The sequence below is a fragment of the Leucopleurus acutus genome (genome assembly GCF_964270905.1).
Source record: "Leucopleurus acutus genome assembly, chromosome: 11".
Lineage (NCBI taxonomy): Eukaryota > Metazoa > Chordata > Mammalia > Artiodactyla > Delphinidae > Leucopleurus > Leucopleurus acutus.
In genome coordinates, this window is record NC_139152.1 from 34,088,544 (window position 1) to 34,150,369 (window position 61,826).

A 61,826-nucleotide genomic window follows, 5' to 3' on the forward strand; every position below is an offset into this window, starting at 1 on the left:
TGCACCTTAAATGACAACTAGAAAAATGGTTAAAAGTAGTTAACAACTATTTCCCCTAACAAGTTAAAACTCATTACTTACACTTTCATACTTCAGAAGTCCATACGCTAATCTCTACTCAAGTACACTACTGTGACATAATATGCAGCTGAAGAACGAGGTAGATCTAATGTATCAACAAGGTAAGATATCATAATATACTGTGTGAAATAAGGCAAGTTGTAGAAGCCCTTGTAGAACCAAGCCCGTGTGTGGGTACACTGTGTGTACATGTGCACAGCAAGACAGGGAGGATACACACCAGATGCTCTTAGGGGTGGATTGTTAGGAGTCTTACTTTTTACTTCATATACTTTTAATTCTTCAGTATTGTTTGAATGGTTTTCAATGAGGGCATTTTGTAACTTATAAATGATTAAAAATATGATAAAGGTTGCTAATAACTATTAATACATTTCTCAACATAAATTTAGAACTTTTAAACTCTCTTGGAAGTAGTCATCACCTCAATAATCTTCTAAAACCCTTCAAGCTATCACTGTAACCAGAAAACCATTGTATAAATAATAAAATATGTAAAACTGAGAACTGTTGGATCATAATATTACCGAGACCCATTAAAGCACAATTACACCCTGGCACAGAAAAGGTACTCTTCTCTAGATGTGAAATTTGATCCTCTGGGTAGTTTTAAGAAATACTTGGGGACTTCTTTGGTGGCGCAGTGGATAAGAATCCGCCTGCCAATGCAGGGGACACGGGTTCGATCCCTGGTCCAGGAAGATCCCACATGCTGCGGAGCAACTAAGCCCGTGCACCACAACTACTGAGCCTGTGCTCTAGAGCCTGCGAGCCGCAACTACTGGGCCTGCATGCCACGACTACTGAAGCCCGTGCGCCCTAGAGCCCGTGCTCCGCAACAAGAGAAGCCACTGCAATGAGAAGGCTGCACACCGCAACGAAGAGTAGCCCCTGCTCGCCACAACTAGAGAAAGCCCGTGTGCAGCAGTGAAGACCTAGCGCAGCCAAAACAAATAATAATAAAAAGAAATACTTGGGCCAGTAAAATCATCTAGGTCTGTTGCCTACCCAATAGCTATCTTCTAAGCCCCTACCCTTCTACCCCACAGACTTCTAAAAGAACCCTGATGTTATTTCCTTTCCTGTGAGTATACATTCTTCAAGGGAGGCTATATTTAAGTTTGGGGCAAATCATGGTCTGAGCCAACCACTGAAGTTTTATTCTCTTTGCAAAGTAATTGTTTTGGACACAGATATTGCTATGGCTATGAGAGCAAGTGAATGGAGACAGGTGGCACCTTCCTCTTATAAAAAGATATATTTTTGCATCTGGTTGTCACCTGAGACGCAGAATGTTGGCTGTCACTTGGGGGCCATGGGGGGAGACACAGCTCACATGGTGAGAACAGTACTGTAAAGACAAAAGGTACCTAGGTTTCTGATGACGTTGTCCAGTTGCCGAATTAGTCAGTCCAGGAACTGCCCTGACTTTTAGTTATCAAGCTTCCCAAGCCTAAAGATTCCAAAATTGCTTCTGACTGCTAGAATAATTCAGACACATCACTTGAAGAAATTAGGTATTTATTGAGTAGATGTTTATTTAGTAAGAACAACACAAAGTTTCTCAAGAAAAAGATGATTTGAATCCCCCCAAAACAGAACAGAGCAACTTTCCATTATTCTCAGGTTACATCCCAATCTATAATCTTATACTGACCCTCCCTTTAATAAATGTCAAGATACACAAAATACTTGGAGGAAGATATCCAAATTATCCTAAAACCGTCATATTTTCAGGTAAAGATCAATTTAAGAGTAGTAATCTCTGTGTAACACAGTACACCACAGCTGCCTTCCTGCAGCTTTAGAATCATTACTACTCAAAATATTAACATATTTATGCAAAATGCTTGTGAAAAATGGAAGCACCTTCCAGTTTCTGACTTCAGGAACAAGTACAAACCACCATCTCCTTCATAAATCTTCTGTTACAACATCCATCAAAGGCCACTGGCCCAGCTCTCAGATACTGACAACAATGGATGTGATGCAATGGATGACACAGTTTACAGCTACGCTACAAGCCCTGAATTATTTTTGCATAACATTCCAATATTCCCTGAAGAGATTTTATACACAGGTTGAAAACAGCTATTTTCCATCATAGTCAAAGTCAACTGACATTTTAAATGAAAGGTACACTTGCTTTTCTTCAGTTTTTACAAGGAGTTGCTATGATGATGTGTGTTTGAATATGCTCACAAATTCAGACTGTATATGCAAACTACACATCATCAGAGGCTCCACATCAGGTCTTAAGTTTGGCATTAAAATGTCTGACCACAGACCCTCCAAATAACATTCACAGCATTAGAAGTGACAGAAATTTTCCTTTCTTTTTCTCTCCGTATCTTTTCAAAGGTTCTCTTTTGTTTGAAAACTGGGTTCATAGAAAATTCTTAAGAAACAATCCCATCAGACATTTGGAATTAATTGGTACAGATGAGGTGACAATAGATATTTTCCATTTAGAAGTTTGACATCGACTTGCAATCAGTTTTAAATTGCCTAGTCCAATATGCTATTCCATGTTCTCGTAATTCTGTAATTGCTAGATATTTGGATTAACATCATATTCATTTTTAGTTAAAAAAATTCTTGTATCACCTTTCACACCTGCCTTAAGTTTATATAATTTAGTTTTAAAAATCTAGTTTCATGTTCAATGAATTAAGAAACGACGAACACCAGGACAGTTTAGCCAGACTTTTACAGGCAAAAAAGGGTTGCTTTGGCAATGTATAAAAGGATAACTGTTGCAGTACTAATCATTATTTAATCTACTTTTATTAAATATTAAAATTCAATAAGGCAATTGTTTAAGATGCTTGAAATTACATTTAATAAAATGATAACTGGCCCCACACCTGACATACTGCTTCCCTAATTCTTCTCTATTTTACTCTAAGGAATGAAAAGTTATTTAAAAAAAAAAAAAAATCAGTGGTCTCCCTAAATCACTCCTGATTAACACTAAGGTGTTTATTACTTACAATATAAACTTCTGAAAAAGAAGACACTGAATACTTTCTTTTTAGGTTTTTCCATTTAATGTACTCCTGCTGCCTCCTGTTCTCTTTAATCTATTCCTAACACTTCAACTGGAAGTATGCCTATTGAGGAATCAGGAGATGTGATGTAGTTTAAGCTGCCATTCATTCAAGGCAAGGCAGTGGTTCCCAAATCTAGCTTCTTATCAGTATCATCTGGGAAAACCACTGTGATAGATTCCTGGGACCCCTTCAGATCTGATATGGCCATCCCCTCCTCCTGTGTTATCTATGTGGTCAGTCCTGCATAATCCAGCATCTGGGAAGACTAAAAGAATGTTAAAAAGGAAGATATTTGTCATCGTGTTTCGACAGGTCTTAGCTCACAAACTTGAATCCAATTAACAAAAAAATACAATGTTGAATCACAGCACTAAATGATCAGTGAGTAGAGTGACTGGGAAAAGACTTTAGGATCAACAAATCAAACCAAGGTATCCTGGCTGCCCCTTCCACGAAAGCCAGCACAATTCCTGAGCCCAGAGGGCCTCATGAACTGAAACAGAGGAAGGCAAGCAGACAGTGGTACAGGCTGGGGTGCTGCAACTCAAAAAGTGACTGTTCCCACACCTCCGCTCTCTACCTCTACTTCTCGATTTCCCCACTCTCATCCCCTCTCTTCTTGCACTCTGCCTTTGGCCATTCTCACTCTTATTCCCTTCTCTTTCCTCACTTTTCTCACTTCCTCTCTTTTCCTTCTTCCTTTGATCATTCCTTTACATCATTCTTTCCTTTGCTTTCTCTTCCTTAAAAATTCTTCCTTACATAATCGAAGCAAATTCATACCAGAGATAAAAAACATTCAGCCTAAAACAGAATGATCTGTTCAGGAGACAACAGAGCAACACAGAACTTCAACGGTAATGCTGGTGTGGCATGATACAAGCCATGCAGCAAATCCATTCTTTCTTCTGGGTCTCAACTTCATGACTTCTGAGTCTTATGAGGTGGGAAGGGCATATTGATTGTTCACAAACTTACGGCACAGAGAAGGTTAAATGATATGCCTCGGGTCCCTAACCAAGAAGAGAATCCAGATCTAGTTCACAGTCTGGTTTTCCTTCCACTACACCAATAACATCTGACTGAAGGCAAGATGAGAGAGCAGTGAGTAAGCAGTAGTATTGTTTCAGGCTCTGAAGTGTCCAAAGGTAAGTGGGTTACCGTATACATTATGAACTACTCTTCATAGGGAAAAAAAAAGTATGTATTTTCTTAAAATGTAAATCACAATATATATTTTCTAAACGTTTTCCAAGTTCCTCTAAGGTGGCTACTTCATATAAACGAGGGCTGGCTACATTATAAAGTCATTCCGCTTTGGTAATACTGCAGCCCAGAGATAGTTCTGAGGTCAGAATTGTTCTAACACATAGACTCAAAGGATATAGAATGTAATTCGTATAAACTGCATAGATACACCATCTTATAGAAAGAAATATAAAACGTTCTCTAAGCTGTTCTAGAATTTAACCTCATTAATGCTGAGAACTGCACTTCTTGAGACTTCTCAAGGAAAAAGTTACCTTATCTAAAGATAAACTCAGAAAACTCATTTTAATACTGTTAAGGACTTTTTGTGATACCCTAACTTTCAGGTAAACACAGTCCCTAAGTAGAGAGTTTTCGCCATAAACCAATTTATGGTAAAACGCTCAATTAGGTCAGGTCTGAATAAACCACATGAAGAACCTTCCAACTGATCCACAATGTAGAGTGTGTAACCGTGTAAATAGGTACAACAGGCGTGAGACCACAGCACACAGTCCAGTTAAACTATGACCACACTCTACCCAGTCCCAATCATACTAGAGCCTATGGGGCTAAGAGTCTCTGTTCACTAAGGAAATTAAATCTAAGCAACTTCCTAATATAAATTTGTATCGTGTCAATAACCCCAAGTACTTCCGCTAATGTTTCAGAATCACATTTATAATCCACCAACTGTGCCGAGAATTGTGGTCCTAACTTCAACCTTCAAGTTGGCAAAATGATTTCCAGGGGTTCCCAGACTGACACCAAAATCATCTGAGGTGCTTATTAAAAATAGAATCATAATGTGACTTATTTTTGCACTCTGATTCTAACATTGTAGTCAGTAAGGGAAATCTGCCTAAGAACTGGATATTAACCGAAGCCAAAGGAGATATGATGTCACTGTAGTTACCGAAGTGTTCACAGAGGTGAAATAACATGATGCCTGGCATTTTCTTTAAGATACTTCAGCAAAGGAAAAAGGGACAGATGACACAAATGTGGTAAGACACTGACGTGTCTGATCTGGACGAGGAGTCCCACTGTACTATTCTCTCTACTTCTGTGTCATGTGCAGACCCATCTAGACATGGGGTACCAGAGTCACCAAAGGTGAGGCCCAGGAATCCATTCTCAGCAAGGTCCCCACAAGAGTCTAATGTAGCCAGGCGGCCAATGGTCTCACCTGGGGACCATTAAAAATGATCCTATACCCTCCAAACTTCAAAATTCTAGGGACCTCATTTTTTATTTAGCAAATCAACTTCAACAAGTTCACAAGTTCTCACAGTCACCACGGTGCTCTGCCAGGGACGCACAGACTGTGCTCTCTGAACGCTTCTGTCCAAGAGTGCTGGGCTGGCCATCAGCTTCTAATCTGCCTTTCTTAACACCTTCCTCTCCCAATCTGTCCCTGACTGAACTGCAAAGACCGAGGACCATCTTCCACGTCTCCACAGAGGGCACTGTGTCTTCATAAACCCAATCACCACTATTTTCACAAAGGTGATAGTCTTCCTTCATGATTTTCTCTTCTCTATTTAAGCGTTAAAATGTCAAAAGGAGAAAAAGAAGTTAACCATACAGTACTTAGTAAAATGAGACGTGTGCCCCAGCACAGTACATGCTAAGTACTCAGAATCTACAGCTATAGAAGACAGGTCAAAAACACTAAGAGAAGTAATATTTTCTTATTGCCAAGATAAAAAAAAAAAAACAACTGTCTTAAGTGATATTCAAAGAAGGAGGACATGCACATCAAACCAAATCAAAACTAGTTTTTCTATAATCAGATGTGACAATCTTCTGAAGCCAATCATCCATGAAAGTTGTCTAACTTAAAGTCAGGCTCTATACGTATATTTGCTTCTTCAAAAATATCTTGCAAAGCCATTTTGAGGTAGAAGGAAAAAGGTTTAAGTGGACCACTTTTTTTCTGCTCCACTGTAACTATAATGACTGCTCACAGGAAGTACATAGCTTATGCATTTTGGTCCATCACATTTTCCACCATCATATAAGTACACTCGTTAGGTTCTCATTTTATTATCAGTATATTTATTGTGTCCAGAATGCCCAGTAAAGCTGAAAATTTTCATTTAAAGTGATAAAAAATTTTCTAAAATACCTAATAATCTTAGATATGACTTTTGGCAAGACAGTTAAGCACATACAAATGAAAATTCTACGTTTCACAAATACACACAGAGACTAATAATCAAAACTTTCAGTTTTCCCTCTCAATTTTAAATGTGCAGCTTACTTATAAACTAAAAATAATTTTAAGCATGATTGTCACAAAAATATTTTAAAACAGAGATGAAATGTATAAAGGCACACACAGATTGTCGATAGTGACATCAGTTACATCCCATTTCTTTAGAAACAGAACATTTTCTGCTCCTGTAAACAACTTTCTTTTCTCACACATTTAAAGTGAGGTTAGTGCCGACATAAAATTATTGCTATACTCACAGTTTGAGTGTTTCCACTGTGTATGAGGTACATTTTTCTCCAACCATACATCCCTACTGCTCTTACCCACTTGAGAGTAAGAGCCAAACAAAGTCTGTAGGCTATAACCATTCAATAATATCTTCATCAATACTAGAATGATAGCAAATAGCATTACAAAACATCAGAAATCAAAAATATCTTCTTGTTGGGGTCCAAGACTTCAACTTATTCTTCATTACATGAAAATACTGCTCATTAAACTTCTTCGGGAAAAAAATTATTCTGAAGATGAATAATTCTTTCCTGAACACTTCATCTAAGACTATTCCTTCACACACATCCTCTGATATTTTGTTGTTTTAATTCATTTGATTTAGCGGTCACCAAGAATCACCTTTCCTTTGGTGGTCTATCATAACGATCTTGTACGCTTTTCGTCAGCTGTTTGATAAATATTTTGTAAATTTTTCCACAGTATGTATGCACTGTCTTTTGTAGTTCCAGTTCTAAAGGCTTTAATAAAGAATGGATGTTGTCATCTTCAAAAGAACACTAGAGAAAGAAAATAAGACAAAGATATATATAAAAATTTCACTCTATTCCCAACAACTTCTTCTTCAATCAACTTTACATTGACAACCTCCATTTAAAGTCTCACAGAAAGTATGTGCCCAACAAATAATTTCAATGAGTTTAACAGACTACGATCTCACAGGAGGAGGGAGAGAGTACGGGTAACTCACTGGGGGTACTGGGGAGAGCCCTTCAGAGAGGAGCGTGGAGGCAGGGCACTCCAGGCCAAGGCAAGAACATGGTCAAGGGCAGAGAAGACCAGAGATACTGACAGGTGTGAGGTGACAACCAAAAGCTCGAGGTGTCTGAGAGAGACTAATAAGAGCCAAGAATCACTCTGATAACACTGGTGAAGGCTGGACTGGGAAGGAGTGAGACGGAGGCACACAGCGGGAGGAATGCAAATGACAGCACAGGTCAGTGCTTCCCACAGAACTCTAACTGCACAAAGGGATCCCAAGGATAAAGATGTTTGAGAACTGCTAAATACCAAGCACTCTTGGGGGGATTCGCAGTGGCACATGAAAAACTATAAAAACAGAAAATATATCTGTTGGGTATTGTTTGGCCCATTAATTCCAAAATATACTTTTTACCCTTTTCACCATAAAATATATTAATAGCCCGAGGAATATATTTTGGAAAACACTGTTGTAATAGTTAAGTGCAAATAACCTGTGAGCTTAGTATTTTCAACCAGGTACATTTTTTCATTTAGTATTTGCAACTACAGTCAGAAAGACTGATGGGGCTTAAAAACAGAACATTTTACGGGAAAAGTTTGAAGTCAGTGAAAAATGCAAAATCCTGAAGGAAATTCAGAACCTGAAATCTAGGAGGGCTGCATATGACCTGAGGTTCACTACGCTGCCACTGAGGAAGAGGAAATAAAAGCACCATTTGAATCACAATCAGTGAGTCTGTAGGAAGCCACAGCCCATCTAGGGAGAACAGGCTGAACGTAGATGCTAATTTAGAACATGGACGTGTAGAGCTGCAAAGAGATCCTAAACCTGGGTGCCTCTAGTGCAAGAAAACTATGAGCATTAACTGCATGAAACCTTCACTCTTGGGGTGGTTTTTCAAACCTAATCCCATGTACTGAAGATAAATATCTTGAAGTATTTTTGAAAACCAAAAAAAACCCAAAAAAACAAAAAGAGGAGAGGCTTAACTGGGAAGAACGTGACGAAAATAACAACAGCTAGCACACAGGGATCTAGGAGAGACTGCTGAAAGCTGGACTGGTTAAAAGAGGGCCCTTCCTACATGCCAGGCATTGTTCTAAGAGCTTTATACGTATTAATGCACTTAAGCCTCATACCAACTTCATGTAACAGGACATCACTATTTACAAAGCAACTTAAGGCAGGGGGAGAATCCTCCCAGTTACAATGCTAGTTAGGTGGCTAAGCCAGGAGTCCACCTCAGCTGCGAAAAGAAATCGATAGCTAGTGGGAAGCAGCCGCATAGCACAGGGAGATCAGCTCCATGCTTTGTGACCACCTAAAGGGGTGGGATAGGGAGGGTGGGAGGGAGGGAGATGCAAGAGGGAAGAGATATGGGGAAATATGCATATGTATAGCTGATTCACTTTGTTATAAAGCAGAAAGTAACACACGACTGTAAAGCAGTTATACTCCAATAAAGATGTTAAAAAAAAAAGTCAACAGCTTTACAACCACACAGCACTGCTTATCCAAAACAGCAAACGCAACTGTGCCAAGTCAGTTTCAAAAACTCTGTTAAAAGATGCAGCTCTGTTAACAGTGGTAAACTGTGCTGTGCTGTATACAGACACGGCTACATTTGTCTGGGGTTATGCTGAAGAAGGTCAGGTTTACCTTACCTTCTTCAAGGTTTAACACCTGTATTAAGTGATACTGTCAAGTAACATTTCACTGTGTATAAACAACATACTTGGACAACTGCGGCTGAGAGGCGAGTAATAATGGGAAGAGCAAACAGTGGTCTTTTTCTTACTCTACAATGACAAAAAATGAAAACATAACAAAGGTGTTTAAAAGTAAACTCCCAGGAATACCAGAGATTCAGTTCATCCATTTTCATGTGATTTAAATCCCAGTTTGTGGTTAAATTTCTTTTTTCTTCACTGGGAAAGTCTTTTGATGAGTATTTTCCCAAAATAAAAATAATGCCTCATGAATTAGAGCTCTTTTAGTCCAACATATAACACAAGTAATTTGCCCCTTACGGGAGAAGGTGATAAATCACCCAGATGTCTACCTGTAGTACACAGCCGGAAGTCACGCCCTCCACCAGCCACAGACTCTGCAGTGTCCAGGAGTTGCGCAGCATGGAACGCACACCCAGACATTCCCTTTCCCAGAGGCCACATGTGCCCTTACCTGACTGTGCGCCTCTTCCCATACTGAGTGCTACGTTTGACTGGTCTGCACCATTCCTGCCTGCCTGGTACTCAGCCTTCCAGCTCAGTCCAAAGTCAGCTCCTCTGAGAAGCTCTCCTGACACAGTTAATCACTCCCTCCCTCTTCACTGGCACCGCACCCAGTACACAAACTTTTAGGAAGGTCATGTTTTATATCTAAGACTGTCAGTTGAAGGCAGTAAATAAATAGTGAGGCTATGATGACCACAAGTAGATAATTAAAGGCATTTTCAAAAAACAGAACATGTTTTAAAAGTATGGCAGAATGGCAGGCAGTTCAATCTGACAAATGCTGAGTGCCAACTACGTACAAGAAGGTCGTGCAGGAGGGAAATGGTCGAGAATCCCTTGCATCTCTGTAAATCTACTGCATCTTATGCAAATAGAAGAAGGGTGTGAAGTAAATCATAGGTAACACAGAAACACCAAGAAATCTAATAATTCAAATGAAATACAAGAAGCAGAAAATATTTTACAGAGCAATAAAATATTTTGTTCCCATTGCAAATCTGCAATTTTTAATCTTAGTATTTTTATTCACTCAGCAACTAATATTTAACAACTATGTGTGGGCTGTAAAAACTGATTTGCTGGCAGACAGAGCCATGCATTTACATTTTAAAAATGGTTCACGTCCTTATTGTTCACAGCATTCGATGGCTATGACTAAGCTTCTGTCTGACACTTGCATAAATGCCCTTGTCTAAACTGCAATTCTTTTAAATTACACTTCTCACTGAATTATAGATAAGGCAAGATAAAAACACTAACCAAGAGCACCAAAAAAGACTGATTAACTTCATTAAGTTGAAAAATGGGTAATATGGCTATTAATATGGACCCAAAACAAACATTAATCTTTAATTACTTCAGTATTTGAAATAGTTTTTAAAATAAGATTTATTTTTTAAAAACCAAGTGTAATTCATCAGCTTAAAACTAATACTCAATTTTTTTAAAGTATACATTTATAGAAGATCAGAAAAGATCAAATAAAACTAGTAAGATTTAATTCCTTAATAATTTTTTTTAAATGATCAAAGGCAACAAAGAAATCACATTTTTATAGGAGTGCATTTCTTTTCTATCCTGCAAAGTCTCAGAACCCCAAATGTACCTTTTGTCATTTTTATCATCTCTTGACAACCCATGATAAAGCATTATTAAAATACAATATTGATTTCTGAAGGCATACAAGGTCGGCTACATGAAAATGAACATCACTAAATTTTATAATTCTTCAGTGAGTGTAGCTGTATCGTGATAAACTGATTATTCAGAAACCTTCTCTCTCAGGTTTATAGGACAAGAAACTTAGCAAAAACACTAAAACTGTAGCCTACAATGCTGTCAGCACTTTGCCTACCACCAGGTTTGAGAAACTCAGATTTCCAGGAGAAACCTTCAGCTCCTTGTCACTGCAGACCGTCACCTTACACAGCAAGTCATCACCGCATCTAGCCCAGCCCTGCTGCTGCCTCCCTTCACCCATCACCCCAAACAGCTCAACGCCTGACCTCCCGGACCTTCCACAACCCCTGAGGCTTTTTCTCAGGCAATTTTGGCCCAGCCTGCTTACCTGGCAAACTCTTACTCATTCTTCAGGGCTCACTTCAAATGCCTCATCAACAAAGCCTTCCCTGGCTCTTCTGGGCAAAACTTGCACTCTTTCACAGTCCTAGTACAATCTGTGTCTCAGTAGATTACATACAGTTCAGTATCTTTATCCCCATTCCTAGTACTGAGGCTGTACTAGCAAACAATGAGAGCAGTCACGAGCAGATACTGAGCATCTAGCAAACAGGGGCATCAGCTCTTCTCCTGACCCCCACGCTTACACCAAACCACTCCTGTTATTTTACTTATGTTTTTGTCTTCACGTCCACGTAAGATTAGACACAGTCTAGCAGAGCAGTGAACACACCCACGTGAGAGATGAGTGCTCACATACACTTCTCCCCAGGTATCAATGAACTAGCTGCATGGATAGCACTTGATATAATGCTCCTTAAGCAAAATCATAAATCCAGTCCTTATTTGGATTTGCCCCAAGTCTTGGTCCCCAACATATCCAGAGACCTGGTTCATGCATCATCTCCCCCTGTCAATCCACCTTAATTAAACAAGAGCACCGTAAGAACAAGGAAAAAAAAAGAGAGAAAAACAGATATCTGGGGTGGTGGGGCCAGTATAATTTTTTCCCAAAATCAATATAAAGTAAACGCTTAAAAGAGAAAACCCCATTTACAAAGGCAACAAAGAAGATAAAATACTTAAGGATAAACTTAAGATATGTTCAAAATCCACAGTATGAAGAAAACTATTAAACATTCCTGAAAGACACAAATGAAAGACAGACCTTGTTCTTAAGATGTCTCAACACCATTAAAATGTCAGCAGTCACTAAGTTAATATGTGAAGATGATACACGCCCAACAAAAAAACAAGTTTTTTATGTAATTAAATGAGTTGATATTTGTGGAAAAATAAAAATACAGTAGGTAGGAAAACACTGAAAGGACAGGCTACGAAGAGGAAGTAACCCTATCAGATGTTAAAATACAGCACAAAGGCTTTATAATTAAAATAGTGTGCAAGAGTACACAAATGGACAGACCAATGGAGCAAAACAGAAAATCCAGAAATTACAAATGGAACTTTAGTATATAATGAAGTCAGTATCTCAAATCTTTGGGTTACAGATAGACTTTTAAATAAATGGTGTTGGGACAAGACAGCTATTTGGAAAAAGATCAAATTAGATCTATTCCTCTCTCAAAAGAGTAAATTCCAAATTGAGCAGAAGGCTAAATGTAATAAATGAAAAAGTATATAGGTGAATTTTTCTATAAGCTGAGTATAGGTAAGGAAAGACTTTCTAATTACTACTTTTTTAAAAAAAGGTTTTAAATTTGATTACATAAAATTTTTAAAAAACAACTTTGAATGGTAAAAAATTCCATAAACAGTCAAATTGGGAAAAAAATTTACATGAGATGTCACAGAAAAAGAACTAACATCTTTAATACACAAAGAACTTGCAACAAATGGTGGGGAGGTGGGGAGTAGAGACCGAAACTCCCTCATGGTGATGACTGAACAACTCTGTAAACATGCTAAAAACCACTGAATTATTTATACTATGGGTGAACTGTGTGGTATATAAAATATGTTATCAATAAAAAAGATGTAAAAACAGCTGTTAAATATATAGAAAGATGTTCATCTCAATCATAAGAGAAAGGCAAATTAAAATTAAACTAAGATTCCATTTCTCACTCGTTAGAATGGCAAAAATTTTTCAAGCTTGATAATACACTCTGTTAGGGAGGCTGTGAGTAACAGGCCTCGTCAAGAACTGTTGGCGGGAATGCAAATAATCCCCATGTAGGGAAAACAGGCAGTATCTTCAATTAAAATTATCCATGTCCAGGAATTTACCCTGAAGAAACATCTCCCAACAATACATATATATGTATGGCAAAGTTATGCACTGCTGCGTTACTTATTATTCAAAACGCTGGAAAAGACCAAAATGTTCAAACATAAGAGATTAATTGAATAAACTCTGGTACATGCACAAAATGGAATATCATACAGCTGTTTAAAGAAAAGAAGCATGAGGAAAATATTTATAAATGCCCAAATTTCCAGAATACTGTAAAAAAGGCAAAGCGCAAATAAAGATGAACAGTATGCTACTTCTCATGTAAGAAAAGGGGAATTACAAAACATACACGTATCTACTTACCAGTACAGGAAGGACAAACCGGAAAATGAAATTGGTGATGGGGTGGGGGGCCTGGGGTGGAAGGATGGGGAAGGAGTGCTACTTCTGAGTAAACCGTTATATAGTTTCGACTTTTTGAAGTATATTAATATTCCTCATATCAAACTAAAGTTAAATCAACAAAGATGAGGGGAAAAAACTTAAAACTGAAAGCATACAGAAACACATGAACCTAACTGTATTTCCAATGAATGAATAACCATGCTGAAAGAAAGAGAAAAGAACTGACGCAAGTAACTTCTGTACATAGTACTGAGTACACACCCTCGTCTGGGGCAGGGGAGGGGCGGGGGGGGGACTAGAAACAAATCCTTTATAGTAGGCTGGTTTTTCAAGAACAGAGGAGCAGAGATAGCAGTATGAATGGAGCATTTTTGAAATTAGTTTAAGTGTACTGTAGAACTAAGCAAAAGAGGAAATATTTTATGCTCGGAGCCAGGATTCTAATTGTGGAAGAAATGAGATAAAACAGAAACAAAGTAGGAGAAGGCAAGGAAGGGGCCTAAGGGAATGGAACTGGAGGCACTTGTGTGAGCACATGACTGTGTGTGTTTGTATATTTGTATTTCCCAGCTCTGCTGCTGGAAGGGCTTAGAAGGGAAGACACCCTTGTAGCAATAAGTATCAGAGTTCCTCTGACAGCTGATTTCAGGGTGAGGGCAGGGAATGTATAATAAGATGAGCCTGGGATATTTTGTCTGGACAGAGAATGTGGAGGTACTCAAAATAATGATGGGAATATGTCAAATGAGCACAAGAGGTAGCCAAAAGGGCTCCCAATCGCCAAATCTGGCACAACTTCAGCATCAATATAAATAAAATTGAATACTGCACTATAAATCATGGAAAAAAATACATATCAATGAGTTCACACTGATAATGTATAGATCAGTAAGTGGGAAAAGGGGAGTGCTCTTCCTTACAGCAGAACGCCAAGTGCCAGAGCTAGATGTGGAAGGAGTGCTGGGTTTATAACTCTTGAACTAGGGTAAAGGATATGCAAATTCTCTGTAAGCTTGCGAGTATGTCCACAAAAACATTTTTTTTAAAAAAGCTTACATTTCTCAGTGCTTCATAAATAGCTCTAAACGCTGGTTGCTTATCATCATGGTAAACACCTCTGTTCCCATGAAGAATAAAGATTCCTTCTTCTTCGGCTTCTTGGCAATTGCTTCCATATATGCAATGATCTGGTCGATAATTCCATTGACACGGAAAAACAAAAAGGCTTTCTAGGCAGAGACAAAACAAAAAAGCAAACATACCCTAATTCCACAGAATTAATACTTTGCAAAATTTTAGTTTAAATTTAGTTTACTCTGTCTTAAAAAAAAAGAGTGATAGCCATTAGTATAAGCCAAAATCAAATAAATGCATTTCTCCAGTTCTGACTAAATATTAACTATGATTTTTTTTACAAATGCAAAGAATAAATTTAAATGATTACCTGGATTATGAAAAAATATGATATTCAACAGATCTTGATCACCCCATGTGATGTTCAGTTTGTATTTTTTAAGCAAGGGCATAAGTATATCTCCCCATCGTAGTCGCACAGAGGTCATATCATTCTGTTGGTAAATACATTAATGAGATTCTCAGGCTTCCAGGTGTAAAACGGCAGCATAATGACAGTTCCCCATTCTTCCCTTAGCAATTGTTACAGATCAAGGGCAGAAGTGTAAACTTTCTTTCTTTTTTTTTTTTTTTTGTGGTATGCGGGCCTCTCACTGCCGTGTCCTCTCCCGCCGCGCCGCGGAGCACAGGCTCCGGACGCGCAGGCCCAACGGCCATGACTCACGGGCCCAGCCGCTCCGCGGCATGCGGGATCCCCCCGGAACCGGGGCACGAACCCGCGCCCCCTGCATCGGCAGGCAGACTCCCAACCACTGCGCCACCAGGGAAGCCCAGAAGTGTAAACTTTTGTTTCAAAACCAAGTGACCCTAATGTAAACATAAATGTCAGTAAAACTGTCCAGCTGGAGTGCAGAAGATAACAAAAGAAGGTATCTGAAGCTGCACAAAGAAGTGATAAACCTAACAGACGTCGGGGAGGAAAGGGAAAGAGAAAGTAGGTGGTAGTTTAAGTACTATGACTGTGACCTCATCTTAAAAAGCAGATAGCTTTAGTACCTATGTCATATGTCTAGACACAGTACCTACGTCTCTATCATACAGCTGCTGAGGATCAAACCTGTTAATATATAAATAAAGAGTACTAGGAAAAGTACCTGGCACAGTGTTAGCTATTATTATCACCATGATCATTATTATTCTTAGTCTGATTTGCCAACCCTTTATAACTGGCATTTCAAAGAGGGCATTTGAAATTGATAAATCAAAAATAGATACTGAATTTCGTCAGATGCCTTTTCAGCCTCTACGGAACTACTCATAGCTCATACCTAAGGAAACAACAGAGTTGAAAGAGGGCTGGGGATCATGTGAACCTGGGGTGAGGTTGAATACTAAGTCTTTTATACCAATTTGACTCTCTGAAACTCTCCAGACTTAAACCAGTACTCCTCAAAGTACAGTTTGCAGTGTGCTGATCAGTGAATTTTTCATGTCCTGTACAAGATTTAAGTACACAAATTAAGAGTAAGATTTAGAAACTTTTATAGCAACTTTATGTCTATTTTGTCTAATATTTTCCTAGTAATTTATTTACATTATTTTTAGAAAAGCATTGCCTCATGACAGATTGTAAATAATGTTTAAAAAAACACGGATTCTTCTCCACAGATAGCTTAAAAAACATTATTACAATTCTAGGATATATTCTAGGATATATAACAAACACAATGGAGGTATAAACAATCTATCCTTCGAGAAAGAAAAGTCAGAATTCCTGCGGAAAAAACTACGTATTTAAACTAAATATAATCTGCTATAATTGTATTACCTTTGTGTGAAATTTCTCAGAATGCAGTAAATACAGTAAACTATACACAATCAGAAATAAATCTGGAAAATGACTGAAACAAGTTTTACTTAAGGAAATATTAAGAAAATACTTTATTGAAAGGATGACTCTGAAATAAGTCACAGATCATGTTCACTAAATGTTCTTAGGATCTGAAAAGGAAACTTCTGAATTGCTCAAAAGGACCAAGACCAGAAACAGATTAAATAGACAGGACTGGTGGACCCCTTGTACCATGTCAATGTTCAAGTCTTCACTTGATTCAACTTATGAAAAAAAAATGTATAGAGAGACAGAAATACACCTATTCAAAGAAATACATCTATTCAAAGAAAAGAAAGATAAAATTACAAGATCCAGGGCAGTTTTAGGGAAAAAAGAAAAAAATCAAGGGGTGGGAGGTGGGGGGACCTTTATAATACACGTAAAGGAAAAGTCCTACTAGAAAAATACTGGACAAGCAGCAATAACACTAGTATTATTTGCTGAGGATACAACCTAGAATATCCAAGACAACCAATGAAAACTATGAGAAATGAGTTTAATAAAGAGGCATCATATATAAAAAGAGCTCAAGTCAACAGAAATGGAAAAACGGCAAAGTACAGAAATAGTCAAAGGATATGGCCATACAGCCATTCACAAAGGAGGAAACAAAAATGGCTAAAATTTGTATGAAAAGATTTTCATCCCACATTGGTGGTACAGTCAGGAAAGTAAAAATTAAAATACATGAGATATTTTTCAGCCATGTAACTACATATTCATACTAGTACACACAAACAATAAAATCAAAACATTCTTTCTCCACAATATCACACATATTAAATGTGACAGACTATATGTACTGACATAAAAATCATTTATATATTTACTAAGTGAAAAAAGCAAACTGAAGATATATAAAAGAATTCTACATATAAATGCTAATGTACATGTATATCTGTTTCAAAATACTTTTTTAAAGGGTCTGAAGAATACACAGCAAAGTTTATAATGCCATTTGGGCAAAGGAATGAAACTGAGGAGAGTGGTGTAAAGGGGGAACTTGTCTTTTTACTCTATATGCAATGAATTGCCTGAATTTTTATAAGCATGATTTAGTTTTGTAAAATTTTTTTTAAAGAAAACATTTTTAATCTTACAGTACAATACCTTGAAAAGTACAGTAGTACAGTACAACAGCTGGCATACAGGAACTGGCATCAAGTGAACAGGCAAGAAGAGTTACTGACTGGAGGAGGGAGAGGAGGTGGGAGATGATAGAGCTGAAGTAGTTTTGTAATTTTTTAAAAAGATGTAGTTCTAATTTACTAATTTCAGCAAACCTACCAAAATGCACATGCCTTATATTAAGATAAATTAGTTTCATTTCTAGAACTATGTATGCTTTTGAAAGTAGACAGACTCATTAGTATCATCAGTTTAGGTTACAAACAAATATAAAACTGACAGGTGGCTATTCCTATTATGTTCCAACAATGCTAGAAACTGAGAATTCATCAATTCCCAAAGATTAGTTACTCTCCTAATCTCTGAAAAGTTCCATCCCTTTTGGTAAGATGTTCATTGATATTGTTTTAAGCTCTACATGTAACACAATAAAAGCCCTCCATCACATACATCTTTCAAATATGTAAAAATGACCCTCACAGCCACCTCACAATAAGTATTGTCTTTTTTTAAATTTTTCAATAATTCATTAATGGCCTAGTTTCTAAAACTTCTGTCTGTCCTCTGCCAGTAATTATCTACTGAGTTGCTACTTTACGCCAGACTCCATGCTAAATATTCTGAATACAAAGCTGCATAAAAGACACACCCTGCCCTCAGTAGATAGAGAAAACAGGCAAAAATTACTTTACAAAGTAATATATGGCACGACATGAACAGGGTACAGTAAATATACAAGAAAAAAATTCTCAAGATGCCTTATTTATATTCTCTGGTTTTTAGCTAATAAATAGAAAAAGGTTAAGAAATATCTTAATAGAGATTCAACACTGCAAATACAATCATAATACAAAGCAGTATCTTAGCCAGTGTTATATCAATGTCTATCAAGCATTATGAGAACAAAAAAGTTAAAATTTTACTATTTTAATTTTTAAAATATATAATTATAATACATCAGGTTGGAACTGAATAATCATGAATGGTAGGGCTGGGTGACAGCAAAGCAAAGACTTTAAAACATGGCCATAGCCACTGTCCTAAGTGGGTAATCTTACAGCTTTTCATGTGATAGGCACTATGGGGTAACATTCATGGATCTGCGTGAAACAGTTTGAAAAGTTATTACAAGTAATTCAGTTACATCACTAGAGCTCTAAAATTTAAGATCTGTGCCAGAAATTATAGAGTTAGTAGGAAAAAACAAGGCAATGTTTGCTAAAGGTATGTTTGGAAATCAGGAAAAATAAAGATATATGAAAAACAGAACTAAAAATCAATAAATTTTGTAGAAACATATCAGCAATCATAAATACAATATTTAGAAACAGAGTAAATCTGTGTTGTTCCCACTGGGCAAGAATAGAGTTGTCTGAAACAGAGGGATAGTAGGTATGAAGTAAATTGTGCCTACTAAATTAATGTACTATCACACTCCTCATATTTTTCTTCATTAAGTCATTAATACATAGGAAAAAACAAAAGCTTGAAAGTTTAGAAATTATTTCAACTCTTATATCTACATCTCTAGCTGGTTTAGAACATGCCACAGACAAAAAGAAAAGGGAAAGGGGAGAAACTGTTAAACATATTTAAGAATGATATTTAAGTAAGTAAAAGGTAAATAAAAAATAATCAGAGATTTGAACTATATAGCTGCAATCTGAAATTTTCTTAAAAATCAAGTAATGGTGTTACACTAAATTATCTCTAAGGTTATTGCAACACTACACTTCTCATAATTCTAAGAATTTCAAATGAAGAGCTCCTGAGCAGTCACAGTATTCCTTAGCACATAATCTTACAGCACCATCTTCTGGTATAATATTACTGTGCATAGTCTAACCATCAGAAAAGTAAGAAAACTCATGGTATGACACCTGTTTTATTTAGTAAAACTTTATGGTACATGAAATTTTAAAACTCAAAATATATCAAAAAATTGGGTAATTGAAGAAAGATGTTCACTTGTAAGCAAAAGCAAAGGTTACACTGGCCTCATTAATGCATTCATTTGTGGAAGACAAAAGTGAAATGAAATCAAGATTTCAGAAAGGTACAGAAAATGGGAAAGCTAAAAAAACCCTAGGTTTACTAGATCTTTACAGAAGACAAGAGTGATGGGTATTAACTGTCTTAAGAATGAAATGGCGAGATGTGAGTGGTGAAGGCTACAAGCAGTACTGCTGCCTAGAGCAAGGATAAGAAGGGACAAGAGATTTAAATCAGACATGCAGAAAGGAGTAATAAGTAATGGTGTAAATTCTGGTCCACCAGAAGCCATAAGAAAAATACCAGACAAATATATATACACATACAAATATACATATATATTACATATATATTGATACCATAAAAGACATAATATCCCTTGATATTTGATTTAGTACTAACTAGATGTAAAAGGATAAACAGTGAATCTCTATCAGTGTTTCAGAAGCCACTGCTTTTAGCTAACACTGAAGTGCTTACTATGTGTCATGCTCTGTACTAAGCATTTTGAATGGGTCTCTTTTAAAAAGACAACCTACATAAGTCCATTTATTATCTCTATTTTTCAGCTGAGAGCACTGACATTTGAAAGTTAACTAGTTGGCTAGTGGTTGTGGTGAACAGGTGGCAAAGCTAAACGTAAGGCTAAACCACTTGACCCCAATGCCCCCAGACTACAACGACTTAAGGACTCATCAGCATGAAACTGGTAAACAGTACAACACACTCATGTGTTCAGAATATGCAGAATAAGATAATTTAAATAGCCTCACTCTTCTACTGACCCCACAATTTGAGAGATGAGAAACACACAGGAACTTTTTTTTTTAAAGTTAACTTCCAATAGCACCAAAATAGCCAACATTTCCTATGTGTTAGCCTCCCTTCTAACTAATTTAACCCTCACAAAAGCCCTATGACATAGGTACTGTTATCTGTCATCCCATTTCACAGATGAGGAAATCAAAGCCCAGAGATGGTCAAAACTTACCCAAGATCTCAGCGTCTGAACCAAGCCAACGGTTCTTAGCTCTTAACCACAATCTGTGTTCCCCCAAGACGTACCACACTTTAGATTCAAGTATTATGAGGCTGCACAACTACAAAATGACAACTCCTGCCTGGAATACCAATCTAGGAAGGTGATGTTCACACTTGCTGCACTGTTACTTCATTGTAACACCATCTGCTCTGACCTACTGTAATGCTCTAATAAACAGAATACTAAGAACACACTTTTCTTCAATTATTCTAGATAAGTGGAAAAATTCTGAATAGCTCGATCTAGTTTTTAATAAAGCAAAATTCAACTGGAAACCAAACAATATGGAGGGAAAAGAGAGATAAGTTAACCTGGATCGGTGACTTACCTTGAAATACTTCCTTCTCATTCTGGTCATGTTCATCAACATAACTCCAGAGTTCACTCCAGTTTTTCCATAGTACGGATGTCTGGCAAAGCGATTATACCAGCCTATTCGAGGCTCTTCATGTTCTGGTGCCATTGCAGCAATTTGTGTGGAATTAAATTTCTTTAGTAAAGACCAAATATCATCAACGGGCCGTAAGAAAAGGATATCAGTGTCGACATACAACAGTGAGTCAACTTCTTTCAGGATTAACTGTGGGGAAAGATATTTGAATCATTAACTGTAACTCTATTTAATATAAAACATGAAAGAGGCTTTCATTATTTAAAAAATACCTAAGAGAGAAACTAATTGACATTAATTTTTAAAAGTAGTTTTTCCCAAGTCTCTCATTTTTTACAAGAGCATATATAGATGGTCTGCTAATCTCTTTAATTAACTTTTAGAGAAGAAAAGCTATAAAAACAAATCAGAACAAAAACTCAATACTAAAAATTGGAAGAAAAAATAAAAGCAGTAGCCTCAGAGACTAGGGTGGAAATGTTTTTCATAATGGAAAATAACAGCTTCGGTGAACTGACATATCGAATCTTAATTTCCTGAGGTAAATACAGAAATTAATCAGTACAAATGGAGATCTTCTCAACTCGTCCCTTCAGCCTGTAACGCTAATGGCCAGCACCTTTACCTCATTCTGGGCTCAGCCAGCAAATGGTAGAGCCAAAACTGAAATCCAGACCACCTAACTCCAGAACCCATGCTCTTATTTCTGAGCTTACTACCTCCCAACAAATCGAAGAAAATGTGCACTCACATAGCAAGGGCGAAGACAAGACTTGTCTTGGAAGACTCGCTATGTCACTTTCCGAGAGACGTTAAACCTCCAACATGCATCTCTTATAGGAATTTTCAAGGGTACGTTTTTATTTCTGCCTTACCCATATACTTTAGAATGTGACTCCTGCGAATTTAAATGTACTGCCTATCCCAGTGTATTAGTAAGACTCAATGATTAGGTTAACCTAAAGGTTTTCGGTTAAGAATACAAAGACGATTAAGAGCTTGATCTTCATTCTGCTCCTTTTCAAAGCTGCTACCTCCTCCTGCAGTTACGAAGGTGAGCAGTTACGAAGCTGAAATCACTCCATGCCCCCACTGATTTAGTATCAGGCTGGGGAAAAATATCTGACAGTTGGCTACAGAGCCTGAGTAGAGAAGGCTCACTTGTTCAAAGACTACAATTAAAAGGGTATGTACGTATGTGGATGTCTGTTCTTCTCTCTCTTTTTGCGGGGCGAAGAGTGAGGGAAATTGTTTTTATATCAACATTTTGCTTCTGTACCATGAGACAAATGTGTGTTTACAGACTTTTGTATTGTTAGCAATCTAGGAAGACACTACAGGAAGCTCCAGGGTTACTGTTGGGAGCCACTGCCAACTGGAGTTCATACATAAGGTTAAATAATAACCACGTCAGTATTTTTCTATGGTTCCTTTTGGCGGAACAGGGAGTTGGCAGAGCTTACATTGGTTCTTTTAATCCATCTATTTTAGAGGAGAAACTTAGTTAAAAAAAAAGGATTTTACTTAGAAAAATGAAGAATCAATTTACTTAGATCTGGTTAAAACGATGCAGAAGAGTGAAGGACGAGGACAATCTGACAGGCTTCAAGTATTTAATTTTAGTATTCAAATTCCATTTAGGAATTTAACCAGATTACATCATTAAATGATCTGGCAAATTTCCTATCAAGACATCAACAATTAAACTTGTTAATAATGCAGAATAAAACAGAAGAGCAATGACTGTAACCTCATGCTTCTTTCATCACTGTTTTTCAGTGACATATCTGTGTTTATTTAATGTCATAATGTGCTTGTTTAATGTCAGCCTCCCACATCAGACAACAGGCTCTATGAAAACAAGCAATCTGTTTCATTCATTCCTATATACCCAGCACTTCATTACAGATACTTGGTAGAATAGAGGCACTCAAACTATTAAGTAAATGATGTAACATTGCAATGATTCAACATAAAATTTTTTGTTAATTTTTAAAATTTAAGGCCTACATTAAGTACCTAAAACTTCTTAGGCTTTTCCCCTTTAATCCCTTATTTGTGTGCTTCTTACAATGAAAGCAGGTAATGAGAAAGATATCCCAGGATCCAGATTTTTTATGCTCAGCAATAAAGCTACTGGTTAGGCAGACTCAGCTATCAAAATATAACTTAATTTTAAATTTTAACTGACATCCTGGATTTGATAAACTCTATTCTTAATATACTAAGAATTGCCTTAATCCACTTAATAATAACAAGTAACTTAAGTTTCTTCCCAGTAATTCACCTTCCAGAAACTTGTGAGCTTCTTAAACTCAGTATTTCTAACTACCGTAACTATTTTAAACATTACAGTGGTTCTAACAACTACAGAGAATTTTAAAACTATCGGTGAATTCAATTCAAAATGGAAGAGGTAAGCTGGCTTCTGAATATTTTTATTTATTTTTATTTATTTTTTCTTTTTTGGCTATACCATGCGGCTTGCAGGATCTTAGTTCCCGACCACAGATCAAACCCGTGTCCCCTGCAGTGGAAGCTCGGAGTCCCAACCACTGGACCGCCAGGGAAGTCCCTGAATATTTTTAGATTAAAAAGAAATAATCAGGGTTTATCACCAGAGACCACCACCAAAGAACAGCCCCATTGAATAAACGGTTCCCATTTCCCTTCGAGTTCACGTGCCTCAAATTTTGTGTCTGTGTTAAAATATCAGCCAGAAAAGGTGAACTGACTTGCTGTTAAGACAGAAATGATTATCTAATGATCTACTTCATTTCCCAAATTATAAATGAAGTCTGCACCTGGCAGGTGATCGTGCCACTGCATTCCTCCTGGCAAAGACTTGGCTCCATTAAGACCTGATGACCTCTAACTCCTTCTTAGAGATGAAAGTTTATAGCAACTGAATAAATTAAAATGTAAGAAATAGTATTTCAACAGAAATTATTTACATTTTTCGTTTTTAACAGAGGTTTTTTTATTCTATCTTTTATTTGTTCTATGGGAAGTTTTTCTTTCTTCTAATGTTCAAAGGGAAAATCATACATGTGTGTTTATTTAACTGATCTATATGGAACTCTTCATTAACTTGTGTGTGTAACAGCAACATGCAAACAAACAAAAAAAAACACTGGAGAAAAAACTTACTGGCAAGAACAATCTCTGGGAAGCACACGGTTTAAAGAGCTTTTTCCATTCTGCTGCATTCTCACTTGGAAAAGTTATCGGGTATAATGAATAATTAAATGTTTGTAGAAATGACCAGCTGTTAAGCTAAAATAGAAAAACAAATAAAAAATAAAAACTCGGTTTAGATTTCTCTTTCTCTGCAAAATCATAAACCAACAGATTATTTTTCAAAAGCTAAAATTTAAGATGTTATACATTGTATGTCATACACACTTAAGAGAAAGTTAGATTCTTCTTTCCCACCATTTTGTTTTCATTCAAAATCTTAAAGTCATTCCAATATGCTAGAAAGACTCCACTGTAAAGATCTGAGGGACAATTGAAGTTATAAGGATATCAACCACAAAACCAAAGTGGAAAGAGCCTTACAAACTGTTCGCCTCCATCAGCTTGACCTGATGTATAAATCCTCTCAATCCCTAAACAAGTTAAACTCAGAAAAATTAAGCACTAATTTTATTACCACAGTATGTACGATATAACAGAAAATATTTACAATCCAAGTCAGACCAATGTGAAAAACTGATTAGAAAATATTTATCTATATAGATTCAATATTCCTGGTAATAAAATATTTTGATAAATACATATCCAGTGCTGATTTTTAAAAAAATCATTACAAAAAGCAAAATCTGATTTTCTGATCTGAAAATTTATAATGAACACGTTTACTCTTTGGCATCCCGAGTGCAATTCAAGACACTGAATTGCTTCAAATTCAGTTTAAGTATTACCTATCACTGCTGCTTAAACAGAATTGTTGATTTAAATTTCCTACATTCACAATTTTTGTGGGAAGAAAAAACTAAGCATTTTATATAACAGGCTGAAGATGATCTCTTTTTGAATTATGTCTGTGTTCAAGTAATTTTTACTTTTTAAAAATTTTTTAAAATGCTCAACACATATCTATTTTTTATTGTTTTATTTTTATTTTATTTATTTTATTTATTTTCAGTTGCATCAGGTCTTAGTTGCGGCACACAGGATCTTTCATTGTGGCGCTCAGGCTCTCTACTTGTGGCGTGTGAGCTCAAGTGAATGGGCACAGTAGTTGTAGCGCGTGAGCTATTTGTGGCACGCAGGCTCCAGACAATGTGGGCTCTCTAGTTGTGGCGCGTGGGCTCCAGAGTGCATGGGCTCTGTAGTTGCGGCACGCAGGCTCTCTAGCTGTGGTGCGCGGGCTCAGTAGTTGCGGTGCAAGGGCTTAGTTGCCCCGCAGCATGTGGGATCTTACTTCCCTGACCAGGAATCGAACCCACATCCCCTTCATTGGAAGGCGGATTCTTAACCACTGGACCACCAGGGAAGTCCCTGTTCAAGGGATTTTTAAAACCATTAATTCCTCCCTCTTTCTTTCCTTCTTTCTCTCCCTCTCTCTCCCTCCTTCCCTCTCTCTCTCTCTCTCTCTCTCTCTCTCTCTCACACACACACACACACACACACACAATCAATGCCTTCCAACATAGTTTAAGGGAATAACTTTACTTCCAACACACTGTTTTGATGTATCTGTTAATTAGTTTCAAACACTAGTATTTTATTTTCCTTGCGTGACTTATAAATCACTTAAAGATCCTTTCAAGGGACTTCGCTTCACAACTACAGAGCCCACGCGCTCTTGAGCCTGCGTGCTGTAACTGGAGAGAAGCCCACACGCTGTAACCAAGAGCCCAGGCACCATAACGAAAGATCCCATGTGCCGCAACTAAGACCCGACACAGCTAAAAATAAGTAAATAAATAAATAAATAATTTTAAAAGAAGATCCTTTCAATACCAACTTCAAAATGAAATCTTAGTCATTCTTAAAATTCTAATATCGAATCATCTTTTCTACAGTAAAAGCACATTCCACAAAATATTTGATTCTTCTTCATCAAAAGCAAAACCAAACAGTCTCAGAGTTAACCATGATAGTTAAAGAAAAACTAAGTTTAAAAATATAGTATATATTATACAAGCAATAACTCAGCCAGATTTGAAGACAACACAGAAGCTGCATATAAGATGAAGCAATAAATTTATTTTACTTTTATATTACATTTTCAAAGGTTTCCACAGTTGGTAGCAATCTCTTACTATTCTCTGAACTGTTAGGATGAGCTTAATTCCTCAGCAATCCAGATAATAAGATTAAGATCACAAAAGCACATATCATAAGTACAGATACCAGAAATATTTTAAAACAGTAAGTAAAGCTTTTTTTCTGCATTGTTTTTTAATTGAAGTACAGCTGGTGTACAATATTATATAAGTTACAGCTGTAAGGTACAGGTACACAAGTTTTAAAGGTTACACTCCATTTATAGTTATTATAAAATATTGGCTACATTCCCACACTATATATAGGATATACTGTGGTGTAAAATATATCCTGTAGCTTATTTTATACATAATAATTTGTACTTCTTAATCTCCTACCCCTATATTGCCTGTCCTCCTTTCCCTCTCCCCACTGGTAACCACTAGTTTGTTCTCTGTTAAGTGTGAGTCTGTTTCTTTTTTGTTATATTCACTAGTTTGTTCTCTGTTAAGTGTGAGTCTGTTTCTTTTTTGTTACATTCACTAGTTTGTTGTAATTTGTAGAATCTACACATAAGTGATATTATACAGCATTTGTTTTTCTCTGACTTATTTCACTTAGCACAATGCCCTCCAAGTCCATCCATGTTGCTGCAAATGGCAAAATTTTCATTCTTTTTTATGGCTGAGTAGTATTCCACTGTGTGTGTGTGTGTGTGTATGTGTGTGTGTGTGTGTGTGTGTGTGTGTGTGTGTGTACACCATCTGTTTATCCATTCATCTGTTGATGGACACTTAGGTTGCTTCCATATCTCAGCAATTGTAAACAATGCTGCTATGAACATTGGGGTGCATGTATCTTTTCTAATGAGTGTTTTTATTTTTTTCAAATATATACCCAGGAGTGGATTGCTGAGTCATATGGTAGTACTATTTTTAATTTTTTGAGAAACCTCCATACTGTTTTCTACAGTGTCTACACCAATTTACATGCCCACCAACAGCATATGAGGATTCCCTTTTCTCCACATCCTAATATTTCTTATTTGTGGTCTTTGTGATGACAGACAGTCATTATGACAGGTGGGAGGTGAGCTCTCATTGTGGGTTTTTTGTTGCTGTTGTTGTTGTTTTTGCGGTACGCAGGCCTCTCACTGTTGTGGCCTCTCCCGTTGCGGAGCACAGGCTCCGGACGCACAGGCTCAGCGGCCATGGCTCACGGGCCCAGCTGCTCTGCGGCATGTGGGATCTTCCCTGACCGGGGCACGAACCCATATCTCCTGCATCGGCAGGCGGACTCTCAACCACTGCTCCACCAGGGAAGCCCTCATTGTGGTTTTTTTTTTTTTTTTTTTTGCAGTACGCGGGCCTCTCACTGCTGTGGCCTCTCCCGTTGCGGAGCAACAGGCTCCGGACGCGCAGGCTCAGCAGCCATGGCTCACAGGCTCAGCCGCTCCACGGCATGTGGGATCTTCCTGGACAGGGGCACGAACCCGCATCCCCTGCATCGGCAGGCACACTCTCAACCACTGCGCCACCAGGGAAGCCCCTCTCATTGTGGTTTTGATTTGCATTTCCCTGACGATTAATGAGCAACGTTGAGCATCTCTTCATGTGCTTGTTTGTCCATCTGCATGTCCTCTTTGGAGAACCGTCTATTCAGTTCTTCTGCCCATTTTTTAATCAGGTTGTTTGTTGTTTTTGATGGTGAGCTGTATGAGCTGTTTATGTATTTTGGATATTAACCCCTTATTAGTCGTATCATTTGCAAATATTTCTCTCATTCAGTAGGTTGTCTTTTCGTTTTGTCAATGGTTTCCTTTGCAAAAGCTTTTAAGTTTACTTAGGTCCCATTTGTTTATTTTTGCTTTTATTTCCTTTGCGCTTTAGGAGACAGATTCGAAAAAATAGTGCTATAATTTATGTCAAAGAGTGTTTTGCCTATGATTTCTTCTAGGAATTTTATGGTTTCTGGTCTTACATTTAGGTCTTTAATCCATTTTGAGTTTATTTTTGTGTATGGTGTTAGAGAATGTTCTAATTTCATTCCTTGTAAAATAGTAAGTAAAGCTTTAAGCCTCTTGGAATCAAAGATTTTAGAAGAAATCTAAAAGACTTGAGGTCACAAGTAGTGTTTTTCACTTAATATGCAAAATGAACTAATTTAACCTGAAAAAAACATCGAATACACTTTTCCTACATAGATCAAGCAAAAAACCCAAATCAGTTTGACAGCTTAATTGAGTGTAGATAGAGAGATAAGAGATGGTGCGGGGATAATCATTATCCTCTTCACCACCATCTCAGTACACAAGGTAATGAGATTTCAGGTGAAGTTTCTTCTTCGTATATGTTCTCCCTCCTATATCTGTTCTCCTCTTCTTGCATAGGAATAATTTTTTTTGTTAAGGTTATGTGGCAGTCCGGATTAAAAGGGTATATCGTCAACCCACACAAACAACTAGATATGGTCACATGACTAAGTTGAAACCAATGAGATACTGGCAGGAATGTCATGTGCAACTTCTAGAAAGTTTCCTTAGAAAGGAGGAGGAGAACCCCCTTCTTCACTCCTTTCTCCTTCATGTTGGCTAGAATATGAATGTGATGGCTGGAGCTTGAGTAGCCATCTTGGATCATGAGGTAGAAGCTTTAAGTTAAAGATGGCTCAGCCACAAGAGAGAAAAAAACAGAATCCCTGAAGACACAGCGCTGCCATATACCACAGACTGCCTACTTTTATATAAGAGAGAAATAAACTTCTATCTTGTTTAAGCCACTGTTATTTTGGGTTTTCTGCCGTTACAGCCAAACTGACTGTAACTAATACAAAACCAAAATAAGAAACTTTCTTACCAGAGCAAGAAGCTACTTCCCTCCATATTGTCAATTAAGAGTTCCCTCCACTCAAAACAGAATTAAAACCTTTGTGCACACTCTGACTGAGGCACTCTCAAGCCAAGGATGGGAACACAATTAAGAAGTAAGACTTCTCAGTCAAAACATCCTGGAACTATATAGTCAGTAAAATAAAACCTCCATGCTTGGCAAAGGACTCTAAGTAGCCTAACTCCTTTTCAAAAACAAGTCTTCCTCTTACACCCTAGATCTGGAAGTGCAGATGGAAGTGGCAGCAGGGAACAGTCCCCACTCTTAGAGGGCAGAGCTGCAGAATACATTTTTTTTTTTAAAGGAATTTTGCCTTTTTTTAAAAAAAATTTATTCATTTATTTATGGCTGCGTATGGCTCCATGTTTCTGTGCGAGGGCTTTCTCTAGTTGCGGCAAGTGGGGGCCACTCTTCATCGCGGCGTGCGGGCCTCTCACTATCGCGGCCTCTCTTGTTGCAGAGCACGGGCTCCAGGCTCAGTAACTGTGGCTCACGGGGCTAGCTGCTCCACAGCATGTGGGATTTTCCCAGACCAGGGCTCGAACCCGTGTCCCCTGCATTGGCAGGCAGATTCTCAACCACTGTGCCACCAGGGAAGCCCTAGAATACATATTTTTGTTCAACAACATTTTACTATATATACCATTAAATATTCAACTATACAGGCTTGACTAAGTCTCAAATACTTACTATGCCTTTAAAACTATCATGTAGTTGATCTTCAGCAAAAATATGGAACTGAAGAGGTTTGATGCTGAAGATAAGTGCTGACTTCAACATGGTTAGAGTTTCTTCCAGTCTTTCCCCACAGGCAACTACGGCTAGGTGCACTTCCTCAACGGGCTGCATTTTCAGACTATACCTGATAGAAAAGAAAACCACATTTTCCAACAGTGTTAGTACAGGGTAACATGTTAATGACATGGTATTCTGACTGTGTTCAAAGATTGAGGTTTGAACAACAAGGTCCTACTGTACAGCAGAGGGAACTATATTCAATATCCTGTAATAAACCATAATGAAAAAGAATATGAAAGAGAATATATATATAACTGAATCACTCTGCTGTACACCAGAAACCAGCACAACATTGTAAATCAACTATAGTTCAATTGAAAAAAAAAAACAAAAAAACCTGAAGTTTGAACCTTCTATTTAAAAAGCAAAGACACATCAAATTACAAAACAGTATAATGTTGAATCAATCATATATATATATATCTATACCCTCAACCAGCCTTTCTCAGCTAACGTTCCTCACCAGGAACCACAAAACACAAAAAATGACCACTTCCGCATTCCCCCAAGAATGGTACATAACTAGCATCATTCTGGATGCACGGGAGAGAAGTTAATTCACTACTCACTCTGGATGCTGTAGGACATTAGGGCTTAATTCTCTCAAGGAAACCCCCACTTGAGAAAGGGAGCAGCACTGATTTGAAGGTCTTCCATTTAATTTTTAACTATTTTACTTAAAAAAAAAAATCTCAAACACACCAAAGTAGAGAGAAGACAACAGTAAACCTCCATGTACCCATCTCTCAGCTGCAACAATTATCCATTCAAAGGTATTCTTATTTCCTCTAAAACCCCTCCCCACAGCCCCTTCCACTAACCAACAGATCATTTTGAAGCAAACCCAGATATAAATTCACCCACAAATATTTCAGTATTATATCCAATCTTCAACCATGCTGATTACAAGAAGTTTCCTTCACATAAGTTTTTTTGTTTTGCTTTGTTTTGTTTTACTGTGCAGTCCCATTTATCAAGTAATCAGTGAGAAGTAAAAATTTCTGAGGTGGTCTAAAAATACTAGTCAAACGCTAGTAGCACATCATTTTGGAAGGAAGGAAAGATTCCTAAACCCCAGTTACCAGCCTAGGCTATGTTGGACCCTACCTCTAACACAGAGCAGCAGTGCAAGCACCTTACCACTGAACCAGTAATACTCCACCATCATACAAGGAACAGAACTAATTATGTGTGACTGCATTCTTATTAAACAATTAACATTTACAATATGAAATAAAGACCTCATCTGTAATTAGGACATAAAATAATCTTTTTGGAACTGACAGCTAAAGGTATGTAGGAGTGGAAGACAACATAAAACAACCTAGTAGCACATTAAAGTATTATGAAGTACAAACATTCCAAAACTAAAAACATACAAATTTGACTTTAACTCAATTTTTAGTTACAGAGATCCTTTCTGTAAAATGTATAAGGGGATTACAAATAATACTGTTTAACGTTAATAGTTGTATGTATCCATTACTGAAATTTTGTAGTAGCAGGGATGGGTGATTAATCATTTTTCTTAAATTTATAAGCTAAAATTATCGTGGTTATGTTCCTTAGCACAGGACTTTGGAATCTTGAGTATTCATGTGTCCGTGTGTCAGAGTGGACCCAGAACTGTTTCCCGAGGAAAATCGTGGTCTTGCTCATGGGTAGTCCCTCAACTGGCCAGGATATGAGAAAACAGAAAATGATGCTAAATAACATTAAATACAAACAATTGACTATATAAAACACACCTAAATATCAAATTCATACAACTTAATGTTTTAACATTAAACATTTGCAATTATTAATTTTTTATCCTATTAATGATAAAGTCTGAATATATATAACATGCTCCTGCATCTACTATGTATCTATTCAGTCATATTAACAAGCTTGTTTGCCAAGGGCCCAGAGACATTTAAGGACAGCAGTTGAAACTGACGCTTTTCTGCTCTGAGTTCCTGAGGCCTGAAAATGGGTTCACTTCTCTTACATGGGACATCTCTTACCTACACAATTACTGGTAACTGTCAGCCTTCAGCAGAGGAGCAGAAAGGCTTTTCAGCATGAATACTTATCTCCTAGAAAACACAAGAGTCATTTCCTTCCCTGATCCCTCAACTGAGAGGCTGAAACCCAATACCTTGATAACCTACCCTTTATTCAGACTAATGGGCCAATTATTCTAAAGATGACGTTCTTTAAAAACAAACAACAACAACTGCTTTTAAGAAAAAGAAACCTTCCCTGGATAATTCATGAAGTTAAACATTATTACACCACTTTGTTAATGGTATTCAATGGAGAAGTCACATAAAAAGTGGTATTGTTGGAAGGGGAATTTACTATTCGAGAAGCGGTGGTGATACTTCATTCTTCATCAAGTTATTAAGATTATCATTAAATTAAGATATAACATCAGGTACATACTTTGCCTTTAAAATTTACATCAATCTACCAGGAACTGGTTTTTATGAGTGGTTTGAGGAGGGGACAACTGCATAATTTTGCACATGGCTATCCAGCTATCCAACCATCTTCTGTTACAGGTTTACCAGAGTTTAGCCTTCCACCACTCACCTGCTGTGCTACCTCTTTCACTCATAAGGTACAGCATAAGCTTGGGTCTTTTGAAAGCTCTGTTCTTTTCCACTGACAGGAATTAGAAAGAAGCAGTGCCTGCGTCCTCGTCTGCACCCTCTATCCATTCCCCTCGTTTCTGTTGAGCCCCTCAGTTTATAACTTTGGAGCCCTATCAGAGGGGAGACTATCTACACTTTCTATACCTAAACAAGGGGACATGAACCCAGTTCACCTCAAAGCAGCGGAAGCCACAACGACACAAGTAAAAGAGAAGGCAATCAAGACACACAACAATCTCACAGAGCTCTCCATTGTCTCAGCTTTCTGATAAATGCCTCCAGGTCCTGTTACTCATGAGGGTACAAAGACCCTCATTAAAGCACCAAGATTTGAGAATCTATAATGGGCTCGGATTGCTTAACTGGCCATAACTAGATCCTGCCCCAAAGCTAAAAGCCTAGAGATTTAAAGAGTGAGCCGTAACAGTCATGTGCTGTTTGGCACAGAACTCTCTACATACAGAAGTATAATAAACCTTCTCAAAAGAAATAAGTCAAATGTTCTTCAAGGAAAAAAGTCCTTCTAAGGTCAGTCCCAGGGACTCCTGCTCTCAGGCACTGCAGAAAGGCTTATTCTAATCACACTGCTAGCACTCCTTCCACCAATTTCTATAAAAGTAGTAGTACTGTCAACAATATTGCATTTGTTTTTCTGTTATGTGTCCCTTTTTAGCAAAAGCATTATATACAGTACAGACTCCAACAGCTAAACTGACAAGACAAAACATATTTTAAAGATGCCTCTGCTCACCACCCTGTCCCTAGACCCAGGAACAGGAAGTAACTGCAACTGGAAGAAATCTAAAGTAAGCTTTTACACTAGAGGAAGGGATAACTAAAACCTTCGAAGAAGTTGTAGGGAAGTAGCCATTCAAGTAATTTTGGTCGCAACTGAATGGTGTTAATATTGTCAGGATCTACAAAAATATGCTATATATTAATTACAGTGTGAATAAGAGAAAGTCCCTGTGGATTTAAAGAAACGTTATCCAAAAAGGACATTTTAAAGTCATAACCTACTTTTCTACAGATATATGATTAGAAGAAATGCTTCAGATAATTCAAAGGTAACACCTGAGGGTCCCCATGACTAAATCTGGCATAGCCTGAGCATAGACTAGAATTGTGATGGCAATGATTGGTAACACATTCTATTAAAAAACTGAATCAGTGAGTCCAAAATGATACTAAATAAAGAGTAAGGCGGAGGGGGAACCCTCCTTTAAAGATGAATACCAACCAATAAATGTAGAAGGAATGACAGAATTACAAAAAACACTATTTTGCACTCACTGTTGCAATAGATGATTTGAACAAGAATAATTAATGGATGCTAAAACCACAGAGTATCAAGGTATTATCCCCACACATTACAAAGGGGATAAAGATACTGTTACGGTGTAGAAATGTGACACCGCCACCTTAACCAGGGGATCAAACAACCAATCATGTTAACTGTCTGCCACCACATGCCTCCCCATAGAACGCCCAAAGAGCACAAGATCTCCTGCGCAATATTCCTGCCAAAGATCCTGAATCTAATCCTAAGGAGACAGGCAAATCCAAATAAAGGAACATTCTGCGAAACAAAACAAAAATATCATGTCATGAAAGAAAGACACCGACCACCACGCCTCCCTGCCCCGTCCCCCCCTCAAAAATATGTCTGGGAATTGTTCTAGAAAAAAGAAGACTAAATAGATTTCATAACTGAATGCACTTGTTCCTTGACTGGGTTCTGAATGGGGTAGAAAAGATACAAAGTTCATTAAAAGGAAAATAAGGAAATATGAATATATATAACATTCTGTCAGTGTTAAATAACTTGAAAGTGCCAATTTTGTTATGTTGGTACTGGAGACTATCCCTGTTCTCTGGCAATACATGCTGAATATTTAGGCTGTCGCTCAAACAGTTCAGCCAAAAAGTGGCAAAATGTTACTAATAGGTAAATATCTAGTGACAGGTATGTAGTGGCTCACTATGCTATTCTTACAACCTCTGTAGATTTGAAAACTTATCAAAGTAAAAAGCTGAGAGGAGGAATCCAGAAAAAAAAGTTAACACAATGTTTTAGATGAAAATTCTAATACAAATACTGTAAACAGACTTACAAGCCTTAAGAATAGACTTATTTTAAGTAACATTTCTGCTATAAAGGAATAATAATTTTTCTTTTTTTAGACAGCATCAAAATTTAAACATGAAAGTTTTTAATCAAAATTAAAATTTTTTTAATCAAAATTTAGCATCAAAAGCTTCCAGTGTGTTCTTCTAGCCTATAATTAAATTAGTGTTTTATCTATAAAAGAAAACAACATATAACAATATTTAGACTAGTAATTAGCATTATAATTAAGTACACAGACTCAAAGTAAACAGATTAAATTTCTGATAACAATCTTCCCAAACTAAAAAATAACTGCCACGCCTTATCTTTAAAAACTTGCGGGCTTCCCTGGTGGCGCAGTGGTTGCAAGTCCGCCTGCTGATGCAGGGGACGCGAGTTCGTGCCCCAGTCAGGGAAGATCCCACATGGCGCGGAGCGGCTAGGCCCGTGAGCCATGGCCGCTGAGCCTGTGCGTCCGGAGCCTGTGCTCCGCAACGGGAGAAGTCACAACAGTGAGAGGCCCGCGTATCGCAAAAAACAAACAAACAAACAAAAAAAAACTTGCAACTGAACAAAATTGGAAAACTATATTCAGAAACACTAATGATAATTTCCTTAATGTGTAGCTCTTTAAAAAAAGTTTTTCCTCTTACTATAAAAAAAAGAGTTGTGGTGAATTAACATACTAAGGTAAAACTACTTTAAAGGTTGTATATAAATCACTCTGGGGACAAAATATAATACTTAAAAAAAACTCTGCAAGGTTTTATGCAAAGGATTAAAAAAATCTAAAAATTCAACATTTTGTAAGTATTAATTGTTAAAATATAATTTAAAATAGTCTGTAAAAATATACCTCTTAAATCTACCATGGGACCACTCAAGATAACAGTTCAGGTAGCAAATACACAGACTATGAACTGAGAATCAATTCCCATCATAGAGAGAAAGATCAAATATTTTAAAAGCTCAAGTCACATAATAATATTAAAATTAAGAGATTACATAATGAAAAGAAAACTACAATTAAAAAATGAAACAAATAAAGAAAATATTTGTAATCAATGGCAAAGGTAGAACGTGTTATTCTAAGAGTTCATAAAATAAGCATTAAAAAGCTCAATAGGTAAATATCAATACAGAAAATACAAACAAAAATTTAAAAAGCCAAATAAATGCAAAAATATATTCAAGAAATAATCAATGAATATAAATCAATAATAAGCTATCATTTTACTCTAATAAGTGGTAAAATTATAACTCCCAATAATGAATGTTAAGGTTATGGTGACACCAGTACACTCACACCATGCTGGTACAGGCTTAAATCTGTATAATTTTTAGAACATAAGTGATATCCATTCTTTTTAATGAATATTTGAACTCCTTTCACATGCTAGACACTGGGGATAAACAAGAAAGCCACAATCCTAACCTCACACAATTTATAGCTGTTGTGAAAAGACAGATTTTTGAAAGATTTAATCAGAAAGCATGGTAATTGCTTAAACAGAAAACAATCAAGGTTGCTAACTGGGCTCACTACACAAACATCTAACCTAGTCTGAAACTGCTGGGGAAAATTACTAGTCATTTACTGGTTGCCAAGCACCTTGCCAAATAATGGGGCTTAAATAATGAACGTGGTGTCCGTCTGCGAAGTCAACACTCCAGAAGTGGGTAATGATTCGCAACCACAACAGATGCAGCAGGTACAGTAATTAGGAGGATACAGAGAAGGAAGAAGCGGTGGGCACGGAAGGGAGGTCACAGTGGCGGGATAAGAAGTGATTCCACGGTAGTTAAGGGACAGAAAGGAACAGGCCGGCAGGAGCAACAGCATGAAAGGAGACGGGCGGGAAAAGTCACTGCAGACTGACTGACATGTGGGAAGCCCACCATGAACCAAGACACAAAGCCCAGATGAGGGGAGGTGTGAGGGGCTAGCCCAAGTCCGCAAGGCGAAAATCACCACCGTGTAGCTGGAGACACAGCTCGGGAGCTCAGAGAACAGCTCTGGAATGAAGGTATCAGTTAAACCATCCAGGGAGCAGCAGAAGAAAGAGCAGAGTCCTAAGGAGTTAGGACTGGAGAGAGGAGTCCAGAGGCGGCGGGAACAAAGCCTGAGACGACAAGAGCCAGAGACGGACAGAGTCGAAAGGAAGAAAGAGGAAGTGGTAACAAGAAAGCACATTAGGGCTCAAAGAACAATTCCGAGGTCAGAGGTGACTTCAGTGAGAGCGGGTTTTTCGTCAGGTGGTGGCTGGGTGCTGCTCCTAGCGGGCTGAGGTGTGAAGGTGTTCTTTTTTTTGTTGTTGTTTTTTAAGGAAGTAAAGCCAGCAGATACTCATAAATGTTTGCTGGTGACGAGAAAGAACAAACAAAGGATGCTTGAAGGAAAGGGGCTGGAAGCAAGCTGCAGTAGGGACTTTGGTTTGTTTCAAGGACAGAAGAGGCAGAAGAGGTGTGAGCGCTGTGACGCCACCGGGGAGCAGTCAGGGGCAGACAACTCGTGCAGATACAAGTTATTAGAAGCACACGCACAGGAACGGCGAAAACACTTGCGGTGGGTATTGAGGCGATTTGGGCTTTTTTATGTTATTTTATGATCACTGTATAATAAATTAATTGGGAGGAAATAACCCCCTAGAGAAGTCTAATCAAAATACATAAAGAGGGCTTCCCTGGTGGCGCAGTGGTTGGGAGTCCGCCTGCCGATGCAGGGGACACGGGTTCGTGCCTCGGTCTGGGAAGATCCCACATGCCGCGGAGTGGCTGGGCCCGTGAGCCATGGCCGCTGAGCCTGCGCGTCCGGAGCCTGTGCTCCACAACGGGAGAGGCCACAACAGTGAGAGGCCCGCGTACCGCAAAAAAAAAAAAAAAAAAATACATAAAGAATTCAAGTTGGAAACGCTGGGACAAGTCTGGGGAGAAGAAAATGGTGCCAGTTATAAGGGCCCACCGGTGCCAGGCAAAATGGGAGAGCTAATGGTAGCCGAGGGGATTGCAGAGAAGCTTCCCCAGGTGGGCAGAGTCAGGCAAAAATGAGGTGCTATTTAAATACTGAAATGGAGGGGGAGAATGACATGGCAATGGGACAGCACTTTAGCTTGTCGGCACATTGGAATAGACTGAATAAATAAGGGATTCCCAAGAGCAAAGTAAGAAACTAAGTGTTGGGCTGCAGCATGCAGGCCTGCAAGCCCCGTACTTGCCCAGCTTCAAGACCGAAGGAGGAGGCCAGTCAGGCCAGTAGAGACATCAATGACTTAATGGATGGGGGGAGCTTACATGTCGAAAGCAAGGTCCTGGAGCAGCACGCTACTGTGTGCAGATGACATGGCAGCAGTGTTTGCTGGGGGGCGGGGGGAAGGGGTAATCAGTTATTAGTTATTAGTTAGGGAGAACTGACCTCAGGTTGGCTCACTGGTTACCAGGGAAACTAGCAGAGGAGCACGCGCCTCACCATTCCTTTGATAAGCTATCATGGAGGAGATGTTCTGATTTAAAGGTCAGAACCATCGCTAGTTGGGGCAGGGGCAAGTATGTAGGAAGGTCAGGCATGTGAGTAGGGTGTAGGTGAGGCAGGGACTGGTCGAGCAGGGGATGTACAGAGAGCAAGAGAACAGCCATCTTGGGTGGCCTGATCATACTAACTTTAAGAGATTTTACATAATTATATGATACATGTAACAAAATGGTTACAGATTTATACTACAGATGTAATATTACAGGCAGAGAGTATAACTTTTAAAATTTCAAATTTAGGAGAGTAAAAAAGCACAAGCGTTTACAATGTCACGTATCTATCCACATGTAATTCCTTCCAGGGAATACTTGGGAGCTTTGGGAAAATAGTGAGTTGGAGAGACTCAAAGAAAAGGAATACTAAGCAGAGGCTCCAGGATTCAGACTAGGTCAACTTCGCTGGGCTACTTCCGCAGCAGAGGAGGTAGGAAGATCATTACTCATGCCGTAACTTATGAAAGGGCCTGGGTTGTATAAATCAGAGTATACAGGGGCTTTCAACCTTACCCAGCTCCCAGAGTGAGCAGATTTATGTCAGGTCGGAGATAGCTAAGTGGTGCTTGTCATTACTCTATTCACTAGAAAACTCTTTAAAGGATGAAAAATATGGAGCTCCTATTCTCCAACACTATGAACAAGCTGAATGGTAAGATTAGCTTGAAAAAGTTAGCTTTTAAAAGTTTACATAATCTGACTCGACTGACCCATATTAGAATTTCAATCATCCAACCTTTTCCATAGCAATGAGATACAATTAAAATATGTGATTTCAATGATTCATTCCCAGTTGTCCATGGGATGTATAATGTACTGGGAATACAAGAATTTAAAAATACACACTACTAATATTTATTAAGAATGCAGTTCTTCCCACCTGGAATATGTCACCTCTTGTCCTTAAGCCTGGCGAATTTCCTGTTCGTCATGCAGTCACTCCCTTGAAAACGCCTTCCCTGATGCCTCCCACCTGCTTCTCCCATCTTTGTGGCTATAACCTGTCACCCTCTACTAGAGTCTCAGGTTGACTAGTGTGAAGCTCCCATCAGAATGTAAGCTCCAGAAGGATGGGGCCATGTTAACCAGACTCAGTCTGATTCTTAGCACCTAGCACTGTGCCTGGCAAATGGAATGAGTAGAATTAAAATTCAAATGAATCATAAAGAAATTTTATTCTTGGGAAGGGCACTTTAGGCTACAGCCTCACTCTCCCCTGCTACTATCTCAGAGAGTCTGATATCCCATTCCTACCAATACTTGTTTCCTTCCTTGAAGGTTAGAGCAGGAAGGGACCTGAGAGTCAGTCAATCCAATGCCTTCATTGTCCAGAGCCATGAACAAAGCTGCACTAGTCAAAAACTTTAAAAAAGGGCCAATAAACAATGTCATATCATTTGCTCCTTCATTAAACACTTATCTTTATCCTCCCATTCCCCAATATTCAACCCCTCTGCTCATAACCAATATAATCCTTCCCCAGTTGTCTCCATCTGCCTACAAAATGTTTTTTTAGTATACCAGCTTTAAGTTAGATAAATGTTATATGTCTGTAAATGTCAGTGGAAATCTACCTTTATTATCCGGTTACCACTTCATTACCTGTTACCTAAAATTTGATCATAAATTGTCCTAAGAACAATGGTTTATCTTAGTAACATCTTTAAAATTTTTTAGATCATTTTATACACAGTATGTATTAAAAAATTAGTCATAACTACTTCAAAGTGGGAAAAAAGAATAGAAAACCCAATCAGAAAACAAATTATTTACTTGTATAATAATATTACAGGAAAAGAAACATTTTTATGACCATATGACCACATTTTTATTACACTCAAAAATTGATTAGCTACTATCTAATCTTACCTACACTAATCTACCAATTAAATATTAAGTGCCTACCTAAAAGCCGCTTCCCAAAAGCAGTTCATTCCACAAACATCAGAGGGCAGCATCCAATAGGGATTCCAGTAACACAGAGAGAAATCTTTACACCTAACAGAGTAAGACAGAAATAGTCCTATGTGAGTATTTTGGCTTAAAACTAACAAGGAATTTATTCAATAACATAAAAACTTACTGTTCTATTTTACAGCAACAAAACTGCAAACCCAACTTGCTATGGTAACTTGAGGATTTCTGGAAATTGATTTCTCCCTTACTTAGGGTAGCACTACTTTAAATAGAACTTTAAAACCTTTAGGCAAAAAATACCACAGACTGGAAACGTTTTTTAGTCATGAACGCTCTTAATATATTAAGATCTCCTCCTAAGATGACATAGAAAATATTGGAATACTTCTAAAATTTTCCTTCCTTAACTGCACATATCCCCCCTAGAATAAAATCATTCTGCCAAACAAAACATTTGCTTATTCTGAAGCAAAATTTAAGCCACAAATGCTGGTAGAAAGGAAAGAGAGAATCTTTAAATGCTTTTAAATTAATCCTCAATCCAAGCTTAAAACACCAAGTATCGTGTTTTAAGTTGGAAATAAGAGACCAAGTTGATATTCACGGCTCAGTTTCATTACCTACACATCTCAGTTTCACTATATTTCACAAGCTAAGATAGGGGATCAAATGTGGACTTTCTTCTTAGATTGCAGGTTGGAGCTAAAAAACCCCACAAATACACAACAACAACTGCTCACATTACAAAAAGTATGTTTTTCATTGTTATTCCTTTTCAAAACAAGAGTCTAGCTGGAAATTCAGTACAGTGGAGGCTTGGGTTTACTAAAGCAAGTATGAAGTCAGAGTGAGTCACTAAACCAGGTCACCTCATGTCCCATCACCATTAATTCAATTACTGTTCTTACAGTGAAAGGTCTATGAAATTTCATATTTGCAACATCTCTGATCACACCTCTCACAAATGTCAACAGGCTAAGACAGGGGGTCTCAATCCAGGATGTACAATGAAATCACCAGAGAGCCCTACACCAGACCTGTTAAATCAGAAACCCTAAGGACAGGGTCAGGCACTGGTTGCTTTTAAAATCCTGCCTAAGTTATTCTGTATACTACTGCATAAAGAACTACGTCAGAATTTTTAAATCAATGGAAAAAAGTGACACTATAATTTATTTTTTCTTGAAATGGACACCGTTTTCAAGCACAGCATAAAAAGTTAACATATCTTAGTTGATAAGTCAGAAAATGTGTGCAGACCAGTAAAATGTACAACCTGATCAGGAAATTTGTTGGTCCCCTTCCAGGTGTGGTCATGTAGTTTTTAAGTCTTGCACTTATTTGTAGAGACAGGCTGAGTGGAAGTGGCAACAACTAACAGAGTTTTTTTCAGATTCAAGAGTTCTCACATCCATTTAAGCCTCACAACAAACCTGTTCAAATAGGTATCTCCATCTTTCAGATACAGACATCATCAAAGCTTTCTTCCAACAAATCCACAATTTATTTATAATCAACACCTAAAGTGCCCCTTTGTTCCAGGAAGGAAATAAGTTGGTTATTCCATCTCCTTCTGTCAAATCTTCCAACAGTAGAAAATGAAAATTAAAAATGAAGTCTCAAAGAAAATGACTAATTAAATTTTTTTGTAAAAATGACTGCTTGAAATTGTGTATTAATACCATTTTCTGCCTCAACTTGTATTGCTCCCAACCCTAGGCAATCATGCATCTATTTTCTGTCTCCATAGATAAATGGAATCATATAATATGTGACCTTTTGAGTCAGACTTTTTTCACTTAGTGTATTTTCAAGGTTCACCCACTGTAGCATTTATCAGCACATTTCATTCCTTTTTATGGCCAGATAACATTCCCTTTTATGAATGGATGGATATACCACATTTTCTTTATCCATTCATGAGTTAATGAACATTTGGGTTGTTGATACTTTTTGGTTATTATAAATAATACTTTTATGAACATCCATGTAAAATTTTAACATGAACGTATGTTTTCTATTCTCTTGAGTATATATATATATATATATATACACACACACACACACATACATATACACACACATGTGCGCACACACACCCCTACGAGAGGAATGGCTGGATCATGTAATCAATGTAAACTGATTAATGCAGATGAAATTACAGGGAAAAAAATGTCAAGTTTTAGGTAACTTTCTTGACCATAACTCAATGTCAGAAAACACAGTTTACAGAAAGAATGTTCTCTTTCTGTCTTTCTTTAATGGAAATATAAAACATATGCACTAGTGAGTATACATCCTCCTTACCATTAAAAAAAACAAACATAAAACACTGAGCTGCTGCTAGCAAAAGGGGGCATAATTTATTCACAGTTTCTTATCTCCCAAATTTACATTCTTTCACTTCTGAAAACTTGGTTTTAAAGATTAAGATAGAGAGTAGAAACTCATACTGAGAACTCATTACGTACCAATAACTATCACTACAAGCAATAAATGAGAAAAAACAACTAATCTGAGACAGACAGTACTGGTATTTTCAGGCCAGAAAAAAAAAAGTTTAAAAATATTGGAAAAGTAAAGGTACTTATCCAAGTTCTGATTATTAGTTGCTTTTGCTTTTATTCCTTAAGATTATTGAAAATGGAACATTAGACATACAAAATTCAAAGAGGTAACTCTATTAAATAATTTTAATGGGGCAAAACTGTAGCTGACCTAAATGGGTATGTCTTCAGTAAACAATGACATCCAGAATCAGTGAAGTCCATAAATGCAAAGTTTTTCCACTGTGGATCAAACTGAAATAAAACTTTACCATGACTCATCCCCCTGTTTCATACGGCTTAATATTTCTAGCTCTAGGTGGCTTGTCTACAAGCAAACTGATCAAGGGATAGCACAGGGATCTCCGTGGTAATACAACAGTCTGTATCCTGACTGTGGGGGTGATGACACGAATTTCACTTACGTGATACAACAGCATAAAACTGCACATACACATGAGTGCAGGTAAACTGGTGATGTCTGAAGATGGTCTATGGGTTGTACAATGTTAATTTCTGGGGTTCTACTATTCCACTATGTTGATACACATATATTCCAGATACAGTAGCATTACACTAAGCTCGTGTAAAATGTTACTACTGGGGAAAAACTGAGTGAAGGATAAATGGGTATCTATGAAGCTTCCTGTGAACTTATATTTATTTCAAAAGTTTAAAACAATAAATGAATCACAAATTAAATTCCTCCAAATTTCAGTACTTGAAAAATGTTTTAAGAATTGAGACATCAGAATCAAGAAGAACTACAATCCTGCAGCCTGTGGAACAAAAATCACATTCACAGAAAGATAGACAAGATGAAAAGGCAGAGGGCTAGGTACCAGATGAAGAAACAAGATAAAACCCCAGAAAAATAACTAAATGAAGTGGAGATAGGCAACCTCCCAAAAAAAGAATTCAGAATAATGATAGTGAAGATGATCCAGGACCTCAGAAAAAGAATGGAGGCAAAGATTGAGAAGATGTAAGAAATGTTTAACAAAGACCTAGAAGAATTAAAGAACAAACAAACAGAGATGAACAATACAATAACTGAAATGAAAACTTCGCTAGAAGGAATCAACAGCAGAATAACTGAGGCAGAAGAACGGATAAGTGATCTGGAAGACAGAATGGTGGAATTCACTGCTGCGGAACAGACTAAAGAAAAAAGAATGAAAAGAAATAAAGACAGCCTAAGAGACTTCTGGGACAACAACGCAACAACATTCGCATTACAAGGGTCCCAAAAGAAGAGGAGAGAGAGAGAAAGGACCCAAGAAAATATTTGAAGAGATTATAGTCAAAAACTTCCCTAACATGGGAAAGGAAATAGCCACCCAAGTCCAGGAAGCACAGTGAGTCCCATACAGGATAAACCCAAGGAGTAACATGCCAAGACACACAGTAATCAAACTGGCAAAAATTACAGACAAAGAAAAATTACTGAAAGCAGCAAGGGGAAAATGACAACATAAAAGGGAACTCCCATAAGGTTAACAGCCGATTTCTCAGCAGAAACCCTACAAGCCAGAAGGGAGTGGCATGATATATTTAAAGTGATGAAAGGGAAGAACCTACAACCATGATTACTCTACCTGGCAAGGACCTCATTCAGATTCGATGGAGAAATCAAAAGCTTTACAGGCAAGCAAAAGCTAACAGAATTCAGCACCACCAAACCAGCTCTACAACAAATGCTAAAGAACTTCTCTAAGTGGGAAACTCAAGAGAAGAAAAGGACCTACAAAAACAAACCCAAAACAATTAAGAAAATGGCCATAGGAACATACATATCGATAATTACATTAAATGTGAATGGATTAAATGCTCCAACCAAAAGACACAGGCTTGCTGAATGGATACAAAAACAAGACCCATATATTTGCTGTCTACAAGAGACCCACTTCAGACCTAGGGACACATACAGACTGAAAGTGAGGGGATGGAAAAAGATATTCCATGCAAAGGGCAATCAAAAGAAAGCTGGAGTAGCAACTCTCATATCAGATAAAATAGACTTTATAATAAAGAATGTTACAAGAGACAAGGAAGGACACTATATAATGATCAAGGGATCAATCCAAGAAAATGATATGACAATTATAAATATATATGCACCCAACATAGGAGCACCTCAATACATAAGGCAACTGCTAACAGCTATAAGAGGAAATCAACAGTAACACAATTAATAGTGGGGGACTTTAACATCTCACTTAAACCAATGCACAGATCATTCAAAATGCAAGTAAATAAGGAAAGAGAAGCTTTAAATGACACAATAGACCAGATATATTTAACTGATATTTACAGGACATTCCATCCAAAAACAGCAGATTACACATTCTTCTCAAGTGTACACAGATCATTCTCCAGGACAGATCACATCTTGGGTCACAAATCAAGCCTCAGTAAACTTAAGGAAATTGGAATCATATCAAGCATCTTTTCTGACTACAATGCTATGAGATTAGAAATGAATTACAGGGAAAAAAACATAAAAAACACAAACACATGGAGGCTAAACAATACGTTACTAAATAACCAAGAGATCACTTAAGAAATCAAAGAGGAAATCAAAAAATACTAGAGACAAATGACAATGAAAACACGACAATCCAAAACCTATCGGATGCAGCAAAAGCAGTTCTAGGAGGGAAGTTTATAGCTATACAAGCCTACCTCAAGAAACAAGAAAAATCTCACATAAACAATCTAAACTTACACCTAAAGGAACTACAGAAAGAAGCACAAACAAAACCCAAAGTTAGTAGAAGGAAAGAAATCATAAAGATCAGACCAGAAATAAATGAAATAGAAACAAAGAAAACAATAGCAAAGATCAATAAAACTAAAAATGGTTCTTTGAGAAGATAAAACTGATAAACCATTAGCCAGACTCATTAAGAGGGAGAGGACTCAAATCAATAAAATTAGAAATGAAAAAGGAGAAGTTACAACAGACACCGCAGAAATACAAATTATCCTAAGAGACTACTACAAGCAAATCTATGCCAATAAAATGGACAACCTGGAAGAAATGGACAAATTCTTAGAAAGGTATAACCTTCCAAGACTGAACCAGGAAGAAATAGAAAATATGAATAGACCAATCACAAGTAATGAAATTGAAACTGTGATTAAAAATCTTCCAACAAACAAAAGTCCAGGACCAGATGGCTTCACAGGTGAATTCTATCAAATGTTTAGAGAAGAGTTAACACCCATCCTTCTCAAACTCCTCCAAAAAACTGCAGAGGAAGGAACACTCCCAAACTCATTCTATGAAGCCACCATCACCCTGATACCAAAACCAGACAAAGATACTACAAAAAAAGAAAATTACAGACCAATATCACTGAAGAATATAGATGTAAAAATCCTCAACAAAATACTAGCAAACAGAATTCAACAACACATTAAAAGGATCATACACCATGATCAAGTGGGATTTATCCCAGGGATGCAAGGATTCTTCAATACACGCAAATCAATCAATGTGATACACCATATTAGCAAACTGAATAATAAAAACCATATGATCATCTCAATAGATGCAGAAAAAGCTTTTGACAAAATTCAACACCCATTTATGATAAAAACTCTCCAGAAAGCAGGCAGAAAGGGAATCTACCTCAACATAATAAAGGCCATATACGACAAACCCACAGCAAACATCATTCTCAATGGTGAAAAACTGAAAGCATTTCCTCTAAGATCAGGAACGAGACAAGGATGTCCACTCTCACCACTATTATTCAACATAGTTTTGAAAGTCCTAGCCACGGCAATCAGAGAAGAAAAAGAAATAAAAGGAATACAAATTGGAAAAGAAGAAGTAAAACTTCACTCTTGGCAGATGACATGATATTATACATAGAGAATCCTAAAAGTATCAACAGAAAACTACTAGAGCTAATCAATGTATTTGGTAAAGTTGCAGAATACAAAATTAATGCACAGAAATCTCTTGCATTCCTATACACTAATGATGAAAAATCTGGAAGAGAAATTAAGGAAACATTCCCATTTACCACTGCAACAAAAAGAATAAAATACCTAGGAATAAACCTACCTAGGGAGACAAAAAACCTGTATGCAAAAAACTATAAAACACTGATGAAAGAAATTAAAGATGATACAAACAGATGGAGAGATACATAATGTTCTTGGATTGGAAGAATCAATATTGTGAAAATGACCAAATTACCCAAAGCAATCTACAGATTCAGTGCAATCCCTATCAAATTACCAATGGCATTTTTTACAGAACTAGAGCAAATAATCTTAAAATTTGTATGGAGACACAAAAGACTCCGAATAGCCAAAGCAGTCTTGAGGGGAAAAAACGGAGCTGGAGGGATCAGACTCTCTGACTTCAGACTATACTACAAAGCTACAGTAATCAAGACAATATGGTACTGGCACAAAAACAGAAACATAGATCAATGGAACAAGACAGAAAGCCCAGAGATAAACCCACGCACCTATGGTCAACTAATCTATGACAAAGGAGGCAAGGATATACCATGGAGAAAAGACAGTCTCTTCAATAAGTGGTGCTGGGAAAACTGGACAGCTACATGCAAAAGAATGAAATTAGAACACTCCCTAACACCAAACACAAAAATAAACTCAAAATGGATTAAAGACCTAAATATAAGACCAGACATTATAAAACTCTCAGAGGAAAACATAGGAAGAACACTCTTTGACATAAATCACAGCAAGATCTTTTTTGATCCACCTCCTAGAGTAATGGAAATAAAAACAAAAATAAACAAATGGAAACTAATGTAACTTCAAAGCTTTTGCACAGCAAAGGAAATCATAAACAAGATGAAAAGACAACCCTCAGAATGGGAGAAAATATATGCCAACGAATCAACGGACAAAGGATTAATCTCCAAAATATATAAACAGCTCATGCAGCTCAATATTAAAGAAACAAACAACCCAATCCAGAAATGGGCAGAAAACCTAAATAGATATTTCTCCAAAGAAGACATACAGATGGCCAAGAAGCACATGAAAAGCTGCTCAACATCACTAATCATTAGAGAAATGCAAATCAAAACTACAATGAGGTATCACCTCACACTGGTCAGAATGGCCATCACCAAAAAAATCTACACAATAAATGCTGGTGTGGGGAAAAGGGAACCCTCTTGCTCTGTTGGTGGGAATGTAAATTTATACAGCCACTACAGAGAACAGTATGGAGGTTCCTTAAAAAACTAAAAATAGAATTACCATATGATCCAGAAATCCCACTACTGGGCATGTATCCAAAGAAAACCATAATTCAAAACGACACATGCACCCCAATGTTCACTGCAGCAGTACTTACAATAGCCAGGTCATGGAAGCAACCTAAATGCCCATCGACAGATGAATGGATAAAGAAGATGTGGTACATATATACAATGGAATATTACTCAGCCATAAAAAGGAACAAAATTGAGTCATTTGTTGAGATGTGGATTGATCTAGAGGCTGTCACATAGAGTGAAATAAGTCAGAAAGAGAAAAACAAATATCATATATTAACGCATCTGTACCTAGAAAAATGGTACAGATGAACCGGTTTGCAGGGCAGAAGTTGAGACACAGTTGTAGAGAACAAACGTATGCACACCAAGGGGGGGAAGCTGCGAAGGGGTGGGGATGGTGGTGTGATGAACTGGGCAAGTGGGATTCACATGTATACACGCATGTGTATATAACTGATGACTAATAAGAACCTACTGTATAAAAGAGTAAATAAAATAAAATATAAAAATTTTAAAAAAAAGGGCTTCCCTGGTGGCACAGTGGCTGAGAGTCCGCCTGCCAATGCAGGGGACACGGGTTCGTGCCCTGGTCCGGGAGGATGCCACATGCCGCGCAGCGGATGGGCCCGTGAGCCATGGCCGCTGAGCCTGCGCATCCGGAGCCTGTGCTCCGCAATGGGAGAGGCCACAGTGGTGGGAGGCCTGCATACCACAAAAAATAAAATAAAAAAATAAAAAAAATTGAGACATCATGCTCTGGATTAAACAGAGCATTTAACAGTAACACTCTCCACAATAACAGTCCTCAAACTTAAAGTTTACTTAAATGCAACAGCAGAAGGTCTTTCATACTTTTAAATCAAACTGAAAAAGATGTTTTTCATTTCTAAATGTCCCTGATAGCCATGAGGCTTTAGTGAAAACCATCTGCATCGTGGAGAGTCAGTGATAAGTCTAGGCATATCCAGCATAAGAATGTGGAAGTCTGAATGAGGTGCCTCACCAAAGATGCACCTTAAAGGCACGGATACCTGCACTGTGACTGCAAGAGAAATAAAGATGCTTACAGCCATGTTAAAGAAGACCATTCCCATGGTTCTAACCACCATTATTTAAAGATCAGTTCCTGCACAACTCATTTTCAACTAAGAATTGTCTTCAGACATCTAAGTCAGGTCTTCTTTTTCATAAATATCTAGTGTCATGAATATTCAAGAAGTGTGAAAAGAACTGCTTATACGCAAATGGCAATGAACAATTATCTAACCATTTCAAAAATAAGTTAGTATCACACTGTACAACCTAAACTCTCTCGGAAAAAAAAAATGAATTAAAGATTTAAATGAAAAAAAAGGGGAAAAAACCCACTGGTAGAAAGTTTTTCTATGCATGACAAAAATAAAAATGATAAGGAAAAAACTGCCAATCTGAACACATAAAAATTTTAAACTTCACGTGGCATACACTCTGAAAAAAATTTAAGTTAACATGTTGGGGGGAAGTATTTCCAACAGGTATGACACACAGATAATAATCTTAATGTTTTAAAATAGGATTTCTATGTCAAAAGTACACATTATTTTCTCATTAACCTAACCACTTTCCCGTTCAAAAGCACAGAACAACATTAATTAATTAATTTACTAGTCAGGTTTGTGCTAAGCACTTTACAGCTATGTGAAGTATGATCTTCAGTGAACTGAAATACAAGGTGCAAAATACTGGGTTTTATCTAAGATGTCTCTGCATCAACAAAGCAGAGATTAAGGTGGCTTTAGTAAATAATTCAGCCTTCTTCACTGTTCACTGCCTAACTCCTCTCTTCTTCAAAAGTAACTGCAGGGAAAAGGCAAAAAATTTCTCCCCAAAAATACAATAGCGCAAAAATAGTGGTCAAATCATTCTCAGTTAAATCAATGGTTCTCAATCTTTGGCTTTATAACAACAACCTGGAGCACATATCTAAAATACAGACTCCCAAGCCCCACTCCCAGGGACTCTGGTTTAGCAGGTCTGGACTGGGGCCTGAGGACATTTTTCCCAGAGGTCAGAAACTGAAAAAAAAAAAAAAAAATCATTTAAAATTTAAATGATCAAAACCATCACTGAATTAGCTATAATTTTATTGTGCCAGGCACCATACCAAGTAATCTACACAAGCTATTTTTTTCAATTCCCACAAACAACCCAATTATCACAGATACTCTTACCTCTTTGTAACTGATGAGGAAATGTGTTCAAGGTTAACACAGCCAGTGAGTGGCAAAGCTGAAGTCTGTTTCCAAAGCCCTGACTCTTCCCACTCTACATTTTCAGTATATCCTACTAGTTAGTGTTCCTGGGACCCAGCAGAAACCATAACTTGATGGCCTGACCAGATCTGAAAAGGAAAGTAAGGTGACTACCTCCCAGTTAACAGTCATTCACAGTAAGGGTATGACGGGTCCAGAAATGGTATCACTGAAATGCCTAGTAGTTTCTTGATTCCCTACTACCGATATGCTGTACAGCCTCAATGGGATGAAATCTTGATAATCGCTGTCATCAGTGAACCGTGAGAATTTAATCACCTAGAGTATCTAAAAAGCCAGAGCATGGTTTAACTCCTTCTGAAGTACTGACATCTGGTCAGTGCTTTAAGATAAGTGCTTTAGATTGAATACCTTAAATACAGTCTGTCCACACTGAGCACCTTCAGAGAGTCCCTCTATGTGGAAGAGCCACTACCTCCCGAGCATTCCTCTCCACTGGCGCAGCACTCCCCTCCAGCGCCAGTCATGGGATTCTGTCTGCAGTATGGATGTGCAAGGAACACAGCCCAGAGAACCAGAGGCCCCCATCCCAGGCAACATTGGCTGATCCAAGGATGTGCATGTGATGCAAGTCCAATGAGAGCCTTTTTCTAAAATTTTCTACTTGAGATTAGAGACGAAACACTACAAGAAGTTGAAAGACCCCAGGAACAAAGCCTGTCTACAGCAGAAGAGAAAGAGTCCCCAGTCCTTGAGGTCCCTGGAACTGCCCGGGGAATTCTTCCTTCAATCCTGTTCCTTCCAGCAATCCATATAAGCCTATAAGTATCTGTTTTGCTGAAGTCATTTTTAATGGACTTTGGTGACTGACAACTAAGAATTCTGATTACTATAAATTAATTAAGGTAAATACAAACTATATTTTACAGGTAAGAAAAGTGAAGCAGAGAGGTGGTCAAGGTTTCACAGGAAACAGGGCCAGAATGAGACCACAGGTTTGTCTGACACTAAGATCTACCCATTTTCTAAATACCAAAATAATGGATTCAAACAAAATGAACTCACTAATAATAAATTTCACTGAAAAATTGTTTCCATCATTTTCTAGTTTTTACTTTGAGAACGTGCAAGGACATTTCCAAGTATTTTGTTGTCGTGGAATTCTGTGCAATGAATATTTTCTATAAGGTTTGACCACTGGAACCTACTGGGTATAACCATAATCCCATGTTTCAAATGAGAGAGAGAAATAATAGTTTTAATCTTTGAGGTAAGACAGCTTTAAAAAAAGTAAGAATGCAATGATAAGTCCTACCAAAAAAAGGAAGATGTTGCTTGCCTCATAGCCCCATTTTCCACTGATGTAATGCTATCTAGACTAGGTTCTTATCACAGCAGCTTTATAGAAAGAGCACTTGCAGAGCAAAGGATAGTTTCTAATGCTGGTACTGATGCCCTCTGCACCTCCACCAAACTATACATAGGAAAAGAGGTTAAGAATACCTACTCCATATCCCATGGTAGCCAAACAAGTTGACTGAACTCTATGAGAAATCTAAAAAGATGTTATAAATGATAATATTTAAAATGAAGAGTCCTGATGTCTTAAGAATCTTCTGACCTTAATCAAATCATAGGCTACAAACAATCCAGCTTTTCCAGGGTGCTCCTCTGCCCACACTTCTTTACAAAGAATGATACACCTTCAGGTGTTTTGTGTTTTTTTTGCTTTTTTCGGGTTTTTTTTTTTTTTTTGCGGTACGCGGGCCTCTCACTGTTCCGGCCTATCCCGTTGCGGAGCACAGGCTCTGGACGCGCAGGCTCAGCGGCCATGGCTCACGGGCCCAGCCGCTCCGCGGCATGTGGGATCCTCCCGGACCGGGGCACGAACCCGCGTCCCCTGCATCTGCAGGCGGACGCTCAACCACTGCGCCACCAGGGAAGCCCATACACCTTCAGTTTTAACTCAAATGTGTGCCTCATTTAAAATGAGGAATTATGTTGCCCAGAGAACCTGTAATATACAGCTTTTTAGCTGACTCGACTCTGACACATCAAACTTCAGATTTCAGTAATGGCTCTATAAAACATTCATTAAAACTGAAGCACTTACTTTCTGAATTTCAAATAATGTAATTTTGTTAAAATTAGCTAGCCAAGCAGATACAATTTATAAAAATTTGTCACAAAATATTAAGTATCTCAGACAAGGCACTAAAAATGAATGTTACTCTATCAGATTGAAATGCTAATATCATAGTCCACTTTCATTCAATGTTTTGATAAAAATGTTGCTTCCTGACAATTCTACCCAATGCAAAAATAGCTTCTTCCCCATAACTTTAAATAAATGCTTCACTGGAGCATAACAGACCACCATTAGCTTTTCATGAGCTCAGCCAGGTCTTCAGTCACGGCCTCTCCCAGAACAGATAATAGCGTTGACAAACCTGGCTCTGGAAAGTAGTCCTGCTTTTATGAACAGAGTCCTGACTGTAATCAAATGACAGGGTGAAAACAGGACAATCCAGCTTTTCCATGCTGCTCCTCTGCCCAAACGTCCCCTTTCATTTTGGGGATGGCCATCAACTCTCAGAAGAACATTAACAGCCTACAGCTGATCTGCGCTCCCTCCTCCTATCAGCCCGTAGGAAGTTTTTCATATGAAAGCAGCCTTTGCCTCTTACTAAGGGAGCACACGGAGTAAGAGAGGTGCCCACAAACAGAGGAGCCTCGTTTTCAAGGAAGTGGAAACGCTCAGATTTTGTTAAGCATTCGTAATGCGTTGCTTTTTCCATTTAAATCTCATGTTGATTCCAACTCTGACAGTGATCTGTGTAAATCCACTTAAGTCATTATGCTTTTTAAATTCCGATTTTTAAAGAGAAACACCTCTATCCCAACGCACAAAAGACGTGGGCATGTTAAGTATCGCTTATTTTTCTTAACTTGCTATAAGTTTCACGACAGCCCGATCGTTTCCTAAAGAAAAATTCACAGTCCGCAGAAATGCTCTATCCAAATTTAACTAACCGGCAAATAATGAAAATTTTAAGCGTTAACAGGAAATTTAAATGTCCCATTCAGGAGGGGGGAAAAAACTGAACTAGGGCGCCAGCCCGATGTTTAAATATCTCAACTTGAACGCCATGGAAACAAGAGGGAATTCCCACTAGCCAGACAGCAAGTAGGCTTTGGTAGGACCCTCTTATTTTCAACGAATTCTAAGAAAAAAGGAAAAAGAAAATGCAACTGTCAACTAAGAGTTGAAAATTAATTTCTAACTGCTGTGAATAGTGCCTAAAGAATGGGTCTGCAGACAAACACAAAAAGCGTGGGGTGCTCTCGGGCTGGAGCAGCGCTGGGCTCACCCCCAGGGTGAGGAGGAGGGAAACGAGCAAAGGGGATCAGAGTCTGCGGCAAAGAAGCGGGAGACGCGGGCCTGGTGGCGGGAGGCGCGGGGCTGACCCGCAGGCAGCCCGGGCCGGGCGTAGCCCAGCGCCCCCGCGCCCCCCGCCCCGGCCCCCGACAGGGAACGGCCCGTACCTGTCAGACCGGCCGGGATGCGCCGCGGGGCCCGCGCTGCCCGCCCCTCTCCCGGCGCCGCGTCCGCCGCCCGCGAGCCAGGAAGCCGCTGCGGCCTGCGGCTTCCCGCCACCGCCGCCCGCTCCTTCCTCCAAGGACATGGCGAGCTGGCTGAAGGCGTAGAGGAGCGAGCAGAAGCCACAGGCCAGGCACAGCACCACGACGCGCAGGTAGCGCCGCATCACGCCGTCCCCGCGCCGCCGCTGCCGTCGCCGCCGCGCCCGCCCGGGCGAACTGGCGCGGAGGGAGCGACACCACGCAGCCGCCGGCGCAACAAGTTCCTCCTTCGCCACGGCCTCGCGCCTGCCCCCCTTCCTCCCTGCCTCCCTTCGCTCTCCGCCCACCACCTTCGAGAGCGCGCGGACACCCCGCCCCGGAGCCCCGGCCCCGCCTCCGCCGCGGGCCTCTCCCCAGAAGGTGGGCGGCCGGACGCGCAGGCGCACTGAGCGCGAGGGGGGGGCAGGGCGCGCCGGGTGGGCTGGGGCCAGCGGGACGCCGGACGCGGCTGGCGCAGGGCCTTGGGCCACCGGCGACCCCAGGAGGGCGACTCTCGAGCCCTGTGGCTCCCAACTGCGGGCGAAATGATTGGGGCATTTGAGGCAACCGACCCAAATTCAAATGATGGTTCTTCCACGTGGTAATTTGGGACGCTGAAAGCCCTAAATTCTCTGAGCGTGTTTCTTCGTCTCTAAAATGGAGATGACATCCTCATCATAGGGTGCTTGTAAAGACCAAATTGCTTAACGCACGAAAAAACCCTTGCACTTAGACGGCACTTGATTAAGCCATTTCTCACTTACATCCTTCTCAGCGGGGACTTCCCCAGCCTCTAAGATTCTATAATACAGTCGGTACGAGCCATTTTCACCCAGATGTCTAATTACCTCCTAATAACCTTTAGGATGCATATCTTGCCTCCCATCGAGGTTGTAAGTTCCTATAAGGCTGATGAGGTTCAACCTTTTACGCCTTTTTGATCCTCCTCACAGCTCACCATTCGCATGTGTAAAACAATTAATATTCTCCCTAAAGAGCTTTGTCTTTAGCTTTCCATTTCTTTTCCCTCTTTCTCAGCCATATTTTCACTCCATTCATTTATTGAACATTTACAAAGCATGTGCCAAGCACTGTGTGAGTACCTTGGGGTACAAAGACGCCTAGTTGGGGCATGGGGGTGGGACAGTGGATACTTGTTAAGTGCAATACGACCATACAGACATTAGGATATAAGCCTGTAAAGGTGTGGGCACACATACAAAACGGAGCAATCAGTTCTGCCTGCGGGCATGGTTAAGAGACACTTCATAATGTTAAAATGAAACACAGACTCCAGACTTGAAAATTCCCTGAGCGAACAAAACCAGTTAGTCATACAAGCAAAGCTTAATTTAGCTTATTTTGCGGGATAAGAGGTTAACTTGACCTGGGTCACTTTTTGCTTATGCATGTGAAAACCATAAGCAGACCTTAAATAGTTCCCGAAAATTGGTATGAGGTAACCACTAACCAATTCCCTTTCATTTAAGAAAAGTCTAGGAGGGGTGGGCAAAATGGGTGAAGCGGGGGTGACTTACCTGGTGGTCTAGTGGCTAAGACGCTGCACTCCCAGTGCAGGGGGCCCGGGTTGGATCCCTGGTCAGAGAACTAGATCCCGCATGCCGCCACTAAAGATCCCGCACACGACTAGGAAGATCACATGTGCCACAACTAAGACCCGGAGCAGCCAAATACATTTTTTTTTTTTTTTTAATGGGTGAAGAGGGTCAACTGTACGGTGATGGACGATAATTAGATTTGTGGTGGTGATGACTTTGCAGAGTATATAGGTGTTGAATTATAATGCTGTACACTTGAAACTTATATAATAAAAAATAATTTAAAAACAAAGAAAGAAAAGCAGTTGAATACTCAACGTTTGAAGTTTAAACTGCAAAAAAAATGAAAAGAAAGGAAAAGAGAACATTATAATATTTTAACCAGTCACTGTAGAGAATACACACTCAGTCTTCACAGAATATACCCGTGAGCCTCATTCCATATTTTGGTTTGAGTGCTCCCAGTTTGCTGTCTTTTTGGTGTACACACAATAAACTTTTGCTAATAACTATGTAAGTGACTCATAGGTTTTACTTCTGTTTTTTGTGAACTTTTGACTGTAGCAAAAGTGGCCCTAGAGTCTAGGGTGTGGTAAGAGAAGTAATTCCAGGCTGAGGAATCAGTGAAACAGGCTCTTGGGTCAGGGAGCTGTGAAAAGTTTGATATCACCAGTTAAGTGAATGCAAAAGAGGAGAAGATGAGCTATAAGACTAGAGGTTGAAGGGGCCAGATATCGGAATGCCTTATTTAGTACAGCAAGGAGTTTGAACATAATCTGGCAAGGAGCTTGAACGTAAAATGTTGAACCATTGAAGGGTTTTTAAATTAGGAAATAACATGGTCACATTTGCCTTTTGGAGAGCAGATTCTGGCTGCAGTGTAGAGGCTGGGACAGATTGAGATTGGAGCCAGAAAGCAGCTACAGTGCCAGAAAGTGAGGGAAAGGAGGCTTTAAACACACACACACACACACACACACACACACTCTCTCTCTCTCTCTCTCTCTCTTCATGGAGAAAAATCATGCTGTTAAACTGTTCAAATTGCAGTTGGAGCTTTGAAGAGTTTGGCCATGAGAAACAAGATAGGGAAATGCTGTATAATTAGTGGTAGTTCTTCAATTGGAATCCCTACACCAAATAAGTGCTGGCTCTGTGACCATGGGAAAGTCACTAAACAAATTTAAGCCTCAGTTTCTTACCCTATAAGGATTAAATTTCTTGCCTTACTTGACAAAAAATGAAAACTAGCATGCTATCAAGCTGTGAATAGAATGAAAACATACACTTATTCATTCAATAAACATTTATTGAATATATTCTACATGCCAGACAAGGGGCTATTCTGTACTGCCCCCAAAACTGGAGACAGGCAAGTAAAAACCACGACAATATAAAGTTAATCCTTTCACTACACCTTACAATTCTTAGAGAAATAAAGATAAACTTAATGAGGTACAAAGATGGATGACAAAAGCATTTATAAGAAGAGAAAATAGATTTTCAGAGAGAAAACTAAAGGATACGGTACCAAGAAACTAGAGTAAGAGCTCGCACTCAAAGTACGTTTAACTTAAAGAGATGGTAACTACAATTGTTTCTATTTCAACAAACTAAATGTAATGAAAATAAAGAATAATTTAATGACCCAGAGATTTTTAAAATACTAGAATGGCAATATTCATTTCTGCGACAATATATGGGAAGAGCATATCCGGAAGAACAATCATCCATTTACTTGACATCAGGGTTCTGGACCATATCATCCCTTTAGGTTCCTTTTAATCCTGTAATTAAAAAGGAAATTCTGTTGAAAAGTACGTAAGGCATTCCAAAAATAGAAATGATTTTTGTATTACCCACACACTGTCCCAACTGGTTATCCTGGAGTATAAGGAGCTGTGTGAATACTTCTGATCATTTCCAGGATTCACACATTTTGATATTCCTAAAATTAATTGTAAATTATTGAAAATATTTTTTGCCATAATGGTTAGGCATTTCTTTCACTTACTGTGTGTATGCATGTGTTCTTAAGTCTATTTTTTCATCTCTAGAACACCCTCTTAATTCTCTAGTGACAGGCTGGCTATAGCCAAATTTTTTTTTTTTTTTTTTTTTTTTTACAGTACGCGGGCCTCTCACTGTTGTGGCCTCTCCCGTTGCGGAACACAGGCTCCGGACGCACAGGCTCAGCGGCCATGGCTCACGGGCCCAGCCGCTCCGCGGCATGTGGGATCTTCCCGGACTGGGGCACGAACCCGCGTGCCTTGAATCGGCAGGCGGACTCCCAACCACTGCGCCACCAGGGAAGCCCCTATATCCAAATTTTTAATCAATATTGATCTTCCCTTCATTCTGTCAAAAAAGGTAAATTTAGGTGGACAAAAAGAAATTTAAAAGTAGTAACATTAGTTGTTTAAATTATGGAGCTAGAGACCTTCTCCATGACCTGAAAAACTCTCGGATTCAGGATAATCCAAATCTCAACAATCGTATATTCAAAAGATTAATCTTGATTTTTCATATAGCTCCTAGTACATGCTGGATATATGGTAGACATTCAATTAATGAGTTTTGGGGGGTTTTTAAATGTCTTTTCCAAGACACTCTAGAGCAAATTTAGGTCCTGCTCAGCATTTCCTTCCCAATTCTACCTTTTAGTACTTCTTAAAAAAAAAAAAAAAGACATCCTGTGGGGGAAAAGGTAAATTCTATACCTTTTCATAGTAAAGTTCAAAGCTTTTTAACATAATTTCCACTTTATAAAGGTCTATGCATAAACTTAATCCTGATAACAATTATACTTTATTCTTTTAACAAACAAGGAACCTGAAATTCAGAGAAGTTTGTTAACCACATGGCTAATGATGAAGATCCATAATTCAAATGGAAATCTTTGAGGATCCAAAGTGCATGTTTGTTTTTTCCCTTATACCATGCTATCTCACTGTGAAAAAATAAATGCTAAACTGAGTGATGCAAATTAAAAGTAAAAGCAAAAAAGCAAAAAAGATGTTATATGAAAATCTCTTAGATTGGTCTTGGGGATTAAAACAAATTAAACTTGCAATCACAGAAATACAAATCACGGGGTTTCCCTGGTGGCGCAGTGGTTAAGAATCCGCCGCGGGGGACGCGGGTTCGAGCCCTGGTGCGGGAAGATCCCACATGCTGCTGTGGAGCAACTAAGGCCCTGCGCCACAACTACTGAAGCCCGGGCGCCTAGAGCCGGTGCTCTGCAACAAGAGAAGCCACTGCAATGAGAAGCCCGTGCACCGCAACGAAGAGTAGCCCCTGCTCGCTGCCAACTAGAGAAAGCCTGCATGCAGCAACAAAGACCCAATGCAGCCATAAGTAAATAAATAAATTTATATTTAAAAAAATACAAATCAGATTAGTTGCAGAGCACAAAGAATCAGAAATTCACACTAAAATTGAAAATCATTCTCTCCTCTTGTTGGCCTCTAGTGAAATTTCTTCAATTTTCACAGTCCATTTCCTAGAGACCTTGTTGGGCTGGAGGAAAAGTATGTTGTCAGTTGGAGCAAAGAGTATTTCATTTTAAGTGTTCATTCAGACTAGTAAATGTGGGAAAAGGGTAGGGTAAGGGGGGAGACGAAAGAGTAAACTGATTCTCTTCATGCTCAAAAAACTCAGCTATAGATCATAAGATTAGAAAAAGTGGCAGTGGAAAACTAAGTGGGGACACCTTAACTCCTAAATAATCCTAGAATTCAGCTAGTATTTCCATCCACAAAGGAGAGAGATTATGAAGCGGGCAGAGTGGGGAGGGAAAGAACGAATATGCTATGGACCATCCTTACATTTCTCCCTGGTTCAATCTCCAGGAACCCTCCATTCCCATTAATAGATTATAACCTATTATTATTTTATTTATTTATTTATTTATTTTGCGGTACGCGGGCTTCTCACTGTTGTGGCCTCTCCCGTTGCGGAGTACAGGCTCCGGACGCACAGGCTCAGCGGCCATGGCTCATGGGCCTAGCCGCTCTGCGGCATGTGGGATCTTCTCGGACCGGGGCATGAACCCGCGACCCCTGCATCAGCAGGCGGACTCTCAACCACTGCGCCACCAGGGAAGCCCTACTGTTATTTTTTTAAAATACTGTCAGTGAAATTAAAAGCTAGATTTACAGGGAAATTTAGTCATGAGGAAAATTAGTATTAAAACATACGTGCAGAAGTTCACCAAAACCTGCCATCAATCAAGGTCATGATTATAATAGTAAGTAACAGATAAGTCTCTGGACCCCAATTCCCCAAAATTGAAAAATGAAAACAATTAAGAATTCTGATACTATTACACTTCAGAAATACAGTACTTAGTTGAAAAATAAAGTCAGAATTATTGTTATCTATATTCCTTTCTGTATAGAAGCTACATCCTAAATAGTCCTATGTTATGTTTGGTTTTTCTTTTAATATTAATAGGTTTTATTATTAATAGGTTTCATATTTTGAAATGGTTTTTCTTTTCACATGTCTATATTTTATTTTTAATAAAGTAAGAAAAATTCTGTTTTTTCTTTCTAATTAAGTTAAAGTGTCCCTTAAATTATTTATCTTATCCTATACTGGAAACATCATAGGCTTTTACATTTTCTCTTATTAAAGACCAAAAGCTACCTCTTGGACCTAAGGCCAGATCACTGTTTTTTAATTCTGAAAACAGCCTACTTTTCTTTTTCTTTTTAATGCTTTCACTACATTTTTGTCCTTTAGGAGTCTTCTTCCCCAAACTGGTTTTATACAGTATCCCAACTCTTCTCAATCTTGCTGACTCCAGAAGTGAACACAGGCTAATTTCATTGTTGCTATTAGTCTGAATTAAAAGAGGTTAGTGAAAATAATACACATACAAAGTCTAAATTAGTAAATCTTGGTACCCAGTTTAGTTTCTGAATTCTCTTGAAAAAAGAGTTAATGAAAATATGAAGATGAGATGGTAGCTTTCATCCACATTCCCTACTTCCAGGTAAGTCAGCAGATCCAGGTTTACCTGCATGTAATTCAAGACCTGCCAAACTTGTGTATTATTTCCACTCCTCAGGAATTCCAGTTGGATCCATTTTACTGGATCCTTGAACTGAAAATTTCACGTAGGGGCTTATCCTCACAACTAAAATAAGGCAGTTTTTTTGAGATTTTTTTAAAAAGTATTACTATTTAGCCTTATGTACAAAAGAGATTTGAGGAACTTTATAAGAACACAAGGGAAAACGTTAAGTAGATAAAAACTGTAGTTAGATGAATTTAAAAATGTAGTTAGATGAAGAATAACAAGTTAGAATATGGATATGCAGATGACTGAGTTCTACATAATTATTAAAAGTATGCCTAATTTTAATCTGAGATTTCCCACAACTAAAGCAAAAACTGAGGACAATCGATGATTTGCATTGTTCACAAGAAAAAGGCAAACTGATTTCTCAGGTTGAAGTAAAGCTTTTCCTGAAACAGGTCTGAATAAATTTTCTCATTTGGATTCTGAGTGATGTAATGTTTCCTCAATATCCTCACAAAAAGGCAACAGGAGACCTCATTCAGCTAGCTGTTTACTGATTTTTAAAAATTAGTATAGGAAAATGATAATCTCACATTACATGCCTTAAAGTCTTTAACTTTGGAAATTCAAACTGGAGTAATGAAATGGTAGCTGGCTAAAATTACTGGTGACACCCAACATTACCAGCTGCAACTATCAAGATGAGATCCTAACATCTCCATTGCGGGCTTACAGTGGATACTCAGGCCAAGCTGAATTTTCTAGGGGGGGAAAAAAAGAAGGAAAAAGAAAAAAAAAATGGTGGCAAGCACTCCCTCTTCTGTTACTTCTGTATCTTATATGTATTTTTATTGTTGAAATAATGGCATTGTATTTACAGATCTCTCCTCTAAGATGTGAGTTCCACATCTTTGTCCTCTTTGCAACCAACCCCCAGACCAGTGCCTAGCACACAAACCATACTCAATAAATGTTCACTGAATTGAAAACTGACATAAAGAAAATCTAGATCAGGAAAATAATGAAAGTATTACAGCAGTAAAATAGCTACTACAGTCTACAACTCCTACTGACGGGGAGGAAAGAAATCACCACTGAAAAACAATTCAGAACATGAAACATGTCCAAGAGAACTAAAAGCTTTCAGAGCTCTACTTGATTTTTCTATATAAGTACCTAGTCTTATCGTGGCATTTCATATGCTCCAGAATTGGCCCATTCCACAAAGGCTGGAATATCTGCACTGGCTAAATACAAAGCCACATTAAAAACATAACATTTAAATTATCTGGGCTAGCAGGGCTGTGCATTCA

The 61,826-nt window shown here is 38.3% G+C and overlaps 1 protein-coding gene across 2 annotated transcripts; it reads right to left on the reverse strand.

Moving 5' to 3' along the window:
- Positions 1 to 6,724: 6,724 nt before the first annotated feature.
- GXYLT1 (glucoside xylosyltransferase 1) lies at positions 6,725 to 54,107 on the reverse strand. Of its 2 annotated transcripts, XM_082850247.1 has the most exons (8): positions 53,851 to 54,107; positions 40,219 to 40,311; positions 29,935 to 30,106; positions 24,290 to 24,415; positions 21,077 to 21,328; positions 15,063 to 15,186; positions 14,675 to 14,847; positions 6,725 to 7,394 (listed from the first exon to the last, which is right to left on the reverse strand). In XM_082850247.1, exons 1-8 carry the CDS (start codon positions 54,069 to 54,071, stop codon positions 7,233 to 7,235), a joined length of 1,323 nt encoding a protein of 440 aa, XP_082706373.1. In that variant the 5' UTR covers positions 54,072 to 54,107; the 3' UTR covers positions 6,725 to 7,232. The 2 variants fall into 2 exon arrangements, with proteins under 2 accessions (XP_082706373.1, XP_082706374.1); XM_082850248.1 differs by lacking the exon at positions 40,219 to 40,311.
- Positions 54,108 to 61,826: the final 7,719 nt, after the last annotated feature.

Excerpts from the sequence above, each read along its gene's own strand:
- GXYLT1 (XM_082850247.1), bottom strand. The coding sequence starts at position 54,071 with ATGCGGCGCTACCTGCGCGTCGTGGTGCTGTGCCTGGCCTGTGGCTTC. Across the intron at positions 40,312-53,850 it reads CATCCCGGCCGGTCTGACAG|GTGTAAAGATTTCTCTCTGT; the intron begins GTACGGGCCGTT and ends TTACTCTGTTAG. Across the intron at positions 14,848-15,062 it reads CATATTTTTTCATAATCCAG|AAAGCCTTTTTGTTTTTCCG; the intron begins GTAATCATTTAA and ends GTCTCTGCCTAG.